This window comes from Nicotiana tabacum, chromosome 8 (genome assembly GCF_000715075.1).
Source record: "Nicotiana tabacum cultivar K326 chromosome 8, ASM71507v2, whole genome shotgun sequence".
Classification (NCBI taxonomy): domain Eukaryota; kingdom Viridiplantae; phylum Streptophyta; class Magnoliopsida; order Solanales; family Solanaceae; genus Nicotiana; species Nicotiana tabacum.
Genome location: NC_134087.1, coordinates 101,253,067 through 101,325,155, shown reverse-complemented (window position 1 = coordinate 101,325,155; position 72,089 = coordinate 101,253,067). Strand labels below are relative to the sequence as shown.

The 72,089-nt window shown below is 38.7% G+C and overlaps 1 protein-coding gene and 3 long non-coding RNA genes across 10 annotated transcripts; 1 reads left to right on the top strand and 3 right to left on the bottom strand.

Moving 5' to 3' along the window:
- Positions 1-21,445: 21,445 nt before the first annotated feature.
- Positions 21,446-25,003, bottom strand: LOC107764323 (uncharacterized). 5 transcript variants are annotated; one of them, XR_012694159.1, is made up of 6 exons: positions 24,867-25,003; positions 24,619-24,703; positions 24,368-24,475; positions 22,628-22,760; positions 22,472-22,505; positions 21,446-22,349 (listed from the first exon to the last, which is right to left on the bottom strand). It is a non-coding gene; the product is annotated as an uncharacterized LOC107764323 (long non-coding RNA). The 5 variants fall into 5 exon arrangements; XR_012694160.1 differs by having other exon boundaries at positions 24,372-24,475; XR_012694158.1 differs by lacking the exon at positions 24,368-24,475 and having other exon boundaries at positions 21,631-22,349.
- Positions 25,004-28,851: 3,848 nt separating this feature from the next.
- LOC107764324 (uncharacterized) lies at positions 28,852-32,497 on the top strand. Of its 3 annotated transcripts, none has more exons than XR_012694155.1 (5): positions 28,852-29,248; positions 29,481-31,219; positions 31,340-31,435; positions 31,759-31,833; positions 32,285-32,497. It is a non-coding gene; the product is annotated as an uncharacterized LOC107764324 (long non-coding RNA). The 3 variants fall into 3 exon arrangements; XR_012694154.1 differs by lacking the exon at positions 31,759-31,833 and having other exon boundaries at positions 28,871-29,248; positions 29,481-29,565; positions 30,683-31,219; XR_012694153.1 differs by lacking the exon at positions 31,759-31,833 and having other exon boundaries at positions 28,858-29,248.
- Positions 32,498-39,368: 6,871 nt separating this feature from the next.
- LOC142163592 (uncharacterized) lies at positions 39,369-41,297 on the bottom strand. Its single transcript, XR_012694542.1, has 2 exons — positions 40,541-41,297; positions 39,369-39,647 (listed from the first exon to the last, which is right to left on the bottom strand). It is a non-coding gene; the product is annotated as an uncharacterized LOC142163592 (long non-coding RNA).
- Positions 41,298-41,517: 220 nt separating this feature from the next.
- LOC107764292 (uncharacterized) lies at positions 41,518-45,277 on the bottom strand. Its single transcript, XM_016582848.2, has 3 exons — positions 44,123-45,277; positions 43,231-43,892; positions 41,518-43,137 (listed from the first exon to the last, which is right to left on the bottom strand). Exons 1-3 carry the CDS (start codon positions 45,229-45,231, stop codon positions 42,119-42,121), a joined length of 2,790 nt encoding a protein of 929 aa, XP_016438334.2. The 5' UTR covers positions 45,232-45,277; the 3' UTR covers positions 41,518-42,118.
- Between the last annotated feature and the right edge of the window lie 26,812 nt (positions 45,278-72,089).

Sequence of the window (72,089 nt, the reverse complement as noted above, 5' to 3'; positions counted from 1 at the left end):
CTACAGCACTGATGCGGGGATTGGAAAAAACCCTAGTCTACGAAGCGCAACTCAGGGATTGGAGCCCTAATGTCGCAAAAGGTAAAAATGCACAACTTAGGGATTGGATCCCTAATTTCGGCTTAACAGAAAAACGCTCAGTTCAGGGATTGGAGCCCTAAGGCTGGCTAAATGGAAACTTGCTCAACTTAGGGATCGGAGCCCTAAATTGGGAGGATTGCCAAGTTATGCTGGAACGGGTCCACGGGTTATGCCGGGAAAGTCATCGGGTTATGCCAGAAAAATTCACCGGGTTATGCCGGAGAAGTCATCGGGTTATGCCGGAAAAGGGAAAGAGGTCCCTGGGTTATGCCAGGGAGGTCCACGGGTTATGCCGGGAAAGGGAAAGAGTCCTCGGGTTATGCCGGGGAAGTCATCGGGTTATGCCGGGCAGATTCATCGGGTTATGCCGGAGAAGTCATCGGGTTATGCCGGAAAAGGGAAAGAGGTCCATGGGTTATGCCAGGGAAGTCATCGGGTTATGCCGGGAAGATTCATCGGGTTATGCCGGAGAAGTCATCGGGTTATGCCGGAAAAGGGAAAGAAGTCCCTGGGTTATGCCAGGGAAAGAGGTCCCTGGGTTATGCCAGGGAGGGAAAGAGGTCCTCGGGTTATGCCGGGGAAGTCATCGGGTTATGCCGGAAAAGGGAAAGAGGTCCCTGGGTTATGCCAGGGAGGTCATCGGGTTATGCCGGAAAAGGGAGAGAGTCATCGGGTTATGCCGGGAAAGTCATCGGGTTATATTGGAAAAGGGAGAGAGTCCTCGGGTTATGCCGGAAAAGGGAGAGAGTCCTCGGGTTATGCCGGGGAAGTTATCGGGTTATGCCGGAAAAGGGAAAAAGTCCTCGGGTTATGCCGAGGAAATCATCGGGTTATGCCGAAAAAGGGAAAAAGTCCTCGGGTTATGCCGGGGAAGTCATCGGGTTATGCCGGAATAGGGAAAGAGTCCTCGGGTTATGCCGGGGATGTCATCGGGTTATGCCGGAAAAGGGAGAGAGTCCTCGGGTTATGCCGGAAAAGGGAGAGAGTCCTCGGGTTATGCCGGGGAAGTTATCGGGTTATGCCGGAAAAGGGAAAAAGTCCTCGGGTTATGCCGGGGAAGTCCACGGGTTATGCCGAAAAAGGGAAAAAGTCTTCGGGTTATGCCGGGGAAGTCATCGGGTTGTGCCGGAAAAGGGAAAGAGTCCTCGGGTTATGCCGGGGAAGTCATCGGGTTATGCCGGAATAGGGAAAGAGTCCTCGGGTTATGCCGGGGATGTCATCGGGTTATGCCGGAAAAGGGAGAGAGTCCTCAGGTTATGCCGGGGAAGTTATCGGGGAAAGGGAAAGGGAGAGAGTCCTCGGGTTATGCCGGGGAAGTTATCGGGTTATGCCGGAAAAGGGAGAGAGTCCTCGGGTTATGCCGGGGAAATCATCGGGTTAGAAAAAATGCAGGAAAGAATCGGGAGGAGACCTCCCTTTTGGGTTGATTATTGCAACATAGCTTTTTCTAACCCTTGCGCATTTCCTTTTGGCTGCACCTGCCTCTCGCAGGGTTGTACCTGCTTCCTGCTTAGTTTGTCTTGTATTGCAACTGCTTCAAATTCAAACAAAGGAAAATTGTTAGTTTGAAATTGTGGTCGGTTTTGTGGCCTTCATTGTTTTTCTTGGTCCCAAGCCTCATTTCTGTTGAGAAAATTCGCCATTGATTGGCTTCCAAGGCGACCTCCTTTCAAACTGATAAGACTCAATATTTCAGGATTTCACGATTATTTGTGTGTGTAAGGCTCTGTTTCATCTGTCTCAAACTATGCTTGGGGATTTTGAGGTAACCAGACGTCACGATCAGTCGGGATTGGACCGACGCACCACTGAGGCCGGGTATGTTCTCCACATCTTGCCAGACAGAGCCCTGTGAAACCGGTCCTGCCACATTTTCTTTCTAGCATGTTTTGGGGCTTAGGGTTAAACCGAAAAGGAATCCAAAGAAAGGTAAACAAAGAGCGAAGAAATGAATTTAAAAAGAAAAGCGTCCTTTTCGGGGAAAAGAAAGACTTATCTGAGGTACATGTTGGCTTTAAATTGACATAACCTGCTTTTTGGACTGGATGCCCGACTCTCACGAACCTACATTTTCTCACGAACCAAACGGATCTATGTTTCCAAACCAGGGAACCTTGCCAGAACCTTCTGTGGTGAAATCCTCTTTTCGGCCGACAGCGCCCTTTGCGAGTTTTCGCTAGCCGACCTCTCTCATTTCTCTTCTTACCGTCGCCTTATAGTGCTCGTCATGAGTTTTCACTAACAAGACTCTCTCATTTTGATTTCTCTGCTCGCCATCGCCTTATGGTGCCTGTAGGTTTTCACCAATAAGACTCTCTCATTTTATTTCTCTCATCCTGACTGCGTCGGATCCGAGCAACTGCGTCCTTTGATTTTGAAGAAACTTTTGCCGATTGATCGGAAGGACTTGCAACAGGTTTGGGGTCAAAAGAACTTGGATCGAATTACAACTTTGGAACCGTCCAGGCGGGATTATCGCCGAATTATTATAACATCTTCCCCAGTTTAACTTTTGGGGAAAAACTGGATTTTTGTTTTGGTGTGATTGAACCCCATAGAGAGGCTGCCTACGTATCCTTTCGGAATCAAGTCAAACGTAGTTCAGGCTACTTTCATTTTTATGTTTTTTTTACTAGCACTTCCGGGTTCCAAAGAGGGTAATGAAAGAAAGGTAAACGGATCAAAGGGTTAGCAAAGGATTTGAGTGTTTGGGTAGCGGGAATGAAAGCCTTCGTCCTCTCAATTGTGCAAAACAATCAGAGCAAATTCAGACATAGTATCTTTTTACTGCATCCGCATTCACGGCTGTGTCAGGATCTTTTCCTTTAATATCACCTAGATATAATGCTCCTCTAGGCAATATCTTCATGATGATGTATGGACCTTTCCAATTAGGAGCAAATTTTCCTTTCGCTTCCTGGTGATGTGGAAGAATGCGCCTTAACACCAGTTGACCTACTTCAAAATTCCTGGGTCGCACTTTCTTGTTGTAAGCACGGGCCATTCTTTGTTAGTACAACTGTCCGTGACAGAACGCATCCATTCGCTTTTCATCGATCATCGTTAACTATTCCAAACGGGTTTTGACCCACTCACTGTCTTCAATTTCAGCTTCAACAATGATCCGGAGAGAAGGGATTTCTACCTCTGCCGGTATTACAGCCTCGGTCCCGTAAACTAACAAGTATGGGGTTGCCCCTACTGATGTGCGTACTATAGTGCGATATCCCAGCAGGGCGAAAGGTAACTGCTCATGCCATTGTCTGGAACTCTGGGTTGTCTTCCTCAAAATCTTCTTGATGTTTTTGTTCACCGCTTCAACAGCGCCGTTGGCCTTGGGCCAATAAGGAGTGGAATTCCTATGCGTTATTTTGAACTGTTCGCATACATCCTCCATCAAATGACTATTCAGGTTTGCTGCATTATCTGTGATTATAGTTGTAGGAATACCGAAACGACAGATAAGATTTGAATGTATGAAATCCACCACGACTTTCTTAGTGACTGATTTGAGAGTGACAGCCTCGACCCATTTTGTGAAGTAGTCGATAGCGACCAATATGAATCTGTGCCCATTTGAAGCTTTGGGCTCAATCGGACCAATGACATCCATACCCCAGGCAACAAATGGCCAAGGTGCAAACATGGGATGCAGTTCTATGGGAGGTGCGTGAATTAGATCTCCATGCACCTGACACTGATGACACTTTTGAACGAAGCTGAAACAGTCCTTTTCCATGGTCATCCAGTAATACCCGGCCCGAAGGATTTTCTTTGCCAAAACATACCCGTTCATATGAGGTCCACACACTCCTGCGTGTACTTCATGCATGATTCTGCCTGCTTCCTCGGTGTCAACACATCTTAATAAGTTGAGATCAAGGGTTCTTTTATACAATATCTCACCGCTCAAAAAGAATCCACTTGCCTGCCGCCTAATAGTTCTCTTCTGATCTCTAGTAGCATGTATGGGGTATTCTTGTGTTTTCAAGAACCTCTTAACATCCTGGTACCATGGCTGGATACTTGGTCCTGCCTCGATGACATTGCAGTAACCATGCCTTTCCCTGATTTGGATTTCCAAGGGATCGATGTGGGCGTTGCCTGGATAAGGTAACATTGAAGCTAAAGTGGCAAGTGCATCGGCTAATTCATTGTGACATCGCGGGATATACCTGAACTCTACTGATCTGAACCACTTGCTGAGATCCTCTTCGTGCTGCCGGTAAGGAATAAGCTTGACATCTCGAGTTTCCCATTCACCCTGGGCTTGCCGGATAATCAAATCAGAATCCCCCATAATCAACAAATCCCCAACATCTTGATCGATAGCCATATTCATACCCATGATGCAGGCTTCATATTCAGCTGTATTGTTCGTGCAAAAGAAACGAAGCCTAGCTGTGGCTGGATAATGTTGACCAGCAGGTGAGATAAAGATTGCCCCTATTCCTACACCTTTGGTGTTTACGGCCCCATTAAAGAACATCTTCCAAACGTGAGTGTTTTCCGAGACCACTTCTATGGTATTTATTACTTCATCTGGAAAATAAGTACTCAATGGCTGGTATTCCTCATCAACCGGATTTTCGGCCAAATGATCTGCCAATGCCTGGGCTTTCATTGCCGTGCGGGTGACATAGACTATGTCAAATTCAGTAAGCAAGATTTGCCACTTGGCCAGTCTTCCAGTAGGCATTGGTTTCTGAAATATATACTTCAAAGGATCCAACCTGCTTATGAGGTAAGTAGTGTGAGCTTGGAGATAATGTCTCAATTTTTGAGCAACCCACATCAAAGCACAACACGTTCTTTCCAGCAGAGTGTACTTGGCCTCGTAGCCGGTGAATTTCTTACTCAAGTAGTAGATCGCCTGCTCCTTCTTTCCGGTTATGTCATGTTGCCCGAGGACGCAACCGAAAGAATTTTCCAAGACTGTCAGATACAAGAACAGGGGTCTCTCTGGCTCTGGCGGGACCAAAACTGGGGGATTTAAAAGATATTCTTTGATATTGTCAAAAGCGTCTTGACACTCAGCCGTCCATTTGATCGCTGCATCCTTCCTTAATAGCTTAAATATGGGCTCACACGTGCTAGTCAGTTGGGCAATGAATCGACTGATATAGTTTAACCTGCCCAACAGACTCATCACGTCTTTCTTCGTTCTTGGGGGAGGTAGATCTCTGATAGATTTTATCTTTGTTGGGTCTAACTCTATACCTCTCCTGCTTACTATGAAACCCAAAAGCTTGCCTGACGGGACTCCAAAGGCGCATTTGGCCGGGTTCAGCTTCAAGTCGTACTTTCTCAGTCTCTCGAAGAATTTCCTCAAGTCTTGGATATGATTGTCCCGAGTCCTGGACTTGACTATCACGTCGTCCACATACACCTCTATTTCTTGATGCATCATGTCATGAAAAATGGCAGTCATGGCTCTCATGTAAGTTGCCCCAGCATTCTTCAGACCGAATGGCATAACCCGGTAACAGTAAGTGCCCCATGGTGTAGTGAAGGCAGTCTTCTCGACGTCTTCTTCATCCATCAACACCTGATGATATCCAGCGTAACAATCTACGAAAGACTGGATCTCATGTTTGGCGCAATTATCAACAAGTATGTGGATGTTGGGCAATGGGAAATTGTCTTTGAGACTCGCTCTGTTCAAATCTCGATAATCCACACATACCCGAGTCTTCCCATCTTTTTTCGGCACTGGAACTACATTCGCCAACCACGTGGTGTACTGGACTACCCGAATTACTCCCGTTTTCAGTTGCTTGGTGATTTCTTCTTTAATCTTGTCACTACCATCAGTTTTGAACTTTCTTTGCTTTTGTTGAACTGGAGGACAATCAGGGTGAATTGGCAATTTATGCACCACTAGATCAACGCCTAATCCTGGCATGTCATCGTATGACCAAGCAAACACATCTTTAAATTCAAAAAGGAGTTGAACTATCGCGTCTCGCGTTCTCTCGTCCGTGTGAATGCTTATTTTGGTCTCTCGGATTTCCTCAGGAGTTCCCAAATTAACCGGTTCAGTGTCATTCAGATTCGGCTTAGGTTTGTTCTCAAAGTGTTCCAATTCTCAATTTATTTCCTTAAAAGCCTCTTCTTCATCGTATTCCATTTCTGGGTTCATTATTTCGCAGCTAGACTGCATGTTTGGATCTGGGCATGAAGTCCGCAAGCATGTCATGTTATTTAAAACCGTATTATTAGAACTGAAAGAAAAACAAAAAAAAAATCAGAGAGAATAAATAAGATGAAAGATGAAATATTAATTTCATTTCATTGAATTTTGAAGATAATAGGGTTTACATCAGAATTTAAGAATAGGAAACTAAAAGGAAATCATTCGAGTTACACCCCAAAATAACTCGTGATGCAGAAAAGGTGGCAAGACTGGTCTACCAGGATTCCCGCTTGATCGGAAATGGAGTAGCCTTCCAGTTTTGGAATTTGGCACCGGGCCCCATGTAAAGCACCTCAGCGGTGCTCGAGCCTTCTCCCGGCTGAACCATATGGGTTTCATACAGCATTTGCCTCATAACCCCACAGATTTCTTCAATTTCCTCGGTCGTGAAGGTCACATCCTCTCTTTCTTCAATGTACTTGGGTCTGACAAATGTTCTGTAAAGATGCGGAATTGGCTGAGATAAAACCCAACCATTGCTCTTCCGTTGGTTTGCCCACATTACGTCAGCTTCTTCGGCGTAAAAACCAACACCGAAGAACTTTTCGGCGACAGGTAAGGTGATAGGTTCGGTGATACCTTGCAATGATGCCCCGAGTCCCTTCTCCGGTTTATTACCATGCCTGATCATTTCCTTGGCAACCATAACTGACGCTTTTGAGAGAAAAGGTTGAGGGTAAGGGCTTCCTTCTTTGCATTGGTCTGCGACCACAACCTCGAAAACTTGATAGACTATGTGTTCACTACCCTCCTTAGCTTCGAGGCATGGAACCGATGGGTCTCGATAAATTGAATGCTCATCCTCTCCGTGGACTATAATCTCTTGATTTTCATATACAAATTTTACCATCTGGTGGAGAGTAGAAGGTATGGCTTCCGTCGCTTGAATCCAAGGCCTTCCTAGAAGGAAATTGTAAGAAATATCCATATCTAGGACCTGAAAGGTCACCTCAAAATCCACAGGTCCAATAGTCAAAATCAAATCGATATCACCTAGGGTGTCCCTTTTGATGCCGTCAAAGGCACGAACACATACGCTGTTGGGCCTGATTCTCCCTGTCTCGATCTCCATTCTTTGCAGAGTCGAAAGGAGACAAATATCTACTCCGGACCCGCCATCCAGCATGACTCTCTTCACATAGTACCCTTCACATTTAACTGTTAGGTGGAGGGCCTTGTTGTGAGCGGCCCCTTTCGGGGGCAGATCATTTTTGCTGAAGGAAATCTGATTGATCATGAAGAATCTTTCTGCCATCCTCTCTAGCTGTTCCACGGTAGTTTCAATTGGGACGTAAGCTTCGTTGAGGGTCTTGATCAACACTTTCTGATGCTCAGTTGAATTCATTAATAGAGACAACAATGAAACCTGAGCGGGAGACTTTCGAAGTTGGTCAATTATCTCGTAGTCCGTAGTTTTCATTTTCCTGAAAAACTCTTCCGCTTCCTCGGCACTAACTGGTTTCTTGAGTGGGAAATGCCTATTTGTAGAATCATTCAACTCCTCCAGGTTGAGGTATTTCTCAGTTGGGTTAGTTTCATTTACTTCTCCCAGGATTTCTTTTCCTTTGTAGGTTACTACCGCCTTGTTATAATTCCACGGGATGGTAGTAGGATCTGTCATGGGCCTCTGCGGCGCGCGTCCAATAATCACGGGCTCATTCAGCCTTGGTAAAATTATTGGCCCCCGTTCCGCATAGGTCCCTTTGGGCACATACATTTTAGATCCTTTGTTCAGCTCAAACCTTCTTGGAGGGCTCAATGTCACTTGTCCTTTCTTCGAACCTTGGGGGACATAAAGGACGACATCTTTCGAGGGTACTACCACAGTTTTGGTTTCCACTGCTTTTTCTATGTTTTGAGGGGGGGTTTTACTCTTCTTGTCCCGTTTTTCTTGCTTTGCATACATCTTGGGCTTTTTCTCAATGTCGGCGATTGCAATGATGGCTTTCAAGACAGGATCAAACTCTTTATCTTCGCAGATCATCCCAATAATCGGTCCATTGTTGTGAGCCGGTAACGAGTTGTTGGTCACATTAGGAATGTCTTCGTCCTTTAACACTATCCGCTTTTGTTCTATGAGGTTTTCAACAACCCTTTTCAAAGTCCAACAGCTCTCAGTGTCATGCCCTTCCACTCCAGAATGATAGGCACATCGGGCACCAGGTTGGTAAGAGGGTGACTCTGGGTTTTGCCTATTTGGGGGTACGGGTTGTAACAAACCCATTTGGACCAATTTAGGGAAAAGGTTGGAATATGACTCACCAATAGGTGTGAAGTCCGTTTTTCTGGGCGGCTCTCGAGTGCGGGCGTTGTAGGGGAGATTATTTTGTGGAGGTCGGGGATTATACTGAGCTTGGTGAGGAGGTTGATTTCTTGGAAATTGAGCTCGCTTTTGGTGAAATTGTTGTTGTGGCCTAATATATGGTTGTGCATTCATTACTATGTAGGGCTGAAGGTTCATAGCATAGGCCGCATCTTGATGGGGGTAGTAGTGTTGCGGGGCTCTTTTAGAGAAATGAAATCTGGACGGATGGGGTTTTCTTACACTCAAAGTTGCCATTGTTGCTTCTTCCTTCTTCTTTCGGTTTGCTCCTCCTCCAGACCCGCCTTGGATTGCTTGGGAGGTGGCCCTTATAGCAGACTGACTCAAGATTCACCCTGTTTTTAACCCATTCTCCACCATTTCACCGATTTTGATGGCTTCAGCAAATGGCTTTCCCAATGCAGACATCATGTTTTGATAATAATCAGCCTCTTGGGCTTGAAGGAAAACACTGACCATTTCTGTTTCATCCATCGGAGGTTTGACTCTGGCCACTTGTTCTCGCCATTTGACAGCATATTCTCGGAAGCTCTCCGAAGGCTTCTTCTTTAGATTCGACAATGAACTCCTGTCGGGGGCAATGTCGATGTTATATTGAAACTGCCTGACAAAATCCCTAGCCAAGTCATCCCAAATGTGCCAACGAGATACTTCCTGATCCGTATACCATTCAGAAGCAATGCCGATCAAAGTTTCTCCAAAGTAAGCCATAAGAAGTTCTTCTTTTTCGCCCGCTCCCCGCAACTGGTTGCAGTACCTTTTGAGGTGGGCTATGGGGTCCCCATGCCCGTCATATTTCTCAAACTTTGGGGTTTTGAAACCCAAGGGCAGATGTACGTGCGGGAACATGCACAGGTCAGCGTAAGATACGCTCTTTTGCCCGCTCAGACCCTGTATATTTTTGAGAGTTTGCTCCATGCTTCTCATTTTTCTGGTCATTTCCTCTTGTTCAGGTGTTTTTTCGGCTTTCTCCTGCCCTGCGATAAACTCGTACCGAGACGGCTGAGGGTAAGCATTGGTAGTGAACTGGCTAGGTTCCAATGGAAGAGGGGGCGCTTGAAATGTGAAGGATGATGAATCAAAGTTAGGCCTGGGTAAAACAGGTTGTGCCGTGGTTGAACAGGGCGGAGCAGTGAATATGTTTGAAGCCGCACCGGAAGCTAACACCTAGGGGCGAGACTCAGAAGGTGTTCCAGTAAAGTAGGATGAGATGGTAGGAAATCCCAGTGGGGTATTTGGATAACTTATGGGGATGTTGGAGGTCCCACTTGCCCTAGGAAAAAGCTCAGGGAATCCAGGGATCACACTTGGTGGCTCTTTTCCATTGGCCCAGGCGTCCCACATTTCCATCATGCGGAGACGTAGAATTCTATTTTCCTCGACCGTTGCTGACTCAGAAGTTGGGATGGCTGAGATTGAACTTTCTTCCGAAATAGGAATCGTTGGCAGAGGAACTTCTGAAGACATTTCGACACTTCCTTTCGACCTTGTGAAGTATGTATGAACACTTCCTCTTGATTTAGCGACGGGTGGTTGAACGCTTCCTTTTGATCTCGTGAAGTATGAATGTGAGGCCAGATTACCACAAAACCAAAACACTTTTCTAGGAACCTGAACTTATTAACAAACAAACGGTTAGTTTGAAACAAATAACAGACAAGTAATCTCACATTGGGGTGTGATGCACCTATACAGTTAGGTGAGTTTCTACATGCTTGCAACAAATACATGCATCATTCCGGCTTCTCCTTAGGCTTTCCTTTTATTTATCACCATTTTTCTTTTTTCTTTTTTTTTCTATTATTATTGTTTTCATTATTTGCAGTTAAAAATGTGACAGGATCCGATGAGGATTGCCTACGTATCACGATGCTGCGTGAATCAGATCATTACGTAGTTCGAAAACAAATGAGTGTAAAAGAAACACACATTTTATTACTGAACAATCTTTTACAAACTAACATTCTTGAAAAAAGGAAAATAACAAGCCTTGAAAAAGGTACAGACTCAATAGACTAATACACCTCGATGCAAAAGACGGACAGACTCGACCTATGAATACATTAAGGTTTCGCGAATTGGCGCCCGCGGGGCATCGTTCGGCCTTGCCGCAGTCTTAGGTGTGAGGTCCCTTTCAAGTTGTTCCAGCTCATGCATGGTTTGCTTGACATAAACCATCACTGCCGAGAGAACGGTAATGGTGGTCATGTTTTCACACCGTAGACATTTTCTGATGATGGCATGGGCAATGGTCCTGATCTTATCCCTGGTTTGCCTCTTTTCTTTGAGTAAGTGCTCTATTTGATCATTACGGGCTGTCATAACCCGAGAATCCTGGAGGCATTGATTTTGCCACTGCTGAATTTCTACTTCCATATGGGCTAAAAGCTTGCGGCAATGTCTATTTTCAACTCCTAGGGTTCGGGTTTGCTCAAACGCTCTGTCCACCTTTTCCTTCAGATTGGCAATGGTTCGCTCGTGATCCCTTTCCAACTGTTGTAGGTGTCGGTTACGTTTTTCTGTCCTTCTTGCCCAGTGTGCCTCGAGCCCCGCTATGGTATTTTCTGACTCACTCCGTCACTCCCCAATTTCCGTCCTTAAAGCTTTTATCAATCGTTCATCCGATCGGCTCCTTTGTTGGTTATCAGAATCTATCCTCATTTGTTTGATCCGGGCCCTGAGCATCTCGTTTTCCTGAGCCAACCTGTTCTTTTCTCCCAGATCGGTAGCAACTTGCACGTTGTGCTCATATTTCAGACCTTCCACTTGTTGCTTCAACTTGCTGATTTCGGTACGATAGCCTCTTTCTTTTGCCAACCAATCCCACTGCTTTTGCGATGACTCGGCGAAATTCAGGATGTGGGGTCTTTTAGCCGGCCTTTCGTGTTCGAGTTCTCTTCTGTACCATGCAAGGTAACCTGGCGCCATTTCACTTTTGGCACGATCCTGCACACAAGTATCTGCTTTCAAATATTGACATTCATTCCAGATCTGGCGGATTTTTGCTTCAGGAAATTGTCCGTCAGGGCTTATCTCAATTGTTTGAGCACTAAGATCTTCCTCGTGTGGTACTATCTGGTATCTTCCGAGTTGTCTCAAAACTCGGCAGGGCGCGTAAGGTTGAATGCTTTTAAGTCTCATCAGTAGGAAATGAGTTCTAGTTGCTGGCATATACATGACCTCATCAACAGGCAACCATCCGAGTGTCCACTGTATTTGGCTGGCAGTAAGAGCTTGAAAGAATGAAGTCCATGCCATAACTCCTTTGGGTAGACTGATCTCTTTGGTTCTCATGTAAAACTCTTCTATGCAAGTTTTCTCCGAGGAACCATGGCTCAAAAGTTCGGAACGATGGCAGAGATGTTCAGTCATCCATATTTGTAGCAGCAAGTTACAACCTTCGAAGAAATTCCCCCCGGCTTTGCAGGCTGTGAGAGCTCGAAAGATATCGGATACCACCATAGGCGCGAGAGTACTGTCATTTTGAGTGAGTAAAGTACTGACGACCCCGGATATTTTCAGATCAATATTCCCATCTTTCCTCGGAAATACCAGAAGGCCCAAAAATGTTATCATGAAAGCCACCCGTCTGTGCTTATCCCACTTCTGATGACTACCTTTGTTGCATAGCTTGTTAATCGGATTGTTGAATCCTCCTACATGACCATACCTGTCGTATATGAAGCATGGATTACAAAAACCGGCGGCCAAATCTGGGTTGTGGACCGTCCTGGGTATTTTTAGTGAGTCTAGAAATCGATGCACCGTGACAACTCTTGGGGCGACCAGGTATCTTTGCCTTAATGGAAGTTCAGCATTTCCGATGTACCCAGCCATTTCCTCCAGAGTTGGGGTGAGTTCAAAATCGGAGAAGTGGAAAACATTGTGCGCTGGGTCCCAGTAAGTGACCAAAGCTCTTATGATATCTCCCCGAGGCTGGATTTCCAGTAAACCCGTGAGACCTTTCAGATATTTCTTCAGCATCTAGATCATTCCACCATAGCCGTAAATTGACAGGGATTTTAGTCATTATCGAAAAGTGCTCATTTTGCATTGTGCTCATCCTGCACATTTATTAAGGTGACTTTAAGCAAAAATGACTTGACTCAAAAATATTTTGACTATATTCTTTCTAAAAAAGAAGATCAGATTTTCGAACACGGCCTTTCAGCACTTCGGGGATGAAGATCTTAAGGCTGTGAGGGTCAATCGATCAAAAACTCTAAAAGACGACCGAAAGTGGCCGTTTTATGCAGAATCAACCTTCCGCCGTCCCCTGCGGGAACATTTGGCTATTTTTGACAAAACAATCACTTGATTTATTTATGACTCTTTAGTAGTAATGAGAACAACATGGGGAACATGGCCTCACAGAGCCTCAGGGACGAGGATTCTGAGGCCGTTGGGCAATTTGGTCAAAAAAAATAAAAATGACCAATAATGGCCGTTTGTGCAAAGTTAGCCTTCCAGCGTCCCTTTGGGGAACATTCGGCTATCCTTGACGAAACGACATCACCCGACTCATTCATGACGAAATTAAAATTCTAACATTTTGGCTATTTTGAAAAGAGGAGGTTGGACCCGATGAGGGTTGCCTACGTATCTCGCACCCTGCGAAAATCAAACCGGCGTAGTTCGGGCCGATCAGGCGTAGAGTAAAAATAAACTAAACCCCTTCTAACTACAATCTTTTAAAGGAAAGGAGAAAAAGTATTTTTCTGGATTTTTTTTTAATATTTTGTTTTTTTTTATTTTTTATTTTTATTTTGTTTTATTTTTTTAAGGAAATATTTATGAATTTTAAACTTCTTTTCACCTTTTTTTTTAAATTTCGAAAATATTTTAAAGAGATACTACAAATGGAACAATATATTTTTTTTTTGAGTTTTGAATTTTTTCCCCTTTTTTTACTTTTAAATAAATACCCGTTTTTGGATTTTGAAAGTGATTAAAAGGAATTTTTTATATATATATAAATCAAACTAAAAGACAAATTTTGTTTTCATTTTGTTTTATTTTTTTTTTAGAAAATTCCGGTGAGGTTTTGACACTACTTGGACATTGGTTTTATCTTTTCCAAAATAAGTAATTATCTCCCTATGCTGCTATTTTTCTCTTTCCCTTTTTTTGATTTTTTTTAGAAACCGGTCAGCACGCAGATCTGAAGAAAATAAATGCGCCAACAAACGGGATGCAGCAGGATGGTCTTTTCATTTCAGGTTGTCTGTCCTAGACGGACCCAACCCCTGTGTTGAGTCCCCTACGTCAAATGCAACATGATGCAAATAAGCGTTCCTACTAGGGATCCGACATGAGGTTTCGTTATACTAGGTTTATAACCTGGGTATATGTTCTAGACTGTGTACCCGAGCGGACAACTCGAGTCGAGGAGGGGGCTACGTACCGGGGACCCGCGAGATCGTCCGGCTTTGTAACTTGTCCGGCCTCTTTCTTATTTCAGGTATTGACACTAACAGAATGGGGAGTCTCGACCAGCGAGCTTCTCCCCGGAGGTAAGAAGAGAAGGGTTTCAGCACAATTTATATACAGTTCAGATAATATCAAAGCGGTAAAATACAACATTTAGCACGTTATGCCAAAACATGTAATAAAGATCAGATAATAAAGCCAAATATAATAATTATTCTAAGCTCGAATTCTTGAACCCTAAACCAGTGGTTCTGGGTTCGTTCCCCAGCAGAGTCGTCAGAGCTGTCACACCTCCTTTTTGTGTGCCCGCCACGAAGGGTTGAATGCGTGAGGGAGTTTTTTTCCAATTTAAGTGACAATATTCGAAATGGGATTATTTATTTAATTCAGAGTCGCCACTTGGGAAAGGTTTGGCTTTTGGTGTCCCAAGTCACCGGTTTATCTTGAATCCCAATTCGAGGAAAATGTTCGACTTTCCAAATGAAGTCTGCGAACCAGAAATTCTAAGTAAGGAATTCTGTTGACCCGAGGGAAGGTGTTAGACACCCCCGGATCCCGTGGTTCTAGCACGGTCGCTTAAATTGTTATAATGGCTAAATATCTAATTTTAAATACATGTTATAACTTGTGTGCTTTTATTAGATTTAAACCGCTTTTATTATTATTTATTTATTATGGAATTACAACGTCGTGAAAATGCATTTCGAACCACGTCACAATCAATGCGCCCGTGGTTGTTAATACATTCCGACTCCGTTGAGATTTGGATTTGGGTCACATAAATGCGCACCCGAATTTAAGAAGGTAAGATTATTAAAATGCGCACCTGAAGCAATTATCGCATTATTATTTCTGGGTAAGGCCGTGGAATTTTGCTAAACGGCTCATCCCGAAGTCTAAGTAATTTTAATTAAACATTTATCGAGGGCCCCACAATTTGTGCATTTTATTGGGCGAGACTCATCTCATTTATTTTAACAGGATAATCCTAAAGTGCCTACATTTTTCTATTAAAATTGTCTCTACAAAATGAAAGAGAAAAGGTCTTAATTTATTTACATGCTTGAGTTGTTATAGTTGAGTTTCGGATATGATTCATAAATTCTGAAAATGATGTAAGCAGGGCGGTCCGTTGCCAATGCGGGCCCAGGCCCAACGTGTATGGCATAAAACTAAACCTGGACCGTCTTATTCACGTATTACTAACTAGTTACATTATACTAGGCATGTTCTCAGTTTGTCAAATTAAAAAAAACTTAGCAATCTAATTTTAATCCTAAACCAATTACATGCTGGAATTAACCAATATTATTTAATTAAACAATATTCTTACAAGTTCCGAAATGGTCTATTCGTTTGATTTTTAACTTAGACGGAGTTACTACACCATTTATTTATTTTTAGGCAATATATATAGATAGTTCATCCGTTAAGCTATCGTCAGATGTTCCACTATATATATATATATATATATATTAAATAGCTACATGATTCTGATTTTTGTAAGCTAAATAATTTATATATACAAATAAAATTCAGAATATAATTTAAAATAAATTTAGAACTTCAATTCTTCATTTTTCGTATTCATGCTTCCTGTTTCAGTTTACAATAATCAGCGTGTCAGTTGTGTACCTGATATTGGAAGCAAAAGAAACGTGAGATCAGCAAAAACTCAGTAGCATACAACAACAACAACCCCAACAACCAGTTGCGAGTTAATAATAATTATACATGTAACCATCTCATAGATGCATCTTATGTGGTATACATGGCAGGTGAATATGCCCATATTCACCTTTGATATTTCCAGCATTCATGGGATTCAATCCCAATTTTAGTTGGTCAATTTAATTAATGAGAACATGCAATATAAGAGAATTCGTAAAGAACTTTCTAGTTCTTTAATATTTACCCATGTGAATTCTCTTTTATTTTTGCACATCATGGCTAAATCAATTATGCCAACTGGATAAATTATCAAAATTGATAAACTTCAGGTTTACACCATGACGCGTGCAATTATCAATAAACTTCAAGTTTATTATGATATGAGTTTTTATATCAATAAACTTCTACTTTATTGTTGCATTCTTTTATTTATGTAGTACAAATTGGAGAATAAAGCGGGTAGCTCCTCACATATATATTACCCCGCTACAAGTTGTTGTAATAGAAGATATTAAATCTTTCCTTTATTTATAGTCTCAATATAATCGATCGCTTTCACGTATACTTTGGAAACTGAATAAGTTTCTTTGAGACTTACTACAACACAATAAATTGACATGACAATCAATTGTATTCCTTCAAAATAATAATAATTGGCTCTTCCAAAGCTCTCAATTAATTTGGTGTTACCACATATTCATCAACATCCATATGGTGAATATCTCTTTTAAAGAGAAAGTTATACCATTATGGTTATGGTCAAAATTATATGCAAGATCTGTTTCTTGCATTACCTTGTCTTTAAATAATCACATTGCCAAAATATTTTGGCGTGACCAGTGACCATTTATGCCATAATAATAACATTATTTTCTTATTTCCTCTCAAACCTCCATCTAGAGGTGAGTGTGGTATATACCACTAGCACACTCATATTTTTCCAAGAATGAATATGTATTCATAAATCACATGTTGTCACATTCACATCATGAATGGACCATAATCATCTATATGTGCTTTACAAAATCTCATGTCAAATCGATGACAAATATTACTTTCACATAGTGAAGGATTCTTTTGAGAATCCTTATTGTTCTCATTGTCACAATAATGACGATTATAATTTCGTCTACTACCACGTCCACATTCATTGATACATTCATAGTAATAATTTTGTCTTCTTTCAGACTTATTACATACTGCTATCACATTCTCTTAAGGGAATGAGAATGTAGCAAATTCAATGGGACGGATTTTTAATTCTTTGCCCACAATCATACATGAATTTGATCATGGCAAGGCATAGAAATTTTACCACTTTGGGTGGTTATAATTTCTTTCAAACTCCATTAGAGTTACAATCACAATTTATCGTCTTTGCTTGTATTTAAAATCAAATTATAGAATGTTAAGAATTTGAAAGAGAAAAGTAAAATACTTACCTTAAATCCTAAATTTAATCATGAAGGAAGTTCATGGAACAATTGACAATCATTATGCTCAATCCCAAAGCTTCTACTCAATAGGTTAGAGTTTCATGCTGATAACGTGTTATAAAACAATAAAAGAAGAAGAAGAGTATTGCAGAGAAAAGTAGGGAGAGGGAATTCTTATTGATTTGGGATGAATTACAATGGAATAAAATTCTCTATTTATAGGAAAATAGTGACTTAGCCACCAAGTAATAATCTCTAAAATCTCTCTAAATATAGGCATTCACCATAAATAGAATTCTATTTATAACGGATACCTAAAATTCACGCAATATATTTAACATAATGCTCTTCCCAAATAATGCAAGAATTGCGAGGAAATGTAATTAAAAGCAATAGCAATCAACACAAAAATCCTTTCAAGCTTCAATTTAAGTTAGATCCTCTCTTTCCATTGTTGAATTTGATTTTTGCCTCTTTTATCTTGATTAGATCAAAACTTTAATAAAGTGAAGATAACTTTAAATTTCGAATTCAAACATAACGTTATTTTAATTATTAATGTGGGTCCTCTTTTGATATGTACTCTGTAACACCAACATGTGTATAGTTTGATAATGCCCCCAACATGGTGGCCCCAAAAATTTGCTTGTCTACTTTCCTAGGACAACCAGGAATGATAACTTTATAGTCATTGATCCTAAGATTTGAAAAAAGTATTAAAAAAAAGAAGAAGAGAGAAAACGAATTATGGACTAATTAAGTGCTTAACATGGATAAATTAAATTTTCTCATAAACTTTTAACTCGGATTCTTAAGTATGTTATTGTAGTAATTTCATTTTCAGCATTTGACAAACCCGATTAAAGGTCATGAGTATGAAGTCACCGACTTTCTAATCTAACAATGACAACAATCCTACAAAGTGTCGCAAATTAAAAACTATTTTCGATAAAAGAGATTTACTCCGTAGTAATTCATGTCGAATTAAAGATTGCGACAACGTGTTAGAATATATACTATTAATCATGAGTTTGATTTGGATAGAGTATTTATTATGAATAATTATTCAATTTTAATAAAGTTTTAAATAGATTATATTTTAGTATGTGTCTTTGCTTATATAGTTAATAATTTAGTGTATATAGTTTAGCTTATACTCAAAAGATTAAATCATTAGTTCTTATAAGTATAAAGTTTCAGTTCACAATCTAATGATGGAATTGGACAAACCATGAACGATTGCAGTACAAGATTGAATATAATTTATCTTGATATGAGAATGGTTTAATTCCGACTTCTTGTGCTAGTACATTTTTATGTATTGAATGGATCATGTAGAGATAAGTATTTTATATTAACTTAATAAAATAAATTCTCTAGCCATTAAATGTACTTATATCCTTAATCTTGGTATAATAATTATTATTATTAGCTGTGATATTATTATTATTATTATTATTATTATTATTATTATTATTATTATTATTATTATTATTATTATTATTTTGATTTATTAATAAGTTAGATCCTTTCGTGGGTCAACATACCTGATAAATTGGATAATAATAGTGGACATTGGTGGTGAAGTAATAATTAGTTGATGGATATTCATTCTCGATTTACGGATTGATAATACACCTTTATTTTGCATATAAGTTTTCATGTGTAAAATAACCCGACCGATGGATTTTATATCCGACACATGAAATAAGTTAAACGAAAGTGTAAAGGAGATAATCAATTAATTTAATTTAATTGATTAGTATATGTATCTTAATATGGTGAGTTAAATAAGATTTAATGAGTGAATTTCGAAATTGAATAACGAATGTAATTACGAAATTTTAGTGAAATAATTTATAATTTATTATGGTAAGAAGCCTTGTTAATTAAATTATGTGGCATCTGCTGTGCCTATAGTATGAAATAAAGAAAATCCTTTTCTGGGCGAAAAAAAAGGGTTTTAACCTTTAAAACATGTGTTATAAATATATAAGCTTTTTTACACATAGAGAGGGGTAGACGGTGGCGGAATTTTAGGCCCCTTTTTTCTAGAAAATTTCGCTCACAAGAAAGTGCTAATTCCGTATGTTATTTTGGTAAAACAATAGAAGACCGATGAACGTTCGGTGACCCTGTGGGTGGTGGAGATTCCATTAAAAATGTTGTGGTAACTGAAGAGCTATGCATACTTTAAGATATAACCCATAAAACTTCGTATATACTAGTTATCTAAGTTACATGTGATTTTGATACTAAAATATAATTCACAACGAAAGTGAATGCGTTCTTGAAAGAGCAAAATGAACTACGTACAACTTTGCATTAAATTGGCACTAGTACAGCCAGTTCTCACTCTATAATCTTATGGCTCACCGGGAAACACGTCGGCGTTGGCAGTCAACGATGGTCACCGTCGATGACATCCTCATCGAGATCGTGCTACGACTCCCGACAAAGTTACAGGTACAACTGAAAACCGTTTGCCAACGCTGGCGCTCCTCTCATTTACAGCCACAATTTCTCTTTGCTCCACACTCATTTATTGGAAGAATGTTGTTCATTGGAATTATGGGCTGATGGGTGGTTTAATGTACTTTGAAATTGACAAGAGTATGATTGGTGAATCTCCCGAGGTAAGTTCAGCTGATGAAATTTAGCCTTTTCACGCATTTGCTAGTGGAATCTGGTGGCTGTTTGTGTTAATTAAATTAAGGAGTGAGAACAACAAATTGTGTGTACCTTGTTACGCAACGAAAATTATTGCAATTGCTTCCAATATAATTTCCCCAAATCTACTTTGAATCAATAGGAAACAAAGTTTATTTCACAAATTACAGTCTTCCCTCTTTTGTACGTGTGTTTTATTGGGAGAAGAAAAAAATTTCACACACTTGAAAATTCTTCTGCATGAGAAATATATAGAAGAGGATAGAGGAAAAAATTACCGATATAAACCACCACTGCACGTTCCCACATCTCTCAATAATGTGCGATAATTTTTAGGAGTTATAAAACCTCTGTTAGTAACCTCCTTAAGTTTAATCTCTTCTAAAACGAATCGGGTCAGTCCACATAGGCGACCCGCGACCCAAACCTAATATCCAACATCTCCCACTTCGCACAGGTGGACTAGATCCAAACTAGTAACTACCATAAAAATAATACACATAATTCATACTGACAAATAGTTCGTGCGGCCTGCGAGAATTAAAAGTCATAATATTCTTAAACCCTTTAAGGTTGTTTAACAGCTCTATGTAGAAATCCAATCAAATGCGGAAGGGATTTACTATTAACATGAGGATCTTATTACTCGCAATACCCTAGACATCCTTTGATGTTCCAGTAACTATTTATCTGATCCCTCATCCTTGAAAGAGGTGAACTCAGTTTCATGTTTAACTTTGTATTCATAATTACATTTGATACCTTCATGGTAAGTTTAATGGTCGACCTATAAATACAAGTTAAATGACTAAATTTTTAGTTGTCTTCCCTTCCTACTCGAATCTTTCCATTCCAAATCAACTGCTTTTCTAGACATGCACTACATTGCCGAATTGCTCATGGCTATTAGTGACATGCTAAAGTAGCAACACTGATTAACACTTCAATAGACAGTAAAAGGTCAAATGGTATTTCAATAAAAGTTACTATAACTTCTTTGGGATCTCACACAATGAAGAAGCATTCTTCCATTATCCCATTGGTCAATAGCACACTTGGTATAAAACACACATCTTATATTGGTGCGTGTCTTATTCTTTTAATTATTCAACACCGTATAGATCTTGTTCTAGACACCTCCAAATGTCTAACCCGAGTTTCTCACTTCAATAATCCTCAAATCCAACTTTTTGTAGAAACTCGCATCTGGATTACAAAGCAAGTCATAATCGAACGTTAAAATTCTTTAAGTCTACTAATTGTCGAGACCGACCTTTACAAGTAAATATAGCCTCGCATTATCCAAGGTTCTATAGGTCTCATCTCGTCATGATTCTTAATGTAAGAGGCGATTGCTCGTGTGAGAGAGCCAATCTCACGACTTGTTCGACACACTTTATCAACAAAAACATAATTACATGTATACGAAATATAAACATAAATTCAATAGTCAAATATCGGATGAGCATATTATAATACTAGGCAGGGATGGCCAGTGCCAGCCCGGGCCCAATAATATAAATGTTGAAACTATATCTAGCAAAATACATAATTCAAAAAACATTAAAGTAGGCATAAATTAATTGACATATAACAAACAATCAATTAAAGTTGTAATTAAGAAAATGCAACAAAGAATTTGAGAATACGTGAGTTTCTGAACTTGAGTTACTTTTGAAATTACAAGAACGAACATAACTATAAAATTGAAGCTGATATCATGGCAGACTTATTGATGCACACTTTACGGGGAGTTACCCTATTCAGATGTAATAATAAAATAAAGCATTGTTCAACTGAAAATGAAAAACAAGCTCACATCCTTCCAATGAACAGAAAAGATGATCAAAATATTATGACTTTAATTATTTGAAGCATAGAAGAAAGCATCCCGGCTATTCATTCATAACAAAATCTTCTCACGAAAGTAGTTTGGAATATCAGTTGTTCCCAAAACTTCAGTAAGTTCTAAATCCCAAAGAGATAACAGAATTGCTCCGTATACTTCTTACTCTCTGCAAACATTCATGTATATTAAAATCTAAATAGATATCTATTCAAGAATAAGTTGGTTTTGGCATATAAATAATTTATAACTTACTGCAGCAATAATCCAATTAGAAACTCATTTGGTTGAAAAAAGGAGAAGCAGCTAGATATCCGATTTACGATAGAAAGCACTTCATAAATTCAACCGGAATGAAAACTATAATTAATTTAGCACAGTCAATAAAATGTTCCTCAACATCAGTATCTTTTTTGAGTTCCTAATAGGGCCTGTAAATCAATAATTTTACATGGCCTCTCAATTTCTGTGAATTTTAGAAGGAAAAAGACTTCAGAAAAAGAGTTAAAGACAATTTAAGAATGACCAACCTGAAATATAAATTCTACTGCTTGAATTGAAAATTAACTTGCTTTCTTACTTGTCAATTGTGCTAAGAGGTTGACAGTCTTTGCAAGAAGAAATCATTTTCATGTTTTGCAAAGAGGAAACCACTTCAACTCTGGGTTAACAGAGCATGAAAGTCCTCCACTTAAACTGCAAAAACCATAAAAAGCAAATTTTATATTTACGACGGAAAAAATAATAAAAAAGTAATGTATTTTCTCTTAATCATAAGGATATAAAAAGACTTAATGTGATACTTTATTATAACTTACATTGTTAACAGAGCATGAAAGTCCTCCACTTAAACTGCAAAAACCATAAAAAGCAAATTTTATATTTACGACGGAAAAAATAATAAAAAAGTAATGTATTTTCTCTTAATCATAAGGATATAAAAAGACTTAATGTGATACTTTATTATAACTTACATTGTTTTATCTTTTCAGTTAAAGACTAATGTGTACTGAAGCCAACCATTTCATAAGGCGTATATTGATTCCTTTCTTGAACTACAGCTGGTCAAAAGATCAGTTTCAAACCTTACTACATGTTTATTGGTTACTGCAATACAAAGAAAAAAATCTTAGGTTCCAAAATCAATAATCAGGACCCTGCCAAGGACGGACACAGTCCTTTATCTAGCTTCTTGTGAATCAAATGCAGTTGAAATCACCAGTAGAGGAGACATGTGTATAAATTGAAATAGTAGGTCATAATATCAGAAAGTCTGGTGGAGGGAAACAGGAATTCACATGACTGTATCATGTGATTGAATAGCGAATAGATATTCTTTTAGGGTATCATTCTCACAGTAGAAGCTTCATATTATTTTGCAAAAGAAAGTTAATTAAAGACATATTATCTTTTGAGAAGAGAAGAGCATCCTGCACTCCATCATATTTCCAGCCAAAAGCTGGTATTTTCTCTGAATTCTCTTGGCATAACTCATAAGAAGAATACTATTCAATATCTATATTCTCTTTGTAACTAAGAAGAAAGTGAAAGGAAGAAGCGATACAACTTTTCATTATCATTTAAGAAGTCATAAAGACTCTATTGTTTGATTTCAACTCAATTTCTTCCTAGATAAATGACTATTGAGCCATCACAGTGCATTGTTACAGACAGTTAAAAAAGAATGTGACAAAAGTAGGTTAAAAAAACTGTCAAGAGAAAGGCCGCTGAAATAAAGAACATTAAAATGAGAATTACAGTCTGCCAGTAAATACCAATACTAATGGCAATGCCAAAACATTGAGGCCATATACTTTCTCCCTCAACTATAAAAGTGTGAGTTCATGTTTTATTAGATCTTCAACTATAATATACAACTGTTAGAAATGTAAAAATTCATAAATGTATAAAAGAGAGGTCAACATTTTGGAAGATCACCACAAAAAACTCCTCTAATTGATAATTAAATTTATATGGTTTTTCACAGTACTTTAGAAGGTTAGTACACCCCTAACTTATGAACTATAAGCGAATGAAGATCCACCGAAAGCTATGTACTTGCGAGTTGGAATATATGCTCTCAATTCTATTTTTATAATTCTTAGCATTGTCCTAAAGAAGTAAGATTAAGTCATGTTTCAAAGTCTAGAATTTTTTTTATAAGGTCAAAATCAAGGATCCTTACAATGAAGGCTTAATATCTCTAAACAAGTTAATTGGGTAAAAGTACGTAATAAAACCAAAATAGATGGAAACCTATACCTTCACTGTTCACATTAGGAAGATATATTATGTCCCTTCTTTTTTGGGCATAAATTTAAACCCCCTTATTAGATTAAGCTCCCTCATTATTAGATAATTCATATATACGAATGAGTAATCACCAATCAATTTTTAGAAGCTACCACTACTCAGAAAGTTCTGATGCTGAAGCACTTTCTTATTCGCTTAAAGATAGTTATTCTTTCTTCTAATCATTTAGAATTCACTCATTCTGCATTCTCATAAAATATTTTCTTCGCCATCATACAATCTCCTTCTCTACTCAAAACTGCTACAATGTCCGAACAAAAATTTCTGAATCATTAACAATTACTTTTATATAAGTTTGACCTAGCCAACTCCCAATAATTCAAGAAAGTAACCACTGAGTCTAAAGTTTATTGAATTGCATAAAACAACATCGTATATGGAAAAAAATAAAATAGAAATACCTACTCATGTGAAGGACAAATCAAAAAAGGCAGCCCGGAGCACAAAGAATCTAGCACTCACGCAAGGTACGGGGAAGGGTCGCACCTCCAAATCCAAATCAACAAATACTTGTAAGATCACAAGTATGTCCAAGAGGAAAATACATTTCAGATCCCATACACACATGATCAACACTTAATAAAAAGGCGTATACATAAGTATAATAAATAAATAAATAAATAAAAAAGAGGAGAAAGAAAGAAAGATAAACCTTGAGAGGATGAAGACCGACTTTGAGATAGAAGGCAATGTATTTGCTTCGGCATCCCTTAACCTCTTTCTCATCTAGGGCATCCCTAGACAAAGGTAAACAAAAAAATTTATCGAAAATCTTCAATAATAGTCCAGGGATTTTTAGCAACAAAATCATATGTGGAGCAAAGACCAGAAATGAGAAATTGACATAAGGGGTTACTGCAGAAAGAGAAGAAAAATCAGGAATTAAACTAAAGAAGATACATGAGGTACAATCCAATAATCGAAGCGTCTCTGCAGATGGTAAAAAGATCCGAATTTGGTCCCTGTTGAACAAGTCTTAGAGTAAGAGAGCAATGAAAGAGCTGAACAGTAAGACAACCAAGATAAAAAGAGAATTAGAAAAGTGGTATGCAACGTGGCTATTAAATTGCACAATGAATGACACGTAAAAGTAAATACTTGAAATGTCTAATATACCCTCAGTTTGTAAACTAATTGCCTTGAAGCACACAAGTCGAAACTAGTGGCTCTTTTATTATATAGATATTCATATCCTTGAGTCATAACATGTTTCTCAAATAGGTCTCTAGATATTGCTTTTGTAAAAAGATCAGCTATCATTCTTCGCGTAAGAATGTACTGTAAATTTATCTATCCACTTGCTATCATGTCTCTCACAAAGTTATACTTGATGTGATACTTGTGTATGCAATAGCCGCTTGACTATCACAATATAGAGTCATGGGACTCTGAGAGTTCTTTGTAATATCCAAATGCTCAAAGAATCTCTTCAACCAAACAACTTCTTGTACTGCAGATGCACAAGCCACGAACTCAACTTCCATCATCGAAAGGGTTGTAAAAGTTTGTTTCTTACTTTTTCATGAAATAGCATCATCATTAAGTAAGAACGCATAATCAGATGTTGATTTTCTATCATTCCGGTCACTAGCCCAATCCACATCTATATATCCTCTCAAGTATAAATCATGTTCACCATAACATAGGGAATAATCTGCAGTTCCCTTCAGGTATCTGAAAATTCTCTTCACAACTTTCCAATGATCTCTTCCAGGATTGGATTGATACCTGCTAACCAGACCTACGACATAACAAATGTATGTGCGAGTACACATCATAGCGCACATCAAGCTCCTAACAGCACTTGAATACGGAACTCGTGACATGTCTTCCTTTTCATTTTCAGTCTTGGGGACACATTTCAAGGCTTAAAGTTTCACCTTTCGCTATAGGAGTATCCATGGATTTGCAACTATTCAAAATTTTCTTTAGATAAGTTTCTTGAGATAGACTCAATAACTTTTTGGAACGATATTTTTGGATCTTAACTCCAAGGATATAGTCTGCCTCACCGGTCTCTTTCATGTCAAATAACTTCGAAAGCCATGACTGATAATTTTCAAGTACTCCAAATTATTTTGGGCTAATAAAATAGCGTCCACATAAAGAGAAAAAATTACAAACATTGCGGAATTTTTCTTCACATAAATGCAATGGTCTTCATTGATCATGGTGAAATCATACCTCCTTGTGAAATCTCAAATACCGCCTTGAAGATTGCTTCTGGCCATAAATAGATCTTTTCAATTTACGGACATTGTTTTCTTGGCTTTTAATGATGAAGCCTATAGGTTGTTCCATGTAAATTTTTCCGTTTTGTTGTCCATTGAGAAAAGTTGTCTTCACGTCCATTTGGTGTAATTCCAAATCCAAACATGCAACAATAGCCAAAAGTAAGCGAATTAAGGTAAACTTCACAACTAGTGAAAATATTTCCTCATAATCTATTCCAGCTTCTTGAGTAAAGCCTTTTTCCACCAATCATGCCTTGTATCTTTCTATTGACTCATCCGCTTTGCATTTAACTTTGAGAACCCATTTTCTCTCAATGGCTCTACGCCCAGGCGGAAGTTCAACTAGATCCCAGACTTTGATGGTTTTCATGGACTCTAATTCTTTTTTTATTGCTTTCATCCACTCATCTTTTCAGGGCTTAACAAAGCCTCAATCACAAACTTTGGCTCATCCATTTTGGTGGGAGATACCAAGAAAACATAATCTTCAATCTCATAAGTATATTTGGGTATATTTTTCCTAGTACAATTTCGTAGTTGAAATTCAAATTCGTCAGAAGGATTTTAGGATCGAGAACTCCCACTCGAATCAATGACAAGATCTTGATCGATTTGATTATCAACTATATCAAAAGATACTTGCTGACTATCTGAGTTCTACATTTCATAAAGAGACTCTCTATTCTTTACCTGGCCCTTCTTTGGAAAATTATTTTCCAGAAATGTGACATCTCGTGATTCAATATCAGTAACACTTTCTTCCTCTAATTCAACAATGAACACATACCTTTTGGAGTGTTCTGAATATCTTATACAAATACATTTCTTGCATTTTGGACCTAATTTACCAAACTTGCTAAAAGAATCTTTTACATATGCAGCACAACTCCAAGGTCGTAAATCATTTAAGTTTGGTTTATGAACAGTCCAAAGCTCATAAGGAGTGAAAAAAACTGATTTAAAAGGCACTTTATTCAATATGTAGGCTGCAGTCAATAACGAATCTCCCCAAAAGGAGATAGGTAAATTTGCTTGTGCCAGCATGGACCTTATCATATCCAATAATGTTCTATTCCTCCTTTCTGCTACACCATTTTGTTGTAGTTAACTGTTTAGTTATGCCTTTTTCGTTGCATAATTCTTCAATTTTTTTAATAGACATTCACGCCCTCTATCGGTTCTTAAGGTCTTAATCCTTTTGTCTAATTAATTCTCAACATCATTCAAATATTTCTTAAAGCATTCTAGTGCTTCAGATTTATGAGAAATCAAATAGACATAACCAAAGCACGTGAAATTGTCAATGAACATAATGAAATATAAAGCAACAGACCTAGCACTCACATTCATTGGACTACATATATTAGAATGGATTAATTGCAATAGAAAATTAGCTCTCTTAGCCTTTTCAAATAGTTTACGTGTAATTTTTTCGGCAAGATAATTTTCACAGGGTGGCATTTTAATTTTAGAGAAAGAACCTAAATGTCCTTCCTTAGCCAATATATTCATTGGATCCTGCCCTATGTGACCTAATCTTGCATATTATGTAATAACATCAACACCATTATTACTAGAATAATTTGCCATAACACAACTGTCAACATAGTAGTTATACGTAGAAGGATTATAATCTAATACAATAAAACCATCATAACGATGTCCAAAATCATAAAAACCATTGTCTAGGGTAATTCTAAAACCATTGCGACTAAAGTTCAAATAGAAATCTAAATCTAGAAGAACAGACACAAAGACTAAGTTTCGTCAAATTTCTAGAACATATAAGACGTCATGCAACATCAAAGATCGGCCACCATGCATGTCCATTATGCAAGTGCCTATTCCTTTGACTCAAGATTTGCATTATTTCCCACATATACATGCTGTGATCTAGGTGCAACTCGACGAAACTCTATAAACTCTTCTCTATCACGGCTCACATAGTCGGTGGCCCCTGAGTCTACAATCCATACATGATAAGATTCAGTTAGTAAAACAGTGCTAGAACATATATAGCACTAAGAGATGCATTTTGAAATGCTACCTTTTTCGGCTCAGTGCACTCACGAGCAAAATGGCCTGGAACTTGGCAATTGTAGCACTTCATCTTACTCTTGTCTTTCTTCTTGTGAAATCGTTTTCCTTTCTTGGAATTTAACATGTTTCTTTTCTTGGAGGATCCATCTCCGGTCTCATTACCATTTCTATCATTTTTTCAATTTCTCTTGCGATTGAAGCTTGATCTCTTTGTACCACTTGATTCTGCCACAAAGGCACTAGGTACAGCTTTAGCAACACCAAGTCGCTCATCTTCAAGCTCCACATGACGGGCAACATCAACAAAAGTTTTGATTGCTATCATTGTGGGTCAAGTTAACCTTCAAATATTTCCAATTATTGGGAAGAGACCGAATCACTGCCTGAACCTGCTGCTCATAAGAGAGAACATGACCAACACTTTTGAGTTGAGCAATCATATTTGATACACTACGGGAAACTGGACCTATGGCAATGATATTTGTCGCAACGGTTATAGAACCGTTGCAATAGAGGTCTATTGCAACGATTAAAACCGTAGCATAAGGATCTTGGTGCTATTGGCACACTTTTGCAATGAAAACGTTGCACTAGCATAAGAACCGTTGTAGTAGGAAGTGCTTATCGCAACGGTCATTGTATCCATTACGTTAAATACCTTTGTGGCAACGATTTATGGGATATACTATCTATTGCAATGACTATTGTTTCCCTCTTTATTTTTCCTACTTTTCATAATCCCGCTTAGTGATTCTTTTATTTTCTATTTTACTTTATTAATTTTATTTCTAATATAGCTTCAGACACATTGAAACAACCTCCCAATAAGGCTTTAGCACACTTAGATCTAAAGACCATATCTATCTCAAATTTGAAGAACGCATATACCAATCTAAAGGCTGCATCATCGAGCTCTCTTAGACCTGTGGAGGTCGATAGCCACCGCGAAAAGGGTAGGCTAATTGATTTAGGATTTCAAATTCATAGTCCATATATGATTATATCCAGGCAAGTAATTTTATTTTTGGTTTCAAAATTATCTTTTTTATCATTTTATATTTCTTCCAAAGATTAAAGAAGAATGTACTGAGTTCGGTGTGAGAGTGAGAGAAAAAAGAGGATGTTAGGAAATTAGGGTTTGGTAAAGTGTACGTTAGAGCAGGATTTTTGCTATCCGCCTAGGGTTTTCATAGTTGGTGTATATGGTGAGTATTTTTTGATATTTTCCCCTATTGGCCAGAAAATATTTCTTCCCAAAGCCATCTACGCAGCGGTAGAGCTTTTCACACTGGAAACTGGTAGCTCGGGGAGAACAAAAGAAAGATGTAAGTATAATTTTTTGTTATAGCATTTTTTTCTTTTCAGAAGATAAGCAGATTTCATTTCAAAAAACTTTGAGATATATGGTAGTGTAATTGAACGAAGTCTCATATTATTGACATGTGAATTTTGGGGGTTTGTTCTAGTATCATTCTTTTCTTGTTCTATTTATTAATTTATTATCGAGCCGATCATTTTGCTTTTGATTGAAGCATTTAATCAAAAGTGGGGATCTGTTAGAGGTTTTTCATATTATAATTCATGTCTATTTAAAAATGATGCCTTGATTGTGTTATTTCTGTATTGGCCAAGAAAAATATCTGGAAGTTGTTGCTCTTCCATGTTTTGATGGTATGTTGAACATTTAGACCCATATTTGTGGTATGCACTTCTTATTTTTCTTTTACTGACACAGAGTTCTTTTCATCTTCTAATTTTGGTACATATATGTTTATGAAGCAAAAAATGTTCATTAAAGAAAAATGGATTATATGATTTTGAGATTAAAACATCGATACAACAGACACCACTTTTGAATTAGAAATACTACATTATAAGATTGATTTAAACTACTCTACATAAAAGTTGCATTTTTTTGCGGTTACTATCTTTGTTGTGTGTTGATACCAATTTGGTTATGAAAAGTTCCCCCTAATTCTGGTTGGCATATCGATAACTTTCTGATGGATATAGCAGAAGGCATTAGTAACTTGCGTGGTGCTCCATATCATTAGACCATCTAGTATATATTATTGTAAAGGATATACTTATAGTTTACATTTACTGAATTAAGTTTCATTAAGATGCATCACTTGTAGTAATTCGTTTGGCATCCTTATAGATGAGTATTAGATTAAAAGTTTCTCTACTTGTCAGGTTTCTGCTGTAGACTGAGAAGATATCAATTTCTTAGCCTTCTATTTATGATTATGTGTAGAATTGAATCTTATGCTACAGTCTTGTCTGTTAATCTATTTGTGGCAAATTAAACCTTCCTTTCGTAAATCTTATCTTCGTTTGTTCCTCGTCTTAATTTTTTTTTTGTAATTTTAGTGCTGCCTTTTGACTTTTTCGCTTTTACTACTTGCCTTAAACTTTGTTGTCTTGAATTGCTGGATATAGAGAAATCTTGGAGGCAATATTCTCTGCTTTTATCGGGTAAGAAAGTACCAATTATTGCTTAGGAATTGGATAATGGTAAAGTGAACATCAACTCAATGTACGAGGTAATATTGGCCTTAATGATCAAACAACTGGTTTGTACATGGATCTCTCTCCTATAAACCTTGAGACAAGATTACAATCACCACTCAAATAATTATTTTTAATAGCTTTCTTAAAACTTTCCCATCTTTACATAAAGACAATATTTGTCTAAAGGTTTATTAAAGATGTATGAAGAATGAATAAATAGCTTTGTTGGAGTAATAGTAAAGTTACATGCAATTCATGTATTTTCCGGTAAACCACAACTTTATGATAGTATACTTTTCTGTCATGCTTAACTGTTGAGTGAAATCCATTTTGGTCTATTGCTATGTTGGAAAAGACAGAAGATGAGGGGAATCACTGTTTCGCTATGTCCTGAATAGTAAGGGCGATGTGTAAAAGCTATTGGTTGGCACTCATTTGAAGTTAAAATATCTAGCTGCTTTTGAGGTGAATTCTGCTTAACTGCTTAATTAGAGCTAATGATGTAGCTTTAGCTTGAAATTTATACTTACCATTTTACTGAAAATGGATTTTTGGAAAGTGATGCACTTCTTCGGTGTTACACAGATTGCTAAGAAATTGTACAGAGACCATCTGCACTCTTTCCTCATGAGACATCAAGCAAGATTAAATCATATTTTGGAGTTGTTTCATGGAGAACTGGTAAAAATTATCTAGTATTGTATGTTATAAATTTGACTTTGAAATGTGTTGATGCAACTTGCCAATTAATTTAAGGTTATGTAAAGTGTCATCTAATTCAATTTACAAGGATGTAACATTCTGTCACCTGATGCTTTGGCCCTTTTCCAATGATTTTCATATAAGAGTAAGGTTGAAAATTATTGTGCTCCAGCATGTAATTTAAAAGGACTGCTTAATGTTTTTGATCAGTAGTTTGTCTCTTACATGAATTGTGTAATTGCATCTTCTTAAGGCATTTTTAATTGTCAATTCAGACTGTCTTATAGAAATATAATTTGTAGGCCAAATTTATTAGCACCCACCAAACAGAAATCCAGTTTACACGAATGCTTCTTGCCAAATTTTTTTATTTTCAGGTGATTCTTTCTTATACTAACAGATTCCATTCATATTATGTTTCTTTCTACAAGCTATTTCAGGTTGAACATCAGTATTTATCCAACGAATAATTATAGAAGCATACTATAATTATATTAAATAAGGCATAAGTTGTTGACATCAACATGAATAAGTCAACAAGACTTATTATGAAAAGTAGACAAGGTCAAAGGTCTAGATATCTTATAGATAATTTTGACATTGAAGAAGTTAGTCACTTTGATTCTTTAATTTGTATATGTCTGAATATTTAGTCCCCTTCTGAGATCCATTCATAGTGCATGATTATTCCTATACAAAGTGCTCTGAATAGGTAGACTTATGCGGTATAATTTGCAACTTTTGATAGATTTAGCTGATTATTTCAAACTTAATGATTATTTTTACCATTCAAAGTTTTTTCTAACATTTCTTTTTCATCATTTGTAGGTGGATCAAATAAGCTAATGTGTATATTGAAGCAGTGAAGATGATATTGAGTCATATGAGATTGTTGATGAAACATTAGTTTGTTTAGATACTTTAGATTAATTTGTTTTAGAACTTCTAATTAATGTGCGAAATTCTGTATGTTACTCGTTGTATATTCTAAATGATAATTTTGATTATAAATAATAGTATCCTATCGTGATTTATATATCATTTTAGCGCATAAGTTTTTATTTAGATAAATAATTAACAACTAAATAAAAATGTACATATTTAGTTCAATAAACCATTGCAATAGCCCCAATAAACTGTTGCGATAAACCCCTATAACATAGCAAATTGTTACAACTCCTAATAATGGTTGCAATATGTAACCTGAACCGTTGCTATTGCATCCACAAACCGTTGCAATAGCCTCAATGACCGTTGCATAAAACGATATTACAACGATTTTGAACCGTTCCATTTGACTAAATGACCGTTGCAACAGACACGTCTACGACGACGATTATAAAACCGTTGCAACAAGCTTTCTTTGGCAACGGTTGGGAAACCGTTACACAGAACTGTTGCAATAGAGCTATTGGCACGCGATCTGAGGGGACGGTCGATGAACCGTTACAATATGTCTGTCGCAACGGTTTCCTCTCTATTGCAACAGTTTTGGAACCGTTGCAATAGGTCTATTTTCTAGTAGTGACATCACCCTTAGATATTGCTTGACACTATGATCATGATGCTTTTTGTACGTGTCAAACTTGATTGTCAGCTGTCTAAGGCGAGTTACAGTTGTACCGCCATATGCCTCTCTTAAATATGCCCACATGGCTTGAGCAGAGGATATTGCTCACATTCATAGATGAGATCATCAGCAACTGAACTTACAATAATTCCATGGTGAAGCCTAGGTGCTTCACCATGAGAGCTTCCTCCGGTACCACTCCGAAATAAACCACCTCGAGTTTGAGCTCAAGGAGTAGGTTTGGAAGAATGATATGTACAAGCTTAATGAGCAACAAGACGGGGCCATCAAGGATCTTCCGCCCAAATTAGACAGGGTTCATAAGGAATCTTCGACCCTAAAGCGGGACCATGCTGACCTAGTCGAAAAGGTAAAGGTCTTTGATGTTAAAAATGAGAATCTGGTCATGGTGGCTAACAACACAACCTCGTAGGTCCAATAGAAGATCGACCGGTTTGACCAACTCCAAGCCAAGATAAACGAGGTCCAAGCCATGGCTGACAGGTGGGAAAGAAAAATAGACCTGCTGGCTTCGGAGAAGGAAATCACTAAGGCGAAGTTAGCATCGATAGAGGTCCAACTTCGAGTGGCGAAGGAGAAAGTTGATAACTGGTCTCAGCTGAATGACGACCTCCGAACACAACTGAGCTCGACTGTCATAGAGCAGGATGCCCTCAGTAGAGAATACGAGGCAGTGAAGTCCAAGTTGGATACAACCACCGTCGATGCTGACGAAATGGTAGCCCAATACAAGGCCAGTGTGGAGGCAACTGAGGTTCGCCTGAAGGAAAAGGCTGAATATATGAAGCGACTATCCCGAAGAGAGACTTTTGAAGAGATCCACGCTTGAGGTTTTGACCTGTCGGCTGAGATCGAGGAAGCCAAAAGGTCCAAGGTCGAGGCGAAGAAGCTTTATGACGGTACCGAAGGCTCTGAGGGTTTCGAGGGCTCCGAGGGATCCAAAGACTCCGATGGCTCTGAGTCGAGCCCCGGTGAAGACTAGGCGTGGATGCCTAAGCGCTTTTTTAGTTTTTGCCTTGTACATTTTTATTTTTATTTTGAGGCCGTTTCTCTTGGGCCTTTATAAGTATATTCCGGAATTTATATAGAATTTTCCCTTTCTGGCAATTTCATGTTTTTACTTTTTCAGCGTCTTTTCATAATTTCTATTCTTGTAATTCTTCTAATGCCTCAGCATAGAATCAAATATAGTCATACAGCGTTCGATTTTCAGAGGTAGAGCCTGGCTTGTATGCAACTTTGTTTGCTCGAGGTTTTGAAAACTCGGTGTGACTGGAAGTTTTTTCAAGACACTTAAGTGATTTTAGACGATGTTTTTGTCGAGGGTAACCTTTTAGCAGGTTTCGAGTTCTTATAAAGGCCTTAATTTATGATCATGAGCTTTGGACGTCTCCGATCCGTTTTTAGAGTGGCCATGGCCTTCACTATTTAGGCACCACTTAATAGGTTTGGTGCCTCCGGGATTTAGTAGCCCGAGTAGTTCAAACTTTTTTCAGATGATTGTCCCCGAGTAGGGGTGGCACTTGGGCTAGGTTATTCCCGAATAGGGGTATCCCTTGGGCTCGATAGTCCCCGAGTGGGGGTAGCCCATGAGCTTTTAGGATTCAGTATTTAAGAGGCAAGAAAATGTGTAATAGCAAGACGGAACCTCCTTTTATTTCTGTGTGTAATGTACATGATCAAAAATGCATAAAAGCTTGTATCATGGCTAAAGTGGACTATTTAGGCACGGTTCATACGACCGTTTGGCCCTTACAATGAATCCTAACCACCGAGCCTTAGCTTCTAGCATATAAGGTTTTCTTTTTTCCTTGCTAAAAACCTTAATCCGAGGGTAATGGCCCCCAGTATTCGAGGTCGAGCTTGAGAAGGCTCAGATACTGTTGATGTGGAATGAACGCCCATTGACTCCGATTTGAGACCGACCTTCGAATCTAAGTTAGCACTTTTGCTGTTGCCTCATTAAAAATCTTGCCGAAAAACCTATTTTGGGACAAAATTGGTTCAAGGGAAAAAGAGTGCAATGCGTGTTTTCAGACCTAATAGCCACATCCATCCTTGGCCGTTGCCTGCAAGTGTTAGTCTGATTCGTAACATGATTAAAGAGTATTTAAGATCATACCTTAGCAATAGTACCACTTTAAGTGCGTCACGTTCCAGTAATTCGGTAGTTGCATACTGTTTCCCGCTTCGAGTTTGTATGAGCCTTTATCGGTAATTTCGATGACTCTCCCTAATATTGAAATGTTGAGGTTGGCTCTTCGGTTGTAGTATCTCTCTATATGTTGTTTTTAAGTGGCCAACTGGACTAAAGCTGCCTCACACCTTTCATCCAATAGTTCCAGGCTCGTAATTATAGCCTTACCATTTGACTCTTCGGTCGCATATTGGAACCTGAGGCTCGGTTCTCCTACCTCAACTAGTATCAAGGCCTCATCCCTATAGACCAACAAAAATGGAGTGGCCCCGGTACTAGACTTCGAGGTTGTACGATATGCCCATAGGACTTCAAACAAGATTTCCTTCCATTCCCCTTTGGCATCGGTCAACCTCTTTTTAGGTTTTGAAGTATGGTCTTGTTTGTTGACTCCGTCTATCTGTTCCCACTAGGATGATAAGGTGTTGATAGTATCTTTTTAGTCTTGTGATCTTCGAAGAATTTGTTTACCTTGCTGCCGATGAATTGCCTCCTATTATCGCACATGACTTCGGCCAGTATCTCAAATCGACATACTATGTGGTCCCAGATGAAGTCAATGACTTCTTTCTCCCGAACCTTTTCGAATGCTTGAGCCTTGACCCATTTGGAGAAATAGTCAGTCATGAATAGTATGAATTGAGCTTTATCGGGTGTCCATGTCAGGGGACCAACGATGTCCATCCTCTATTTCATAAATGGCCACGGGGACAGGACCGAGTGTAGTAGCTCTCCCGGTTGATGGATCATCGGTACGTGTCTCTGGAAGCTGTTGAATTTTTGTACAAAGTCCTTCGCATCCTTCTCCATTTCGATCCAATAATAGTCAGCCCTGATTAATCTTCGAACTAAATATTCTGCCCCCGAATGGTTTCTACAAGTGCTTTCGTGAACTTCTCCAGGGCGTACTCGGTATATCCCAGCCCCAAGAATCTAGCTAACATGCCATCGAATGCTCTTTTGAATAGTGTCCCTTCGACCAAGCTAAATCTGACAGCCTTGATACGCAGGACTCTCTATTCTCTAGGATCCAAGGGCAGCTTCCCAGTTTTCAAGTAGTCTATGTACTTGTTCCTCCAATCCCAGGTCAAACTTGTTAAGTTTACTTTGGCATGGCCCTCTTCTATCATTGACTTCATGAGTTGTATGACTGTTCCCGAACTGAATTCATCATCATCAACTGATGACCCCTAGTTAGCCAGAGCAGTAGTCTCGCTGTTTTGATCTCGGGGTACGTGTTATAGGGTCCATTCCTTGAATTGATGCAGTATTACCTGTAACTTGTCTAAATACCTTCACATTCGTTCCTCTTTTACTTCGAACGTTCCATTGACTTGATTTACCACGAGGAGGGAACACACTTAGCTTCGACCACCTCGGCCCCAAGGCTCTTAGCCAATTCGAGACCTGCAATCATGGCCTCATACTCGGCCTCATTGTTAGTCAATTTCATAGTTCTAATAGATTGCTTAACTACGTTCCCCGTAGGAGGCTTTAGCACGATGCCGAGCCCGGACCCCTTTGCGTTCGAGGCACCATCTGTAAAAAGGGTCCAAATTCTCAAGGAAGTCCCCAAGTCTAACAATTATTCTCTTTCAACTTTGGGCACTAAGGTCGGCATAAAGTCGGCCACGAAGTCGGCCAAAATTTAAGATTTTATGGCGATTCAGGGCCGATACTCAATATCGTATCCGCTTATTTCGACGACCCATTTGGCCAACTATCCCGAGAGCTCGTGCTTATGATTGTGCATGATCTTTCTCAGTGGATAAGAGGTCACGACACATATGGCACTCGGTCCTGTGGCCATGAGTGCCATGATACTTACTCATCTAGTTATGATCTCTCTGGGTAGGGTCAGATTGTAATGGTTGAGGCCACTTGGTCTCCTTGATGCATCCAGTGGCTGATACGATACTTGCTGCATCAATGCTGAAGTTATACTCTGACAATCTTGGAGCTTCCATTCCCCCGAGCGGCCTGTCGAAACCATTTTTGCTCATTATGCCTCGGTTATTGGGCCCTCGATCGCTTCTCTTTTCGTTCATTGTAGAGTTGCACCCAGACCTATTTCCCTTTCAATCTGCACTATATGGTTGGTATCGATCTCGGACCGGCCTTGATTTATGATCAACGACTCTATTAGGTCTGTCGTCAGTTCTTATGGGATGAACGGACCCGAAAGGTGCTTCGAGTTGGTCGTCCTCGACTTTGATTTTTGATTGGTACCTGTTGTGGACGTCGGCCCAAGTTACTACCGGGTACTCTACCAAATTTTTTTTCAGCTGCTGCGAAGCCAAGGAGCTTCGGGGTTGAGTACCTGAGTGAATGCCTGAACGGCCCAATCTTCCGCAAGCAGAGGTAAGTCCATCCGTTCCATTTGAAATCTTGACACGAACTCCTTAAGCATCTCGTTGTCCCTTTGCTTAACCTTGAAAAGATCCAATTTTTTGGTTTCGACCTTGATGGCCCCGACATGAGCCTTTACAAAAGCATCCGCGAGCATAGCGAACGAATCAATGGAATTTAGGGGCAAGTTGTGGTACCACATCATTGCTCCTTTTGACAGAGTTTCCCCAAACTTTTTTAATAATACTGACTCGATTTCGTCATCTTCCAAGTCGTTACCTTTGATGGCACATGTGTAGGAGGTCACATGCTCATTTGGATATGTGGTTCCATTATATTTTGGAATATCGGGCATACGAAACCTCTTCGGGATTAGCTTCGGTGCCGCGCTCGGAGGAAAAGGCTTTTGAACAAATTTCTTGGAATCCAGGCCTTTCAATATTGGGCGCACTCCTGGGATTTGATCGACCAGGGAATTGTATGTTTCCACCTTTTTGTCGTTTGCGTCAATTTTTTTTCCACCTGATTCCACCCGTTTTGTTAATGCTTCAAGCATTTTCATTACTTTAGGTCTGACACCGGACTCAGGTTCACCCGCCCTTTCAGTGATATGCTCATTCCTTCTAGTGTCTTCCTGGGATGGTTCGGGCTCCACCCTACTATGGGTGTGACTCTGATTTTGTAGTTGTGCTATCGCTGCCTGTTGAGCCTCCAACATTTCAAAGATCAATCGCAGACTGACCACGTCGCCTTCGCCTTCAGGTGCTCCTTGAGTCGTTGGTCGGGCTCCCCGTGAACACTGTTCTCGGGGTCGTAGGTAGGTTGGCGTCGATGGCCACCTATGAGTTAGCATCGACTGGGTCTATGACTGGAACCCCGTTGGGATCAGCAGCAGGTACCTCGTTACTAGGCACTAGATTGTTGTTTTCGGCCAGACCCATCCTGAATGTTCAAGTGAGCGGACTGAGAAATTGACATTTTTAAGCTGACCGAAATTGAGACCTTAAAGAATTTGTGTAAAATAGAGTGTGTTATGGAGATTTATACCGAACCACCACTATTATTCTTAGCCCCACGATGAGCGCCAAACTGTTGACCCTTAAAACGGATAATTTTACCCCTAGTACAATTCTAAATAAGGTAAAAATCCTCCTTGTACATCAATCACTGATATGATACCGACATCGGGCGAGATCCGCGTCGTATATCCAGTTGGGTGCGAATATCATGGTCCTCCATTAGTCGTGTGCAACCATTTGTAATGCTTTCCGAGGTCTCGGAGCTCGTTCAGAGTTTGGGAGGTGTTGTCTTGACAGGCCCGGTGGTGAGCACCCCGTTCGGGCCTTAATACGAGAAGTCCCAGGCTTCGATTCCGATCCTATGGAGTCATGTCTTCGCTTCGTTTGATACACCGGAAAATCGGGGTATATGTTACCCCCGGTTTCACCCGTATACAGAAGTTTTATCCACTTCCCAGAACCAAATGAGTGGTATGCACTATATATAAAAGTACAAATAGAGAGGTACCTATTTATCTCTGTAGGGAGCTAAGAAACTCCATCCATTCATATGTGTCATGTACAAATATTAAGTTACCAAAACGATAAAAGATATATATGTAGGCAGATAGAAAAGAGGATGAGGGTGCAAATAGCCACTTTTGGCTGCAAAGGGTAACTATATGTCACGACCCAAACCGATGGGCCGTGACGGGCACCCGACACCTTACTCAACCGAGCACCAACGTAATGTATCTTTCTTATCACATCATCATATACCACGTGAAATACAAGCCTAATAAGTCAACATAATCATTTATAAACTCAAGACATAGGCCGACAAGGCCATACAATCTTTCACGTACACGACATATGTCTACAAGCCTCTAAGAATACATAAATGCCATAAAGGTCGGGACAGAGTCCCGCCACGCTAAACAATACACGTCTAAATAATACTAACCAAACGAGCAACTCCGAAGCAAATGGAGCGCACCAACATCTTTCGCTGAGCTGATAGCCTACTTGGAGGGCTCTCGACCTGTCTATCGGGACCTGCGGGCATGAAACGCAGTGTCCCCAGGCAAAAGGGACGTCAGTACAAATAATGTACTGAGTATGTAAGGCACATAAGTAAATACATGAGAGATGTGGAAGACATATAGAGTACATGACTCAACCTGTAAGTCTGAATAACTTTGTAAATTATAAATTACTTTAACGTCATGCATATGCGTATGAATGTCATGTCGTGCATAGATACATATTTCATAATATCATCAGCCTCTGAGGGCATCCCATCATATCATATCGGCCACTGTGGGCAAAATCATCATCGTATACCAGCTGATCAGGTGGTGGTGCGTATATAACGCCATAACCTTTCCCATATCCCATATACATATATATACATACATATATACGCGTATATAACGCCGTTTGAATACATACATATATATGCGTATATAACGCCATTTGAATACATACCCATATATGCGTATATAACGCCGTTTGAATCATATTTCAGCCACTGTGGGCAACATCATCATCATATACCAGCTGATCAGGTGGTGGTGCGTATATAACGCCATAACCTTTTCCCGTATTCCATATACATATATTTACATATATATGCGTATATAATGCCATCTGGTCATGGGTCAATGCACATGAATGCAATGCATGAAAAGTACGTCAATAAAATCATTCGGAATGTCATAAGACCATTTTGCCTCTTGAGCAATATCATAAAGTAACATCTTTTCAACTTTCGTATTTTTCTGAGACCCATGAACAGATGATAAAATATTATGACACATGGAAATTAAATAACATAGATATTTCTATTACTTCTATGAGTAGAGTCACTTATGGAATTTGTGTATTTGCACGTTTTGTTCATATCGTATGGATCATGCAAAAAGAAAGAAGGGATAGCCTTAACATACCTGAGTTACTTGCTATAATAAAATCAGATTTTTGGAACCTCAGATCGCCATGGTACTTTGACACCTTAACACCTTTTCGTTGATAATATCTTACAACAAGCCAGTGGTGGAAATACATCTCATAAAGAGGGACATGATTCCGTGCCTCATCAACTACTTCAGCATTAAAACTTTTGATAGCAATATGGACTTTTGGGAGAGCTATGTTGTAGTAAAATTTGTTACATATTAATCCAGGCCAGCACAAACTTTGGTGATCGGAAAATAGACATTTTCACCTTTTTTCATTTCTTAGTCGAGTCTGCAAACTTGGGCTAATCGCTATTAGCAGTAGGACTGCCAGCACAAGCAGCTGACACTTTAATTTGCTCAAGATCCAAATTAGCTACTGCATTTTGCTCAACTTTTGTTGGAATTGTCTCTTGAAATTCTACACCCTTTGGATCCTCAACATAAACTAAGTATTCTTTTTCTAGCTCTCAAGAATAATTTGGTTCACAAATAATGGCTAGGAGGTAAAACACGCTTCTCGTCACGCTATCAATAATATAACCTTGAACTAGTCTTATCTCTGAATCAAACTAAAGATAAAGTTAGGAACCAAGTGAATCTATGGTACAATGCAATTGCATCAAATAAAAGCATGGCAGATGGACGGTCTAGAATCAAAATTTGGTGTCAGCCTCTTTATATTTATATAATTGCACAAAAAAAAAGTGCAGAACTGCCAAGATGATTAGCAACAAAGAACATAAAAGGCCTCTTATTTTACTCGGTCCAGAAAGCCAAAGATTGCCACCTAATTAAAAGGGACTGCGAGTCATTTGTTTAGTTTAGTGGCTTGCTGCCACGTGGGATAGGGTGGAAAAGTGTAATCTTTATCCAAAAAAATTGTCCACTTATTAGTTAACTGGGTAATGTCGTGTTACCCGGTAATCAACCAATTACCCGCATAATTGAGAATTATTTTCACTTACTTAAAATACTTCTTTCTTTACACATACCTTATACACCTTACTATCATGGTCATGTAGTACCTTGTATGACACTAGTCCATAAATGACGGGTATTTTAGCTCGGGCCGTATTTTATCCCAAAATGCCAAACTTTGACAAAATTCGTTTTCTTAGACTTGCTCCCCCTTTCACCTTCATGAATTTACTAATCACTTATAATTCTTATAGTCCCCAAATAATATTTTCCTTGGACTGATGTCAATTACTTTACGACAAATTCAACGTACATTACTACAGGGTGCAACATCGTTGTAACTTATTACTGCGAAGCGTAACATCAACGTAATGTAATATTGCCGGCATAACATTGTCGTAATATAATACTGCCGAACGTAATATCGACGTAATATTGCGGGGCGTAACACTATACAAGTCTCAGTTCTGTCATCAAGAAATCCTTATTCTCCTTCCTTAAACGTGGAATTAGGATTATTAATCAGCGGTTCAACTAGCTCTCCCCCCAATCCCTCACTATCACTTCCACTAAGTGATGCAACACGATGAATATAATTTCGTGAGTGGAAGAAAAAAATAAATATGAATAAGATAAAATGAGGAATTCTCAGAATCTTGCACAATTTGAAGGTAGACCTGTCTCATGGTTAACTGCTACTACCTCTGTTGGATTGCATTTAAGAATATCTTGCCCCAGTTTTGCTCCAGCCGCCTTTAAGCCCTTGAGAGAAACAGGCTGATTGAAGAGGTTTAATGAAGGCAATTTTGAAGCTGTAGGCATTTTCCCATTTGGCAGAAAGCTTCTGAAGTCTTCCTTCAGCAATGGCACCTCAAAATCAACCTTGTTATGCTTAATCACATTTTCCTTAGCAGCGATATGAGCTCCTGGTTCCATATGATTGGTTGAAAAGCTCGTTTGATTTGGAAAGTTCGGATAAAGTGTGACATACCCTCTTAAGTACATCATATCTATTAAAAATTTCTTCCAAGAAGCTTGCCAACCATTTGTTCTTGATCTTGGGATTTGAACAGGATTTTGCTTGGCATCTTCTGTGAATCTCATGTTCATGTAAACGTAGAATTCCCGCCATTGTTTTGGAAAGAAAGCTGCACCCCAACTGCAAGGCAGTTGGTGGAGATAAGGTGTGTTAGGATGAATGTGCTTGAAGAAATCTGTTGCATTCCATTTAGGCCTTTCTTTTACCACTTCCACCAATCTTGGAGTATAAAGAGAGATCGCCGAAAGCTCAGGAAGTGATATTTCAGGGTCATAGTGGTAGGTCAAGAGAGCATATTTAATCCAAAGGTAATAGTAAGGGGATACTTCAATGTCATCTTCAAGTAAGAGTCCAAAATCATCATCCGAGGAGGGGTACCAACTCTCGCTCACAGCTCGAATGAGGCCTCCTTGGATGATTCTCCTTCGAATAATTTTGGATCCATGAGGCCAATTAAATGTGTTGACAAGCTTTATAGTTGCCTCATCCACCTTACTATCCATGTTGAAAGTAATAGAAACTTCATCACCAATATAGTGTGCTTCACTGAGAGATTTGAGAAGCCTTGCTAGTGAATTAGCTCTGTTCTGTGTGATTATATTTACAGAAATCCTCATCCTATTCCAATCTGAAGTAACAAATGCATTGGTCAAAAATCTCAGATCAGCTGTTGACAAAAGGAAATGGAAATATTAGGCGTAAAATCACAATAATTTCTTACTTGGCAATGCTGTGGAACGAAGATCAGCCATCCATAGAACCTTTGGCACCGATGATTTAGGTAGAAGAACGAGCATTGAACTGTTAGTATTAGCCATATTTAGAGCTTTCTTCACATTAGAGTTAGCATCAGCTACTGTTATCACCAGGCTAGGATTATGAATTTTGATAAGTCCTTTCATGCTAACGTACACTGCTTGAACAACAGGCACCTCTAAATTTGAAATTCCTGATAATGCACCAACTCCTATATCCATAATCTTGAATCTTCTTTCTTTGCAGACTGCCTTAGGCCATTTCAAAGCTGTAGCAGCATCTTCACAAGTGCAAAAATTGCCTCCCGAGACAACAATATATGCCTTCTTTCCAACAGTTGATCTGAACTTTTCAAGAAGAGGCGCAAGAGCTTTAACTTCATCGACAGAGTGGGCATAGAAGAGTGCATCGATTTTTTCAGGATACATCGCTGCCCATTGTGTCACATAACCGGTAGAAAGTGCTCTCCACCATTGATCATCTCGGACTTGAACAACGTCCTTGAAAATTACAGTTGTTTCAGATACGTAGGCAAGTCTATGCTCACTGTCACCCCAAGTTTCTTTATCATTTGGATCTACTGGTAGCACAAATGAACCAGCATTTCTGTACTTCTGAAGCTGATAGCTGCATTTTTTTCCCCAGGAAATTGAAGTCATTAGAAATAACATATGAAACAAAGTTGACATATTTTATATTCATATAGAAACAAAGTTGTGCAATATACTATATAACACATGACTAACTCACAAAACTGTATTATCCCTCCCTTAGTTAAACAGATCAAATGAACTTTGTGAAAGGCGTACGTAATTTTTTTTTGGAAAAAATAAATTAGAATCTGTTAAAGTACATACCTTAAGTGCAAGTCTTCCCCTGTCATGAAAGTGAATGGTGTCTCAATGAAAAGTGTCTTGACAAGTTCAGCAGACATAAACCAAGAACTAGAGAGGAAATCCACCTGAACAATTTTGTCCACAATAATATTATAAGCAGGATCAGGCAAATAAAGCCCTGCTTCTTTCGATCGAAACTTCCTGTAGCTTGGAAAACTAGAATCCTTCTGTCTAAAAGGCAAAATCCTACCAATGCTCCCCAAAACAGAATTCTTGTACTTATCTGTTCCAGCAACATGTGCTAGAATTTGCAGCATCTTCTTCCCTGGAATCATGTCATCATCTAGGATATATACAAGGTCAGCTTCTGTTTGTAAAGCCAATTGGAATCTTCCATAGTACTTGAAATCATATCTTGAACTGATAAGGCTTATTCTTGAGTCATTATATCTGTCCACAATATTCTTTAATGATTGCTGATTTGGACTTCCAAATGAAAGTACCCAAACATGATGAAATGGGAGAGTCTGGCGTAGCAAAGAATCAAGCTGCGCACAAAGTGTTTTCCTCTTGAAATGATTCAAGATTACTGTAATTTTTGGCTTGGTTGGACCGCGCAAATCCCAGTTGGATTTCATTGACATTAGCTCAGAAAGAGTCTCAGCACCAAATGACTTGCTTTGAAAATCTAGCACTTGTTGATAAAGTTGTGTCTTCAACTTGATCGTGACAGCATCGGTCGACTTCTTCTGTATAAAATCAATCTTGTCATGCTCACAGACTTCAGAGGGAGTAATTGGTTGAGTTTCAGCTCTAACAACTGAATTAGCTTCCTGATTATAGCGAGTAACGACGTGGGGAGGGATTATAAATAATTGCTTCCACTGCTGAGCGATTCGCGTAGTCCAACTGAAGTCTGGCTTAGTCCTTAAATCTAGAGAGGGGGACATGTAATATAGAAGAAATGTAGCATAGACAGCAAATGAGAATTGTAAACAAGTTAAAACAGTAACAAGCCTTGTGCGACTGGTTTTTTGTTGTCTCATTTTAGCCTTTCCTCCCATAGATTCACTCACCATTCCATCTAAAGAATCGCCACTTCTCATATCAGCATTCCTAGCTAATCGCATTCAGAGTGGATTATCCCTATAAAGTAAAGAACAAATCTTCAAAAGAAAATACACACAGTTTGTAGGCTTATTTGAAGATCGAGGGGAGAGGGGGAGGCTATTGCATATATAGGATGTTGGGCAAGAATAGTAGCATACCCATATAAAGTGGAGTTGAAGGATGCCATAAGAAATGCAGCTAAAGGATCACATGGGATTAACTCTCTATATTTGGCATAAAATAGTAATATATATATATATATATATATATATATATATATATATATATATATATATATATATATATATAGAACTTTGAGGTTTATATTATCACAGATTAAAAGTGAAAATCCATTAAACTTATTAGAAAAAAGGCTACCATTATTATAAATAGAATGGACAAGAAAACCAAAAATAAGTATTTACAGGAAATTAAAAATGTGGAGCCATTTAAAATACTGAAAATATAAGATACCACTTGAAAACATTTATCTTAAAAACACCATGACGAGACAAATTCTCTTCCAGAATAATCAAAGATCCATATTTCCTTATTTGCAAATATTAAAACAATTCCGAATCTCACATTATCAAACCCAAATTCCAAGAATAGGAGAAACCAGAATACCAAAGATTCCATTTTCACTTAATAAATGTAATTTAAAGTTACGCAATATGCAAAAGAGTACTAGGTAGAATACTAGTATATATTACCTTGAAAATAAAGAAACCAAGAATGTCTGAAACAAATGGTGACAAAGATGTCACTTTTCTTCTTAAGCAAATTAAGTTAAAACACAGCCTCAAGATTACACCAAATGCACCACAAAAGATTGAGTACGAAGATATTTATGCATGGAATAATGGGTTGGTTAAGGGTTGACTTTACCATAATTTGTGTTGATCGAGTACATGAACATTGCAATATATAATATATGCTATTGCGTTATCGCCAAACTTGGTCTAAGTTGAACGCAAGAAACGTTTGGTCATGGACTGATTTTGCTTGCATGAGGGACAATTTTTAATAAAGTCTATTTTTTTCTTTGTCGAGAAATTAAATTAAAGATATTTACTTAAAAGAGTTATATATATATATATATATATATATATATATATATATATATATATAGAAGAATTTGATTTGACGTACATAATTAACATTCCTTGATTAGGGAAAAGTAGGACCCTTAATCCAATTCCATAAGCTTGCTAAAGAAGATTCACTTTAACTTCCCTATTAGTTCTTTAACACAGAGAATTAAATTAACGCAAGAAATGTTAACTGAAAAAGAGATAAAAGGGGACATTTCATGTAGAAAATAATTCATTTAGCATATCTATCGGTAATTAGCCAGGTTTAATTTCAATTCCAAGATTTCTTAATTCGAGAAATAGTACTGTATAATGTTTTTTTAATTCATCTTACTGAGAATGAGGCTTCTTCACTACTAAAAAACAGTGCAAATTTGTCCACCAAAACCGACCGAAATCGGTCGGAAATTGATAAAAATTGACTGATTTTAATTGGTCACGAAAATGAAGGTCGCTAATGTGTACCGACCGAAATCGATCGGAAATTTCAAAGTGTTGACTGACCGTCAAACTTTAATTTCCCACAGAATTCGGTCGATACCAATTAAAGTGTAGAGTATAAAAGCTATATTCGATATATATGTCAAATAAGTATTAAATATTGTTTATTTAAAAGCTATTTATTATTTACACACACACAAATATTATTAAATTTTAAAATCGTTTTTCCGACCGAACTTAGTCGGAAATATTTAATTATAACTTATTTCGGTTGGTTAATTAAATATATATAATTTTTGTCTTGGCCGGAAAATAATAATTTCAAATTTTCCGACTGAATTCGGTCGAAAATTTGGAAATTTTTTAATAATAAATTATTTTTGTACATTATATACAAGTATGATCAGGTGTTGGTCAAATATTGACCAATTTCCGACTGAAATCGGTTGGAATTTTTATTTTTGTTTGCTGTGGGACCATTATTTTCGCTGTCAGAATTTTTTTTGTTGACTTTTGCTACCAAATACACTTATTTTTTTTCCCGACCGATTTCGATCGGTATTGCTAGGACGAAAAATGGGGGCATTTACATCTATACCCGCTTTTTGGGTCACATTTTTACTTGTGCCCGATTTGCAAAAAAATATTGCAAGCGTACCCACTTTTTCGCGTAACTTCAGCATACGGGGCTGAAGTAGCAAAGACAATCACACAAAACTTTAGCATTCTAGTAGACGGGACTAATGTAGCAAGTGTGTTTCAGCTCTAGAGCTGAAGTTTTTGTTTTGTAACTGGTGAAGAGCTGAAGTTTTTGTTTTTGTAACTGGTGAAGTTTTTGTTTTTGTAACTGGTGAACTTCAGCTCTAGAGCTAAAGTTTTTGTTTTGTAATTGGCGAACTTCAGCTCTAGAGCTGAAGTTTTTGTTTTGTAACTGTATTTTGTAACTGGCGAACTTCAGCTCCAGAGCTGAAGTTTTTGTTTTGTAACTGACGAACTTTAGCTCTAGAGCTGAAGTTTTTGTTTTGTAACTGGCGAACTTCAGCTTTAGAGCTGTCTCACACATAAAAATGCTAGTCTAGTTTTTTCTACGGAACTACTGTGTCGTACAAGTATTATTTAAGTATTTATTGTTGTCGTAATATTTTATACAACACATTAATGACTAGAGACAGAAAGACAGGAATGCTGCCTACCTTCTAGGCGTTCATGGTTTGAATTTTGTTCATCATTTTGAGTGATTGATTGTTCATCCAAGCTTTTTCTTTGCAATATTTTACTCTTCTCCAATGTGAGTTCAACCATGGCTGTCGAAAATCTGTTTTAGTTTGTATTTCAGTTGAAACTCTTAACGTCTGAAAATCAAAGTAATTGGCATGAAAACAGAACTTTATATAACAATGATCTCTGGATTACTCCAAAAAAGAAGAAGAAGAAGAAAACGAAGGAGAAGAAGGAGGAGGAGAAAGGGTGCGAAAGTTATTTATAAAATGGGTACAAGTTAAATTTTAAAAAAAAACTGGATATAGGTTAAGTGAGACGACCAAATAGGACGCCTCGTGCTATTTTTACCGTAAAATGCCAGTTTTCTGGTATTGCTTGTTTCTTATATTTCAGAGATGATGAGCACCTGAAACAAACACTGAAGAACGGTCAAAGAAATCAAAGTGTAAAAATGGAGGAGATCGAAGAGCTGTCTTCATTGCATGCGTAGCTTAAGAAGTTGAAAGTCGACGTCGTATCTAAGATACACTAATTAAATAAGAATAGAGTTTTTTTCTTCCTAATTCAATAAAGTTATTTGGTCAAGGCTCAAATTTTCATACAGTTCACATTCTTCTAACTTCTTCCAATTATATTCTGAAATTGATGTTTTCATGCTAAATTTTAAAGAAAAAGAATATACTCCGTCCGTTCATTTTTGCTTACACGTTTTAACTTTTCACGTCCTTTAAGAAATAATAAATAAAATACATAATTTACCATGATACCCATATTAATTGATGTATATATATTTTATTGGATTTAAAAAAATAATTTGAAATGAGTAATAAATATTGTGAATATAACAAAAAAAATTATCTTCTCTTGCTATGCGTAAAGTGACAAGTAAAAATAAAAATTTATTATTAGTATACCAGCCAAGTACTCCCTCCATTCACTTTTACTTGGCACGTTTTAGCTTTTCACGCTTCTTATTAAATAATAAATGAAGTGCATAATTTACCATGATACCCATATTAATTGATGGATATTTTATTGGATTTAAGAAAATAATTTGAAATGAGTAATAAATATTGTGGGTATAACAGGAAATAAAAATTTGTCTTCTCTTGATATGTGTAAAGTGTCAAGTAAAAATAAAAATTTATTTTTAGTATACATATCAAGTAAAAATGAACGGGGAGTATATACTTAAGCAATCCTAGATCGACTTTTTCTAAGTTCACATCGGTAAAAGGAGGAGTGTAAAATTAGCAAATTCAAAAAGTTAGTGCAAGACTCATATGAGAAAATATTCGAGTCTCATATAATATCTTCAGAGGTATATACGGAAAACCTCATTTTCCTCTACATCAAGGGGGAAAAAGGTAATCAACGAATTATTCTAATATTTTAACTTCCATGTAATTTTATTTACTTTAATAGACTTCACTTTGACTTACTGACTTCACTTTCACATTGATTTAGCATATATGTATATTATGATAAGAATTTATCCGCACTAAATACTTATATCACAACATATTATTTTATCATGGTTAATAATTTGATGAGGTTAGGTTTATATCAGGGGCAAACCGACGAGCTATGGCCTAAAGTTAAATTTTATGAGCGGTCTTAACTTTATTTATAAAAAAACTATTTATTTATTTATTTATTTGAAGTCTATTTTTCTAGCGTTGCTTAGATACTGTTTTTAAAATGTCTACGTTTCGATCCCTTAATTACCTCTTTTAGCATCACATCGATTTGCGTACACAGTCCGCGCGCGTAGCCGGAAAGCCTATATGTGAAAATCTGTGAAAAATGATAAATTTTGACTATAAAATGAATTAATTTGACTTCGGTCAACATTTTGGGTAAACGGACCCGGACCCATGATTTGACAGTCCCTGAAGGTCCGTGGGAAAATATGAGACTTGGGCGTATGCCCGGAATCGAATTCCGAGGTCCCAAGCCCGAGAAATGAATTTTTTGAAGAAAATTATTTTCTGAAATTATTTATAAGGTTTGGAAATGAATTTTGATTAAAACTTGATAGTATCGAGCCCGTATTTCGGTTTCGGCGCCCGGTACAGGTCTTATATGTGACTTAAGCCTGTGAAGTTTGGTAAGAAACGGAATCCATTTGACGTGATTCGGATCTTAAATGCAAAATTTGATGTTTAAAGAAGTTTTGAGAAATTTCATTGATTTTGAGGTTTAATTCGATGTTCATGATGTTATTTTGGTGATTTGATTATACAAATAAGTCCGAAAGATGTTTTTGAGGTTGTGTGTATATTTGGTTTGGAGCCCCGAGGGCTCGGGTGAGTTTTGGATAAGCCACGGGGTGCATTTCGGACTTAGAAAATTGCAGGTTTTTCAGCTGTGCATAGCTCGCAAATGCGAGCGGCTTGTCGCAATTGTGAAATAAGCCCAGACCAGCTCCCTCTCGCAAATGCGAGACAATCTTCGCAAATGCGAAGTTTCCCAATTTGGCCAGTGATCGCAAATGCGAGCCTCCCTTCGCATTTTCCAACCCAGCAGAGGTCAGGGTTCGCAATTGCGAACCCCTGTTCGCAATTCCCACGTCTGCAACCTGCAACTTTTATACTTAGACGATTTTTAACCCATTTTTCACATCTTTTCAAAACACAAACTCCCTAGGGCGATTTTTCAAGAACAACTCTTCTTCCAAATCGATTGTAAGTTATTTTAACTCATTTTCTTCAATCATTAACATCTTTTAACATGATTTCAACTCAAAATCAATGATTTTCATGGGGGAAATTGGGTGTTTTGGGTAGAACCTAGATTTTTTCAAAAATTGGGGATTTAGACCTCGATTTGAGGTCCGATTCCAAAACAAATTATTTATTTGTGATTATTGTTTGTTTGTAACTGGGATCGGGTGGCACGCCTGCCACGAGATAATTGAAATGGGAGCGGGTGGAATGCCTGCCACGAGATAATTAAAATGGGAGCGGGTGGCACGCCAGCCACGCAATAATTGAAATGGAAGCGGGTGGCACGCCTGCTACAAGATATTTGAAAAGGGAGCGTGTAGCACGCCTACCACAAGATATTTGAAAAGGGAGCGTGTGGCACGCCTGCCACAAGATATTTAAAATGGGAGCGGGTGGCATGCCTACCACGAGATATTTGAAATGGGAGCGGGTGGCACGCCTGCCACAAGATACATGAAATGGGAGCAGGTGGCGCGCCTGCCACAAGATATGTGAAATGGGATCGGGTTGCACGCATGCAACGAGGTAAATGAAATGGGATCGGGTTGCACACCTGCAACAAAATATGAATGAAAGTGAAATATACCTTTGTTTTCCTTATTCTTGTTAGTAGTTGGATTTTGGTTCCTTTATAATTCTCTTGATATTCTGTTTTTACCTGTTATTCCCTGAAGCATATTTTCCCCCTCCCACCTTTATTTGTTTATTTCTGCTTTACTTTTCGCTGTATATTATATAACTGTACAGGTTTATTTGGTGGTCTTGTTCTAGACTTGTCACTACTTCGCCGAGGTTATGCTAGGCACTTACCAGCACATGTGGTCGGTTGTGCTGATACTACACTCTGCACTATGTGCAGATCCCGGAACAGCTCTTGGACCGTAGTTTGAAGGCTACCTACAGTCCACGCAGAGACCCAAGGTAGACCTGCAGGCGTCCGCAAGCCCTGACGTCTCCTCTATCTTTTATTTCCTATTTCATCTTTTTGCTTCAGAAACAATGTGTCTTTTATTTTCAGACCTTGTATTTAGCAATCTTAGACCGTCTGTGATACTGTGACACCAGGTTTTGGGTGATTAAGGCCTAAGCAGTTGTAATAGATACAGATTTTAGATATTTTATTGTTTCTTCCGCTTTAATTAAATTTTCGCTGTTTATACGTTATCGCTTTATGTTTGTTAAAAAGAAATAAATGGGTAGCTTGCCTAGCTCACATTAGTAGGCGCCATCATGACTCCCGAGGATGGAAAATCCGGGTCGTGACAAGTTGGTATCAGAGCTCTAGTTTACATGGGTCTCACAGTGCACAAACAAGCTTAGTAGAGTCTGACGGATCGGTACGGAGACATCTATATTTATCCCCAGAGGCTACAGAGTTAGGAAAAACTTCACATTTATTCTTTCCTATCGTGCAGTTTGGTTTCTCAATGCTAATTGAATTTCTACTCTGTTTCCTCGCAGATGACGAGAACACGCACTTCCTCATCCACTGACCAGTAGCCCGAGCCCCCAACAGCAGCTCCTATGAGGGGTGGAGGGCGAGGTCGAGGTAGGGACAGAGCTTAGCCCCGAACAGCAGCCCTAGCAGCGGAGCCTCAGGTTGATTTTGATGATGAGGTTCCGGCCCCAGCAGTTCCGGTAGGCCAGCTCAGGTCTAAGAGTGGTTTTTGCTACCCCAGTACTTTAGGATGCTCTGGTCCGTCTAGTGGGCCTTATGGAGAGTGTCACCCGAGAAGGCTTGCTTCCTGTAGCACCAATCGTCTCTCAAGCTGGAGGAGGAGCCCAGACTCCTGCTACTTGCACTCCGGAGCAGGTAGCTCCCTAGTTCCAGACTCAAGCGGTTCAGCTAGTTGGAGAAGTTCAAGCGGGTGTGGTAGCTCAGACCGGTGATAGAGTAGCTATGTATGCCGATGCTTTGTGAAGGTTGGATATGTTCACCAAGCTCTTCACTACCACTTTCAGCGGTGCATCTACTGAGGATCCCCAGGATTATCTAGACAACTGTCATGAGGTACTCAGGAACATGGGAATAGTTGAGACCAATGGGGTCGATTTTGCTACTTTTTGCTTGTCTGGATCCGCCAAGACTTAGTGGAGAGATTATTGCTTGGCTAGACCAGCCGGATCGCCAGCTTTGACTTGGAGCAGTTTACACAGCTATTTCTAGAGAAGTTTCTCCCCATCACTCAGAGAGAGGCCTATCAGAGGCAGTTTGAGCGTCTCCAGCAGGGTTCTATGACTGTTACCCAGTATGAGACCAGATTCATCAACTTGGCTCGTCATGCTCTTATCATAATTCCCACCGAGCGAGAGAGAGGGTGAGGAGGTTCATGGAGGGACTTATTCAGCCGATTCGTCTTCAGATAGCTAGGGAGACATGGAGTGAGATTTCCTTCCAGGAGGTGGCCAATGTGGCCCGGAGAGTTGAGATGGTTCAATCGCAGGGAGGTGGTCAGGGGTCTGACAAGAGGCCTCGTCATTCAGGCCGATTCAGTGGTACCTCGTCTGGAGGTAGGGATTCATATGGTAGAGGCCATCCTCCTAGGCCTTTCCAGTCAGCACTTCAGGTTTCTCATGGTGCTTCAGGTGGCCATGGTCCTCAGATGCAGTATTCTGATTAGCAGTCCTACAGTGCACCACCAACTCCTATCAGTGCATCACCGCTTCAGAGTTTCCAGGGTCGTCAGCTAGGGCAAAAATCACGTGCTTACAGCGACATGAGGCACATTGCTAGGTATTGCCCTCGAGCATCGAGCAACTCTCAGCATCAGGGTTCCCGTGCCCTGGATCAGGTACTGAGTGTCCCACAACCCGCCCAGCCAGCTAGAGGTGGAGGTAGAGGTATTAGAGGTGGAGGTAGAGGTGTTAGAGGTGGAGCTCAGGCCGCTAGAGGTGGAGGTCAGCCAGCAGTAGGCCATCCCAGAGATGTAGTTCAGGGTGGTAGGGCCTAGCCCCGATGTTATGCTCTTCCAGCTAGGCTCGAGGCTGAGGCTTCCGATGCAGTTATCATAGGTATAGATCTGGTTTGTGATAGAGGTGCTTCAGTGTTATTTGATCCAGGGTCTACATACTCGTATGTGTCATCTTATTTTGCACCGTATCTGGTTATGCCTAGTGATTCTATTTATGTTTCTATACCGGTGGGTGACTCTATTGTGGTAGATTAATTCCATCGTTCATGTATAGTTGTGATTGGAGGTCTTGAGACTCGTGTAGATTTGCTTCTTCTGGACATGGTTGATTTTGATGTCATATTAGGGATGGACTGGTTATCACCTTACCACGCTATCTTGGACTATCATGCTAAGACTGTGACCTTAGCCTTGCTGGGTTTACCTCGTTTAGAGTGGAGAATGACTCCTGGTCATTCTACCCGTAGTGTTATCTCTTATGTGAAGGCTCGGCGTATGGTGAGAAGGGGTGTTTGGCCTATTTGGCATATGTTCGTGATTCTAGTGCCGAGGTTCCTTCTATTGATTCTGTGCCCGTTGTTCGTAAGTTTCCTGAGATTTTTCCTTCAGACCTGCCGGGTATGCCACCCAATAGGAATATTGACTTTTGCATTGATTTGGCTCCGGGCACTCAGCCCATTTCTATCCCGCCCTATCGTACGGCCCCGCCTGAGTTGAAAGAGTTGAAGGAGCAGCTGCAAGATTTGCTTGAGAAGGGTTTTATTAGACCCAGTGTTTCGCCTTGGGGTGCGCCGGTGTTGTTTGTTAAGAAGAAGGACGAATCAATGAGAATATGTATAGATTACCGGTAGTTGAACAAGGTTACAATCAAGAATAAGTATCCATTACCGAGGATTGATGATTTGTTTGATCAGCTTTAGGGTGCTAAGGAATTTTCGAAGATGGACTTGAGATCTGGCTACCATCAGTTGAGTATTAGGACATCTGATGTCCTTAAGACAGCTTTCCGCACTCGGTACGAGCATTATGAGTTCTTGGTGATGTCATTCGGGTTGACAAATGCCTTAGCAGCTTTTATGGATTTAATGAACCGAGTGTTCAGGCCTTACTTGGATTCATTCGTGATAGTCTTTATTGATGATATTTTGATATATTCCCACAGCCGGGAGGAGCACGAGCAACATCTTAGAGTGGTTCTCCAGACCTTGAGAGATAGTAAGTTATATGCTAAGTTCTCGAAGTGTGAGTTCTGGTTGGGTTCAGTCGCATTCTTGGGTCATGTTGTATCAGTAGAGGGTATTCAGGTTGATCCGAAGAAGATTGAGGCAGTCAAGAACTGGCCTAGACCAGCATCAGCTATAGAAATTCGGGGTTTCTTAGGGTTGGCAGGCTACTATCGTCGATTCGTGGTGGGGCTTTCATCTATCGCAGCCCTAATGACCAGGTTGACTCAGAAGGGTGCCCAGTTCAGATGGTCGGATGAGTGTGAGGCGAACTTTCAGAAGCTCAAGATAGCTCTGACTACGGCACCGATGTTGGTATTGCCCAAAGGTTCAGGGACTTATACAGTTTATTGTGATGCATCTCGTATTGGACTTGGTGCAGTGTTGATGTAGGATGACAAGGCCATTGCCTATGCTTCGCGGCAGCTGAAGATTCATGAGAAGAACTATCCGGTTCATGATTTAGAGTTGGCAGCCATTGTTCACGGGTTGAAGATTTGGAGGCATTATTTGTATGGCGTTGCATGTGAGGTGTTCACGGATCACAAGAGTTTACAGTATTTATTCAAGCAAAAGGAGTTGAATTTGAGGCAGAGAAGGTGGTTGGAGTTGTTGAAGGACTATGATATCACCATCTTATATCATCCGGGAAAGGCTAATGTGGTGGCCGATGCTTTGAGTAGGAAGTCAGCCAGTATGAGCAGTCTTGCTTATATTCCGATCGGTGAGAAACCGCTTGCTTTGGATGTTCAGGCTTTGGCCAATCAGTTCGTGAGGTTGGATGTTTCTAAGCCCAGTCGTGTGTTAGCTTGCACATTCACTCGCTCTTCTTTATTGGAGAGTATCCGTGATCGGCAGTATGATGATCCCCATTTGTGTGTCCTTAGAGACACGGTGCAACACGGAGGTGCCAAGCAAGTTACCTTAGGTGATGATGGAGTTTTGAGATTGCCGGGTTGAGTTTGTATGCCTAATGTGGATGGTCTTCGAGAGTTTATTTTAGAGGAGGACCATAGCTCCCGGTACTCTATTCATCCGGGCGCCGCGAAGATGTATCAGGATTTGCGATAGCATTATTGGTGGCGGAGAATGAAGAAGGATATCGTTTCATATGTGGCTCGGTGTTTGAATTGTCAGCAGGTTAAGTATGAGCATCAGAGGCCTGGTGGTTTATTCCAGAAGATTGAGATTCCTGAGTGGAAGTGGGAGTGTATCACTATGGACTTTGTTGTTGGACTCCCACGAACTCAGAGGAAGTTCGATGCAGTGTAGGTTATTGTTGATAGGCGGACCAAGTCAGCACATTTTATTCCTATGGCAGTCTCCTATTCTTCCGAGAGGTTAGTTGAGATCTATATTCGGGAGATTGTTCGTCTTCATGGCGTGCCCGAGTCTATTATTTCGTACGGAGGTACGCAGTTTACCTCGCATTTCTAGAGATCAGTTCAGAAAAAGTTGGGCACACGGGTTGAGTTGAGCACAGCGTTTCATCCTCAGATGGACGGGCAGTCCGAGCAGACTATTCAGATTTTGGAGGATATGCTCCGAGCTTGTGTCATTGACTTTGGAGGCTCGTGGGATCGCTTTTTGCCTTTAGCAGAGTTGCCTACAATAACAGCTACTAGTCGAGTATTCAGATGGCTCCGTATGAGGCTTTGTATGGTAGGCGATGTTGGTCGCCAATTGGATGGTTTGAGCTGGGAGAGGCTCGGTTGTTGGGTATGGATCAGGTTTAGGATGCCTTGGACAAGGTCAGGATCATTTAGGATAGGCTTCGTACAGCTCAGTCCAGGCAAAAGAGTTATGCCGATCGCAAGTTTCGTGATTTGACATTCATGGTCGGTGAGCGGGTATTGCTTCGAGTGTCGCCTATGAAGGGCGTGATGAGATTTGGGAAGAAGTGCAAGCTTAGCCCTAGGTTCATTGGCCCGTTTGAGATTCTTGATCGAGTGGGAGAGGTGGCTTATAGACTTGCATTGCCTCTAAGCTTATCATTCGAGAATCCAATGTTTCATATGTCCATGCTTCGAAAATATCATGGTGATCCATCCCACGTGTTAGATTTCAGCACTGTCCAGTTGGACAAGGACTTGTCTTATGAGGAGGAGCCGGTAGCTATTCTAGACCGGCAGGTTTGTCAGTTGAGATCAAAGAGCTTTCCTTCTGTTCGTGTTCAGTGGAGAGGTTAGCCTGTTGAGGCATCGACCTGGGAGTCCGAGTCCGATATGCGGAGCCGTTATCCCAATCTTTTCTCCAACTTAGGTACTTCCTTTTTATGTCCGTTCAAGGACGAACGATTGTTTTAGAGGTGGAGAATGTGATGACATCTTACGTCATCACTTATTTTTAAAATGAATTATACGTTCCGAGGCCTTAAAAACCTCTTTTAACATTACCTCGATTTGCGTGCACAATCCGGGCACCTAGCCGGAAAGCCTATATGTGAAATCTGTAAAAAATAATAAATTTTGACTATAAAATGAATTAATTTGACTTTGGTCAATGTTTTGGGTAAACAGACCCGGACCCGTGATTTGACGGTCCCGGAGGGTCCGTAAGAAAATATGGGACTTAGGCGTATGCCCGGAATCGAATTCCGAGGTCCCAAGCCTGAGAAATGAATTTTTTGAAGAAAATTATTTTCTCAAATTGTTTATAAGGTTTGGAAATGAATTTTGATTAAAACTTGATAGTATTGGGCTCGTATTTTAGTTCCGGCATACGATACAGGTCTTATATGTGACTTAAGATAATCCTGTGAAGTTTGGTAAGAAACGGAATCCATTTGACGTGATTCGGACCTTAAATGCAAAATTTGATATTTAAAGAAGTTTTGAGAAATTTCATTGATTTTGAGGTTTAATTCGATGTTCATGATGTTATTTTGGTGATTAGATTATACGAATAAGTCCGTAGGATGTTTTTGAAGTTGTGTGTATATTTGGTTTGGAGCCCCGAGGGATCGAGTGAGTTTTGGATAGGCCACGGGGTGCATTTCGGATTTAGAAAATTGTAGGTTTTTCAGCTGTGCATAGCTCGCAAATGCGAGCGGCTTGTCGCAATTGTGAAATAAGCCCAGACCAGCTCCTTCTCGCAAATGCGAGACTATCTTAGCAAATGCGAAGTTTCCCAATTTGGCCAGTGATCGCAAATGCGATGCCTGGTTCGCAATTCCCAGCTCGTAAATGCGAGCCTCCCTTCGCATTTCCCAACCCAACAGAGGTCGGGGTTTGCAATTGCGAACCCCTATTCGCAATTCCCACATCTGTAACCTGCAACTTTTATACTTAGACGATTTTTAACCCATTTTTCACATCTTTTCAAAACACAAACTCCCTAGGGCAATTTTTCAAGAACAACTATTCTTCCAAATCGATTGTAAGTTAATTTTAACTCATTTTCTTCAAACATTAACATCTTTTAACATGATTTCAACTCAAAATCAATGATTTTCATGGGGGAAATTGGGTGTTTTGGGTAGAACCTAGATTTTTTCAAAAATTGGGGATTTAGACCTCGATTTGAGGTCCGATTCCAAAACAAATTATTTATTTGGGTTCGTGGGGGAATGGGTAATCGGATTTTGGTTCGAACCTCAGGTTTTGACCATGTGGGCCCGGGGGCAATTTTTGACTTTTTGGGTAAAACTTTGGAAAACTCATTTTCATGCATTGAGGTTGATTCATTTAGCGTTTATTGATGTAATTAAGTAACTTGTGGCTAAATTCGAGCGAATTGGTGGTGAAATCAAGGGGTAAAACTATAATTGAAACGTGAATTGTGTTCGTAACATCGAGGTAAGGGTTTGGTCTAACCTTAGCTTGAGGGATTAAGAGTTGTGTCTTATTTGATACATGTGAATTGTGGAGTACGACGTATAGGCATGGTGACGAGTATCTATACGTTGGTGTCAAGCATGCCCGTGAGTCTTGTATTGTAATTGCTATGACTCCGTTGTGGTTTATTGTGCCTCACATGTTATTATCATCATTGTTCCCTTGCCGAGATGTTGTCATGATATTATTGTTCCCTTGCTGGGATATTATTGAAATATCATTATTCCCTTGCCGGGATGTTGTCTTAATATTAATGTTCCCTTGCTGGGAAAGCTGTTGTATTGCTCTTGCTCCCTTGCCGGGATTCTTTGTGATTATTGTTGGTTTGTAACTGGGATCGGGTGTCATGCCTGCCACGAGATAATTGAAATGGGAGCGGGTGGCACGCCTGCCACGAGATAATTGAAATGGGAGCGGGTGGCACGCCTGCCACAAGATATTTGAAAAGGGAGCGAGTGACACGCCTGCCTCAAGATATTTGCAATGGGAGCAGGTGGCACGCTTGCCAAGAGATATTTGAAATGGGAGCGGGCGGCACGCCTGCCACGAGATATTTGAAATAGTAGCGGGTGTCACGCCTTCCACAAGATACATGAAATGGGAGCGGGTGGCACGCCTGCCACAAGATATGTGAAATGGGATCGGGTTACACGCCTGCACCGAGGTAAATGAAATGGGATCGGGTTGCACGCCCGCAACAAGATGTGAAATGAAGGTGAAATCTACCTTTGTTTTCCTTATCCTTGTTAGTAGTTGGATTTTGGTTCCTTTATAATTCTCTTGATATTCTGTTTTTACTTGTTATTCTCCGAAGCATGTTTTCCCCCTCCCACCTTTATTTGTTTATTCCTGCTTTACTTTTCGCTGCATATTATATAACTGCACAGGTTTATTTGGTGGTCTGGTCCTAGCCTCGTCACTACTTTGCCGAGGTTAGACTAGGCACTTACCAGCACATGAGGTCGGTTGTGCTGATACTACACTCTGCACTATGTGCAGATCTCGGAACAACTCTTGGACCGTAGTTTGGAGGCTACCTGGAGTCCATGCGGAGACCCAAGATAGACCTGCAGGCTTCCGCAGGCCCTGGCGTCTCCTCTATCTTTTATTTCCAGATTCATCTTTTTGCTTCAGAAATAGTGTATCTTTTATTTTCAGACCTTATATTTAGCAGCCTTAGACCGTCTGTGATACCGTAACACTAGGTTTTGGATGATTAAGGCCTAAGCGGTTGTAATAGATACAGATTTTAGATATTTTATTATTTTCTTCCACTTAAATTAAATTTTCGCTGTTTATACGTTATCGCTTTATGTTTGTTAAAAAGAAATAAATGGGTAATGAAGTAATTACTTTAAAGGATTGGCTTGCCTAGCTCACATTAATAGGTGCCATTACGACTCCCGAGGGTGGAAAATTCGGGTCGTGACAGATACAAAGTTATTAATAATTTTCTTATAATCAATAACTCCTAATAAGTCTTTCTTGATTGACAATATAGCTAATCCATTTAATTTTTCTTGAGACATTGATGTTCTTAGGTAAGGTTTTATTAATTTTAATTTTAAAAATATCTTTTCGCTGAAGCGACGGTAACAAGAGTTATTAACATTATTCCATAAGTAATAAAAGCATTGAAAAAGAATCAAATCTTTTTATTTCAGCGAGTGTATCAATAAAACTGTTATCTTCTAATTGTACTATTTTTTTTAAAATATTTTTAATTCCAAAAATAAATCTAAATCATCAATATTGAATTGATTATTATGCTTTAAGTAACATTCAAGATTAAGACAATTTTTTTTCAAATTTCCATCATCTAGTGATCTTAATTTTTTACCGCTAAATAGAAAATCAAAAATATTTTCATATGCTTCGAATTGATCAATTCTATTTTGAAGTGAAAAAAATAGCCTTGTCTACTATGTATAAAATAATGAATTCCAAAGGACTTTCGAAAGATTTTGAGATTTTATTATCAATATTCTCATCAAATTGTTACTTTCTATATATCATACGTTTCTTACGAAATTCGGGTTCGATATTCATTTCAAGTGCAATTTTGGTGATAGAAATCATAGCAGTTGTAAACCTTCTTCTCTATATTTATTAAAGAAAGAAATCAATTTTTTTTCCACTTCAAAGAACCTTTTTTAAACTTATACATAGTCTATTAGGTATAACAACAAATAGGAACCCCACAAATGTGGGGCCTAAAACAATTGCTTTACTTGCTTTATGGAATAACCGCTCTTAGTTTATATACAGACACATGTTATGCTTCTATTGGCTGAAACTTGTAAGTAGTTCTAACACCCTGTCCAAATATATTGTAAGCAGTACTTTGAAAATAGAAAAGGAAAAAGTACTTCATTGTAATCCGCAAGTTTATTAATTCAACGGCAATTCTTTTGTTTAAACATGACTTAATATAGTTTGAAATCGACCATGAAGTCCTTACAGATATTATATCTCACTCACGTGTGCTTCACAGCCGTCTATCATTAGGGAATTGCGACATCCTGGATCATCATAAGGGTAAACATCAATTAACTAACTACATATATAACTTTCTTCTTCTTTTCCCGTTTTCCTTTTCCTCTTCCAAGAATGGTCAAACCCCTAAACTCTTTCAAAAACTCAATTAGTTGGAGAATGAACACTAATTAGTTAGATTTCAAATCGCGTGACTGAATTTTTGGAGGCAACCTGATTTTGACCATGCCATTATGCACATTTTGTGCTGTATGTAAGTGGACCTGTGTGATTGATTTTGAACACCATTGGGGTGTTAGATTGAGTATATAAGTGGGTAATACCTAAAGGGACCGTCTCGAGGCACTCCACATGGTTCGCTTACTTCTCTACTCACCAAACTGTCAAAATCTCATTATTTTAAAAAATATTTTTTTAGAATTACTTTTTCTAAATACTTTTGCAAAAAAATAAAATAAATTGTATTTGCCCAATTCATTTAAGAAATACTTTTTGCAACATTTGGTAAAAAAATTGTGTTTACTAATCTTTCTAAAAAGTGCTTTTGAGTGTCAAATTATCAAAAAGGATAGTCCACAGTCTTATAATTATTTTAAGAGAAAAATGAACTTAAATATTTATCATAATAGACTTTTATTATTTTGTATTTTATTTAATTAAAATATAATACATAAAGTAAACAAACATATTAAAGATTTAAATCAATTTTACATATATAGTTATACCAAAACATATAATATTATCTAGTATAATTACTTATTGTTACACGATGATTTGAATAACCAAAATACATCATTCAGTATGAATTAGAATTCTATTCCAGAAATTATTATATACTGATAATCCACTATGAAATAGTAAGTAAAATCACTCATACATGATAATATTTTTCAACAATTTCATCTCTACTTTTATCAGTCAACGCCGCCATATTGGCAGAAGACTTGCCTTGCATTTCGAAAGGAATATCATATGGCCAATCTCCTTCTTCAATCTCTGCCGTAATATCTTCATTAACATAATAGTTGAATTCCTTATCGGTAGAAGAATGTTGCCGCATGAAATTATGTATAGCCACGATAGTTGTAACTAGATGATTTTGAGTGTCAAACTTGAAAAATGGCATTGAACTTAAAATAGAAATAATTTTAAATATATTAAAAAAATTATTTTCATAAAAATAGTAGTTAAGTATGTTTAAATTTAAATTAAACCAACACACACACACACACACACACACACACACACACACACACACACACACACACACACACACACACACACACATATATATATATATATATATATATATATATATATATATATATATATATATATATAATTTAAATTAAAAATGAAACTAATTCTTACCTAACTAACTAATTTTGTCCTAAATTTCCAAGCGGCCTATTGTGAGGCTCCCACTTGGTTCAATGTGGATGTTTTTTTTCATAATAATAGATAGATTATGCGATGCAATTGTAAATTTATTACTTATTTGTAGGTAATTTTTACGAGTTAGATTTGATAACAGTTTTAAAAATTCGGGAACTAAGAGCCTATAACAAAAGAAATTATAAATGATTATTTGTAGGAAGAGAATTGATAATCCAAAGAAGAATGTAGATAATTTGCTTTAGTGTGAAAAAAGAAGAAGATAATTTGGAAAGTTACAAGACATTACACAAAGAAAAAGATCAAAAACAAGAAAAATCAATAAAAATTTGGAAAGTTACAATATGATTGATGTATATGATATCTTTATTTTAAAAGAATGGTAAAAACTAGTAATAAATATGAAAAGTAAAAACTCAAATTAGTAAGGGATAATTTGAAAAATTATAATTTTTAAGGTGAGAACAGTTTTGTCTTGAATAAATTAATTTTCTGCTTCTGCTTTTGCTTCTGGGAAGAAGCTATAATTTTCTGCTTCTTCCCAAAAGCCAAAAAATTGCTTCTACTGCTGGCCAAAAGTACTTCTCTGTCTTGACCAAACAACTTAAATTTTTTAAATAGTACTATTTTGGGGGAAAATAGTTTTTTTGGCTCCCGAAAAACTTGGCCAAATAGGCTCTAAATTTTCACATTGCTCAACTTCCTAATCTAAGATTGATGGAAATCAAGAGTCTCGTAAACTTGTTTTACGTACTTCATCCCTTTATTTCTGTTAGTTTTCTTTTTTATAATTTGAGGTTAGGTAATTGCTTGTATACCCACTTTTTTATAACCCGAGGGTGATGTATATACTTTCTGGACACGTAATTCTTCTTTATCGCATTAACTCTCATGACACCGGTCATTATGGCATAGTTTCAAATGGTTGTATTAATGGAAAAAAAGCATTGCACGTGGAATGTTAGTATGCTGACGAAGCATGACGCGTGAAGCAGTGATATAATGACTAGTGGCATTCTCAATTAATAGAATTAATTGAGCAAGGAAGGCACATGAGAAATACCCACGAGACAGTACAGAGAAGAGAACCGGGTCCGATAGTTGTCGAAGAAGAGGCGAGGACGGAATGAATAAGGATAAAAAAGAAGGGAAGATACATGAATCATAAGTAAATAAGGAAGGGAATCAGAACAATTATAAGTCATTTACAACAATAAATATGCCAATTACGGCTATATGTAGTAATGGGAAATTAATACAGTTAATGTCCATAATAAATTCAAATTATGTGAGACCGTTATGATTGTACACTCCTATATAAGGATACAAAATTTTATTTGTAAGGACAAATTTCAAGTACTATTGAAATACATTCTATCTGCTTTATCGAAGTTTTCAGCCTTGATTTTTAGAATTGACTATTGTTTCATTACTTATTTCTCTTAGTCACTTTTCTCTATCATTTTTATTATTTTCCTAAATATTATTGTGAAAGTGAAGTAAAACTTGGTCATCAGTAACCCGTTTTCTTCTAAATATAGACTTTGATTGAGAAATTTATTTTTTTGGTTAAACAAATTGGTTCTATTGCCGGGAATCTGATAATCTTTTCACTTTTCAAATTATTTTTTTGACAACCGACTATGTCAACTGTTAACAAAAATAACCAGCTGACCCACAAGAGGGAGCAACTCCACCACTCCTCTCTCTACAAGGATCTCCTCAACAGTCCCGTGAGGGGTCACCTAAAAGATCTACGTCACAGGTGAATGATCATCAAGGGGACGGACAAACTATCAAACAAGACGCTTTAAAGTAATTGATTGCAGAACACGTGAATAGTTCTCTTCCAGCCTTTGTTAGGGGATTGCCAACTACGCCACAAACTCCTCCACCAGCCAATACCGCAACCCTGAAAAACCCACGCTCGGGGCTCGACAATTCTAGGAGTGGAGGAACTCCCAATGAATATCGTGATGGAAGGTCAGGTACACCAAATAATTCTGATTTACAAAGTTTGGTACTAATTTTGCAGAAATAGTTAAAAGAGCAAAATGATCGCATAGAGCAAATACCTAGTGTACCTCCCGTGATTAAAGGGGTAAATATTGATAAATATTCACAACAACCCTGGAAGCCAAATGCAACACCTTTGTCGATTCCTAAAAAGTTTAAAATGCCTGATATTCAGAAATATGATGGAACAACTGATCCTCAAAATCACGTAAATGCGTTCACAACTGGCGTGAATGGCAATGATTTAACCAAGTAGGAAATTGAATCAGTCTTGGTTAAAAAAATTGGTGAAACACTCACAAAATGAGCATTAACGTAGAATTCTCTTTTACCTAAAAACTCTATTGATTCATTTGCTGAGCTTGTAGATTCATTTATAAAAGCACATTCGGGAGCTCAGAAAGTTGAAAAAAGGATGGGAGACATCCTTAAGGTAAAACAAGGAAACACAGAATTACTCAAGAAGTTTGTGGATAGATTCCAACGAGAGAAGATGATGCTATCACAAGTACCTGACAAATGGGCAGCCATGGCTTTCGCGAGCAATCTAAATGAGAAAAGTTCATAAGCCACGAGGAGACTGAAGGAAAATTTGCGAGAATTTCCAGCAACAACTTGGAATGACGTGTACAATAGATACATCATGAAGCTGTGGATAAAAGAAGACACGGTTGCACAGCCAACGGTGATGAATGAGTAGGATCGAGATGTTCAGAATCAGAAAAAAGGACTGGAAAAAATTAGGTACGAGCCTTACATGGGTCCTGCAGGTCGAGATTCTTGGTCCAAACAAGAAAACATACGATTTGAATCGAGATCAAGGCAAAAAGATGTGAGTTCTTCATCTAGATCCAGAAAGGAACGGGATGCACGAGGCAACGACTCCAATACACATGCGAGCGTAGGAGATTACAGTTTTAGTGTCACTACCTACGAGTTGGTAGCTATTTTAAGAGGTATGTGAGATAAGGTGCTGTGGCCTATTGAAATGAGATCAGACCCGAGCAAAAGAAATCCATATTTCTGGTGTGAATTTCACAACGATCATGGTCATATAACAACAGATTGTAGGTTACAATAGGAAGAAGTCGAGCATTTGTTGAAGCAAGGTTATCTTTGTCATGCCCCAAACTTGGGGAGACGTGGCTGGCATCCAATGCCGTGCTGGCCCGAGCGAACCACTATGTGACTTTTTTTTTGTAACTATCATGGGCCAACATGACCACATCTTGTAATGTACAACTGTAAGTGGGCAAACACTATATCAGCAAACTCTTGTACTTAAAACATGAATACATATGGGCCGTCAAAGCCTCTGACATACTGTAAAAATGAACCTCTGTCTACAAAGCCTCTAAGCTTATTCGACATCAAATGAGACAGGGCCCCTGCCTAACCATAAGTCTGTAGCATAACTCTGACACGATGACTTATAGACTCGGCTTCACTTCGAATGAAGTGGAGTCTTACCGATCCTTTGCTGAATGCTAACCTCGTCTACTATTAGGAATCGTCAACCTGATTATACCTACAAGCATGAATGCAGCATCCACAACAAAAATGATGTTAGTATGAATAATGTACCGAGTATGTAAGGCAGAACTGAAACATAATAATAAGTCAACATTAATGAAAGAGATATAAGAATCACTTGGACCTCTGAAGTGCTACCGTATATGCATACTTATTATTTTTATATATATATATATATAACCTCTTTAGAACCATTATCCATATCGATGCATGACTGCCCAACTGATCAGTGGTAACTGTCCGACTGGCTGTAGCACGGTGGTAAATGCATGACTACCCGAACCGGCCATAGCTCGGTGGTAAATGTGTAATTGTCCAACTGGCCGTAGCTCGGTGGTAAATGCATGACTACCCGACCGGCCGTAGCTCGGTGGTAAATAATGATGCATATAATACCATTATGAACATTAACATCTTTATCATATACCTCAATAGATACTTTGGCACATACTTAGACATGCTTGAATATCATTTTACATGAATGAATAATATAGACATCCTTAACTACTAAGAGTAGAACCACTTATGGCATATCATTTTGTTTACATTTTGTTACTTGGATCATGCCAAAAGAACGAAGGATTAGCCTTAGTATACCTGCATGATCTCTTCCTTATTACTCAACCAAGCTCAACACAACTTCTTGCATCTTGTACATCAGCTACAACTCGAAACCCTATCTCAAATTAGCTCACAATAGCCCTCAATCACACCACAACATTATAGAAGCATTCTCTTGGAGTCTTTAACACATTTGATGATGATTTGTGTTGATTTCTCTTGAGTTTGGTTCTTGGGATCTTGGACCAGTTCTTGGAGAGATTGAGAATGTTTTGGTGTAATAATCTCTGGATATTGACGAAATGTAATGAGTAAAGATAGCTTATAAGCCCACCGCCTCAATTCTCCAAGCCGGTGGGTAAGCTACTTGCTTGGCAGCTTGAGCAGTGCAACTTTGGACACTTGTACTCTCTACTCCGATATCGTATTGATAAATGGTTTTTAGAGTTAGAAACTAGACACATGAAGCTTTAATTCCATATAAATATCTCATTGTAACTCTTAATAGATTGGGAGAAAACTGCGTCAGAACTTGACCTATAAACCTGCCAGTTTCTCCGAAGTGCAACAACTTGACTTGACGACCCTAACTTTAAAAATCCATATTTCTCTACCCCGATGTCGTATGAATAAATGGTTTGGACAGTTGAAACTATGTTCCAAGGCTTCATTTTGGTATGAGATATGTCCCAAAATGACATCATAAAGTTTATGAATTTAGTTTCTCAAAACAGCTCATTACAAGGCAAATCTTAACTCGATTTTTCCGTAAGTTAAATCCAAAATTTTCCAAACTTTATATTTTATATCTAAACATCAATTGACTTACGAATTACTCTTACGTACAAAAATATGGGGTGTAACAATCTAACTGACATGTACAGAGAGAAAGGTAGACAGTCATAAATGAAGAACAGACAAGAACCCCCGAAGCCCCATCTCCAAAAAGAACAGTTAAAGTAATAACCAGGGGAAACTAGGTCAATGGTGTGACATATACAACTACAAAAAAGACGTCAAAAGTCACAGTCATTCATGGGAAGCAAGTTTGCCAAGTCTTGGATGGAGACAATATAACATTTGATGACGAATATGCGGACGACTTGATGATTCCTCACAATGACGTACTAGTAATATCTCTACTTGTACACGATACTAATGTAAAACGAGTTTTGATTGACCCAGGTAGTTCCATGAATATCATTTTATTAAGGGTGGTGAATGAAATGCAAGCTAACGACAAGGTGATACCAAAGGCACGATCCTTGTCTGGATTTGATAATTCAAGCGTTATCACAAAAGGGGAAGTAGTGCTTGCTACGTTTGCAGAAGATGTTATCAAGGACACAAAGTTCCAGGTGATAGATGCGGACATGACTTATAATATAATTCTGGGAAGACCATGGATTCATGATATGGATGTTGTACTGTCCACATTGCATCAAGTTATTATATTTCCCTCATAGTAGGGGATTCTCAAATCCGTGGAGATCAAAAAGCTTCTAAACGTATCAATTCAGTGGTGGCTACAAGCACGGTAAATGATATTGTAGGAGAGAAATAACAACTACAGAATTCAGTTGAGGACGTAGTAATACAAACCTCAACTGGAGGCATTCCAGGAAAACTGATGTTGATCCAAGACCCGGTGTTATTGAAGAGCCAGAAGAAAATGAAAACATTAAGACGACTACCGAAGAACTCGAAGCGGTGGTGCTATTTATACACTGGCCAGACAGACAATTTTACATCGGAGCAAACGTAAGCCCAGAAATGAAAGGTAACTTATTTGAATTTTTAAAAGCTAACATAGATTACTTTGCTTGATCGCATTCAGATATGACAGGTATACCACCAGAGGTGATGACCCACAAACTGAATGAGGACCTATCATATCCACCTGTCAAGCAGAAGAAGAGAAAGCAAGAATTCTTCAAAAATCAAGCAATCCAATATGAGGTACAAAAACTTTTAAAAATTGGGTCAATACGAGAGGTAAAATACCCTAACTGGCTAGCTAATACTGTGGTAGTTCCAAAAAAGAATGGAAAATGGTGAGTTTGTGTAGATTATACTGATTTAAATAAAGCTTGTCCTAAAGATTCATTTCCTTTGCCGCATATAGATCAATTAATTGATTCTACCGCAGGGCATGAACTATTAAGTTTTTTAGATGCATACTCAAGATATAACCAAATAAAGATGGATTCTCTAGATGAAAAAAAACTCTTTTATCATAGACAAGGGAACTTACTATGACAAAGTCGTGTCATTTGGTCTAAAAATGCTGGAGCCACGTACCAAAGATTGGTAACTAAAATATTTCAAGAACATATGGGAAAGACTATGGAAGTCTATATTGACGATATGCTAGTCAAATCAGCACAAGCGGGAGATCATTTTCAACATCTGTCAGATACTTTCCAGATTCTCCGCAAATACAGTATGAAGCTAAATCCAGAAAAATGTGCTTTTGGCGTAGCTTCAGGTAAGGTTTTAGGTTTTCTTGTTACTAATAGGGGTATTGAAGTGAATACTGCACAAATCAAAACTATCGAGGAAATACCGGATGTACTCACAAGCAAAAAAACAGAGATTAACAAGAAGAATAGCAGCCCTAGGGAGATTTATTTCAAAATCATTTGAAAAGAGTTTTGAATGCTTTTTAGTATTGAAAAAGCAGAATCAATTTTAATAGACTGATGAATTCCAACAATCCCTCAAGGACCTAAAATCATATTTTTCAAAATCCGCCTTTTCTATCCAAACCAAAAGACGAAGAAAGGCTTCTTATTTACCTTGTTGTGTCAGAAGTGGCGGTCCGTGCGGTGTTGGTACGAGAGGATAAAGATAAATAATCTCCAATATATTATGTTGGTAAATCTTTGTTAGATGCTGAGACACGATATCCTCATCTAGAAAAGCTTGCTTTAGCATTAATTATTGCATTTGAAAGTTGAGACCTTATTTTCAATATCATACTATCTTTGTAATAACTGCTTTCCCCCTGAGGAATATATTGCATAAACAAGAACTATCTGGTAGGTTAGCTAACTGGTAAATAGAAATCAATGAGTATGATATCATATATCATCCCAGAACTGCAATAAAATCACAGGTTTTAGCAGATTTCAGCACGAATTTAATTCCTGAAGCAGAAAAGAAATTACAGTATTTACCAGATCTAAAAGAGAAAAAAATAAATCTTACATGCAAAGTTCCATTTCTCCGGGAAAGGCATGTTTTCTTAGCCCACTAATCCATTAGCAGGGGCAGCGACGAAATGAGCATACTAGCCACGGTCCCGATCGTCTTCAAGGCTAACCAAAACTCTCTTATTTCTAGCCACGAGAGTGAAGACACCTTCACGAAACAGTTTGGGGGAGTACAGGTGAAGCAAGTGCCGAAAAGTAAAAGGCATGAAAACTAGTTCTACTAAATAATGAAAGCATGCAACAGCCCTCCATACTATGGGGCTGATCTGGCCGAGACACACGTTGAAATAATGGCAGAATTCAAGGATTACATGATCAATAGGAGGTTTGAACCCTAAAGTGAAGGGGTAGGTATAGACAAAAGAAAAACCAGCATGATAGGAAGTAATTTTCTGGTTGGCACCAGGAACTAAAACTGGGAAATCTTGTTTCTAGTGACTCTCTTCGAACTAGGGAGGAAGGCCAGCAGTGATCAAACTCCGGTAAAGGACAACAGAATTGAGGGAGGCCATGGAAGAAACTTGGTTCCTTATGGTTTCACGATCAGTTACAAAAGAAAATTCTTGAGGAACAATCTCTGCAACTGTGGGTTCACGCACAAGATAAACTAAATCTCTATTCTAGAAGAAAATCTAGGGGTTAAAGGAGCCCTAGGCCTAGAAGAAGATGGGTTAGTAGCACTACTCTGAGAATAAGAATCACGGTTAGATATTGAACCAAGACTACGAAGCCTGTCACCCCTCCTACTTCCAGTGGGAGCATTAGAAGGAACAAACTCGTCAACAATCACAACCTTGCGAGGGTCTGGGAAGACATGATTGTCTAAAGGAATACTGAAGAAAGATGCAGAAAATGCAAAGCAGGAATAAGATGATGGATACTGAAGAAAGAAGACTTTAAGAAATCAAAAAAGAATGAAGTATTTATAAGGAGACACGACCATTGTTAAAGGTGGTCATTATGAAGCGTCATAATGGAACCGTCAGTTCGTGATTGACGCGGCCGCAGAAAAACCCTAAAAATTGCTAAAAACTATAGAGCCAATCGTTAGAATCCACGTGGCATGGGCATTAAATGGATGTGATGTACGTTGCATCGATTCTGAAGGAAACATGATGAAACTAGAAAAACGGCGGCAAAGAATTACCGCCATAAAACTTTCCACTTCCCGTATATTCAGTCGAGAATATCCAGAAAGTGGAGAGACTATCGATGTCTCCCAAACTCACACCACAATATAGGTAGTGAGGTGGTCGAAGCAATAATAAAAACCCAACGCAAGTCGAGGTTGAATCTGCAGGGAGTTAGAATTGGTGTTACAACCCCAGTTTGCCCTCCGTGAACTGTCGTGACGGCACCTAGTCTCTACGACTAGGTAAGCCTAACAATTTGCAAAAAAAGGAAATGAAAGATAAAACCAACTACAAACTGCGGAATAAACATAAATAAAATGTTTAAGATGCCGCTCGGCATATACAATATAACTCTCAAACTGAAATAACTCCCAAAACCCAGAATCTCATGAAATCACAAGCTATGAATATTACATAGTGCTCTAATTCCAAAATGTCTAGATCAAAGTCAATACAAAAGGGCTATAACTACTAGAGAGAGTGAAAGGGACTCCTCGGTCTGGGGACGCGGCAGATATACCTCAAAGTATCTGGAGAATTGCCTCGCCTCAAGGGTAAAAGGACTGAGTCGAAGAACCTGGATCTGCACATGAAAAACATGCATAAAAAGGGCATGAGTCCACCACTGTGGTACTCAGTAAGTGCCAAGCATAACCTCGGTCGGTTAGTGACGAGGAAAGTCAGGGCCCTACTGAATATAGATGAAAAACAAGGTAAAACAGTATAGAATATGACAATATAATTAAGTGCTAACAGTATGAAGTATCATAGGATAATAAGAACAACAACAATTACAACAGAGAGAGAAAACACAGAGAGAATGTAACTCCACACAACAATAGCAACCGGGTATCTCCCAGGATACCGTTCTGTAGTCCCCAAACGTAAATATCCAGTGGATCTCCCGGCTGTCGTCCCGTAGTCCAACTCATAGTGCGTGTGGATCTACTGGAATTCGGATCCGTAGTCTTAAATGTAAATATCCAGTACAAGGGAGATCTACCGGGTGCTGTCCCGTAGTTCCAATGTAAATATGCAGGGGGATCTACCGGAATACAAATTCGTAGTCCCAA

Coding starts and splice junctions, on each gene's coding strand:
- LOC107764292 (XM_016582848.2), bottom strand. CDS start 45,231: ATGCGATTAGCTAGGAATGCTGATATGAGAAGTGGCGATTCTTTAGAT. Junction 43,893..44,122: donor GGGGAAGACTTGCACTTAAG/GTATGTACTTTA, acceptor AAAAAAATGCAG/CTATCAGCTTCAGAAGTACA. Junction 43,138..43,230: donor TCGTTCCACAGCATTGCCAA/GTAAGAAATTAT, acceptor TTGTTACTTCAG/ATTGGAATAGGATGAGGATT.